This window comes from Phalacrocorax aristotelis, chromosome 11 (genome assembly GCF_949628215.1).
Source record: "Phalacrocorax aristotelis chromosome 11, bGulAri2.1, whole genome shotgun sequence".
Classification (NCBI taxonomy): domain Eukaryota; kingdom Metazoa; phylum Chordata; class Aves; order Suliformes; family Phalacrocoracidae; genus Phalacrocorax; species Phalacrocorax aristotelis.
The window spans coordinates 10,577,998-10,649,506 of NC_134286.1; the positions used below are offsets into that span (position 1 = coordinate 10,577,998).

Below are 71,509 nucleotides of genomic sequence, written 5' to 3' on the forward strand. Positions count from 1 at the left end.
ATGGAGATGTTCAGGTGCATTGTCTTGCCCCTACCATGCAGTACAGGAGTCTCGGATGAAGGCTGGAAGCTGCAGGAGCAGGGCCTATCCAGACCTATCCTATCTACAAGCTCTATCCAGATTGGGGATGGCAGGTTCGGGACCACTGGGGTTATTCAGTCACACCATGGAGTGTTTTAAACACCCACAAACCTCTGTGGGGCATGGGAGGGTAGGTGGGCAAAGGCAACCTGGTGGCCACTGGGATGGCCATCTCCAGGCCCATCTGAGCCAGCCAAGGAACAGCAGCAGGTCTGAGTGACTGGGACACATGGTGAGTTGGTTTTCTCTTCACCTAGATAAGCTGTTGTTGTCCCCAACACTTGCCTCCACTAGCCAGCACGGCCCTGTGGTATCACATTTTGTAGAGCTTGGCTGGTTTGCAGCACCTCAGTTGCTCACTGGAGCCTGGCACTGGGCTGCTTTCCCTATGAAAGCAGCAAGCCTCACATTTTGGGCTGCCCTTCCTGGCTTAGCCTCATCTTCTCACATTATCTGAAAGCTATTAAAATCATCACATGCTTCAGAAATGGCTTTTGTCAGAAATACAGCTGCATTCTGGCTGCCTTCCCTCTGGACAGAGCTACAGTGCAGACTGCAAAGAGCCACCTCTATCCATTTCCAAACTTTCATCGTGGCCTCATGTGTCCATACACCTGCAACAGAAGCAAGACTGTCCTTACACCAGCAACAGAGATACGCTGAACATCTGAGAGAAGCACAAGTTACCCATACCAACAGCTAATATTGCTTTGCCTTTGCTGGAAACCATATGGGGAGCCCCAAATAAGCTTCAAACACAGCAGTTATTTAACCACAATGAAACAAAACAAAAACTGTACCCACTGCTGGAGCAGTTGCAAGCTCAAAAGCCTGATAAACATCCAAGGGGGTGAGGGCAAGTAGCACATTTGGTGAGCAGGGCTTTTGGATGCGGGTGAGGAACTCGTGGTCCAGAGCAGCTCGCATGGGCAGAACACACGTGGTGCACCAGGGATGCCGGCTCTGAGCGAGAAGAGGAGGCTCAGTGCTCACAGGGCAGTCTTCATCACACTGAAATGTGGGAGAGTCTGACAGGAAATAAATTGGACCTTCAGTCAACCATTTAGAAGTGTTAGAAACTCCCCAGTGTGGGTCATTTAATTTGGTAGAGAAAAAAAATAGAGGTGGATATTTTTTTTCCTGCCTCCCTGATTATTTTTTCCTCTTGGACTCACTCTGCTGGTGATGGAAGAACTGATGCTGTAGAAAGAGTCATTTTGGTGGCTCCGGTCCACGCAGAAGCAGGAATTGACCTCTCTTTCTATGAGCTCCTTTTTTTTTTTATGAACAGTTTAACAAGGCTGGGTTTGAAGTGTTGCCATTATTCATAGAAGAAAATGCAAGGGGCAAATTCTTCCCTTTTATATCTGTTGTTCATCATAACTACAGCTGTGGTTTGTGTCACTCATGCACTCAAAAAACTGTGCCATTCAAAGGACGGGTATTCCCTTGTAAAGTTGATGCCAGTGGCCAGTATGGATTAGGTAGACAGGCAGATGAGGGGGAGCAGAGCCCTCCTGTCCTCCTAAGATCTTCTGCCTTTACCCCCTGCACGTCCCTGCTGGAAAGAGGAGAAGCAAACCATCCCTCATCTCCAAAACTCTCACTGAAAGGTAAGAGCAGTGAAAAACTGAAGAAATTGCCTCCCTCAAAGGGAAAAAGGCCAAGGGAAGGAAAAATAGACATACTTATGGATCCTACATGATCTCAGTTTTGCACCAACAGAGACCTATTTAAAATGGGAGCAAGTGCTACCCTCAGAGCCCACTCACTGCCTTCTGTTCAGAGTAAATTTGCTTTCTCAACATTTCCCAGCAAGATTATGGATTCACTGAACTTTAAAAGTGATAAATCAGCACAGTGGTAGCCGACAGCAAGGGCAGGAGGGGTTCCGAGGGCATCTCCTGAGCTGCCAGCCTCCCTCTGAAAGCCACCTGGATGCGCTGCTTCTATTTGCAATCCTCACAGATGCCCCAAAGTTAGTATTTCTAAGAATACCTGCCTGTCCCCTGAGTGTGTAACAAATGAACTGCCTCTAATGGCTACAAGATTTCACCCACAGGTGTAAAATAAACCAAAGTCAAAATCCTTTATTTGAGACAAGATGTATTGATCGACAACCTGGATGCTAAACAAGTTGAAAAAAAAAAAGATTTTAACACTAAACCTCAGTGGTGGGAAAATCTTCTGGCTCTCAGGATGTCCTGCCGAAACCTGTAGGCAGTCTTGGCACAGGACGGCTTTCTTAAACCAAGCTGATATATTTCTCTGAAGGTGTAAGCTACCTGGCCTGTACCCATGCATTGCAACCACATGGGGTAGGTGTGATCTTGGAAAAATCTTCACAGCCAAGGAAGTCCCTTGAGGTCTGGGCCAGAGGACCCTGCTCCCTGCACCGCTGCAGCTGGAGGTGGCCCAGGCAGCAATGCTGGCACAGAAACCAGCAGCCAGATCAGTCCCATGGCAGGGCCAGGGACCTTCACACCTCTTGTGCAGTTGCTCGAGGCTCTCAGCAACACGAGACCTGTGCTCCTCTGAAACCATGGCAACCACAGATGTACTTCAAAAATAAAGAAATGCTGCATTTCTGGCAGAGGAGATAGCAGCTTCTGCAAGGTGTGAGCGTGCTGTCTGCCTGTATCCCTGATCAAATCTGGGCCAGATACAGCCTCTGTCCAACTGCATAATGGGAACTCATTATTAACAAGGCTGCAGGATTAAGCAGGAGGGGAAACAACTTTGCATATTCGAGCATGGATCCCAGCTGTTCAACAGCAGCTACTGTTAAGGTGAATTGCTGGAAGAAGGAAGCACTTCCCAACCCTCCCCCATCTCACGTTTGCCCCCACTAATGATGGATAACCCAGCGACAGCAGTTTCCCTCTTTCAGCCCTACTCTGCAGGGCAGGTTTAGCTCCTGCCACTGCAGCAGAACCTGGGTGCCATGGCTGGTGGCTGGCACCCCAGGCAGGGGCTGCAATACCAGGGAGGGGATGGCCCAGGCTGCACGGCCCCAGCCCAGCTGCTCAGCACTACTACCCAACAACAAAATCCCCACACAGACAGCCGCACAGCGCGCTCTGCTGAGATGAAGCCTCTGGGTAGAAAAAAAGGAGCCCTGTATTTCTTTGGACAGGCAGCCCTGCTCAGCAAGTCCCTTTCCACACCCAGAAACTGGATTTTGTTACCTGATGGAGGAGGTTGCCAGTAAATCACGGAAGAGCCTGGAGAGAGTTGCTCAGCGGTAGAGTTAATCTGAGTGAGGAGAGGCACTGATATCTGCTGATGTAAGGAGGTACATAAACAGCTGTTCAGCTGGACCCTGAGCTTCCTACTTGGAGAGGTGAAAAAGGAAAAAAACCTGGTCAAACGGGGACTGGAAAGCCTGACTTGGATAGAAACTCAGGCCCCACTTTATCCTCCCCACTTGACAGCTTTCACATTTTGACTGAACCATATAACATTAATAAACAATGCACTGTGCATTCTCACTTTCACGGCTTTTCACTGACATGTTGACGTGCAGTTTCTCATCCTTTTTTAATATAAAACCTGAGCATGGCATCGGGACTGTTCCTGCAGTTAGAGCTGACAGCTTGGAGTTCTCACTCATCACAGCTAAAGGCATTAATAAAAGCTATTTTGCTCATGTGCCTGAAGTTGGATCTGGGTTTAATGGCTTTTTCTGCCACAAGAAGAAAGAAGAATTAAAACAGTATAATCTGGAACTACTTAAGTCTTAAACAAGTAACAGAATGGTAAGCCAAAAGGAGGAGGAAGTTTTTACTAAAATTGTGCTCAGGCCCCCAAGCAGAACTTGAGAAATGAGGAAATGCCAGGAGGGAGTTTTCTCTGCAGCAGGCTATTGTTGTACAGCCTGAAAATTGTACTTAAACACTGAATTGCTCCATTGTTAGAAGCACTTAAAGTATAAAACCGAGCAGAAACAGGTTTCCTTGTTCTGGCTGTGGGAGGTAGTGGAACTTTTAGATCAATTGTTATGCAAATCTACCTCTAGTTTCAACCTAGGTTAAAAGCTATTCTCCAGTCAATTAAAATCAGAGTCTCTAAAGTGGTTCTTGCACCCAGCTCAACTTAGCATAAATGTCAGGCTGTGGTTTTGCATTTTAAAATGTAGCTAGGAGGCCCATTACTCTCACAAGAGAAGGGGGGGGTGGGGCGAAAGAGGAAGGGGGGAAGGGGCAGGGGGTAACTAGAAGGGTGTTGGTGCACGCGCACCAGAGCAGTGGCCTTGCCCTGAGCTGGCCATCACAGCCAGCCCAGCAAGGTCCACCAGAAAAATCCTACCCCAGACCGAAGGCTGACGGTCTGCAGGGATGCCACCTGGCTAAGAGCAGAGCATTTGGAAGGTTGATATGGGTGGACTGAGGTGGGGCAGAGCTACAGATTAGATGCAGCCCTGGGACACAACTCCTGGTTTTGTGGCAGGTCACTAGCTCAGAGCAGTGCCCAAAACCATGTCCCAGGCACAGCTGGCAGCTAGGGTGAAGCAGGAGGGCCTCAGCCACAAAAAATTCACTAACCCTCTGTCCAGAGGCTCACAAGGCTTTTTCATGATCTCAGCCTCAGGAGAGGTTCAGGAGGTGCTGCCAGCCGTGTGTCAGGCCGCATTGTGCCCGGCTCAGCCCTTGCACAGCCTGCAGAGCGATGCTGCTTCTCGTCCCCACGAGCACCAGCCGTGCCACCCCCAGCGGGGGCGGGGGGAAGGAGTCACTGTCTTTTACAGCAGCAAATCTGGAGGGCGTGTGGTAGCACTAACACGCACATGAGCGCACCCAGCGCTGCTGTGTCCTGCCCTCTGGCAGCAGGCAGAGCCACGGGCACCGAGTTCTCCATCTGGGCACCAAGCTGCCCAGACCTACAGTCCCCCAGTGCTTTGCTCCCTGCTTGTATTACAAAAAGAATCCACTGCACCAAAATGCATACCACGAAATCCTCCTTTTTCTAAGGCACTTGGTCTACACTTCCAAAATTAAGCACCAAAAGGCTCGTAGTTCAAAGCCACACAAGTTCGCGCTTCTTAGCAGGGCAGTTTACATGAACTCATGTTTCTGACTCCCTCTTCTCATACCATGAGTCATTACCTGCGCCTCCACCTCTCCAGAGCAAAGACTGCATTTCTGGAAGACCAGTGCTGCAAGACTGCGCCTGGGTTTGTAGAGCCAGATAAACAGCATGCAGTTGATCTAAACACATCATTTTACAGCAAGCAGACAGGTTTCCCCTTCAGCAACATGCTTTCTCGGCCAATACGTGAGCTGATTGGTAAAATGTGTAAGTACGTTGTTAGTCAGGATGTACGATGTGTGTCATGAGCAGTGCACACAGTCCCGAGCCCTTCCCTATGGGAACCAGGTTTGCCAGGAAAACTCAGGGTGCAAACACGGCTCATCGCATGCTCAGCAATACCTGAGCGTATAACAGCGACACCCAGCCAAACACCGCAAGCTGGCGAGCGCCCAAGTTGCCCCAGCCACACAGCAGCCAGGGGAGTCAGTGCTGGGGACTCAGGGACACTAATTGTGGGCTGAAAGCTGGTGTATGACAAAGCACACGCTGCGGCAAGGGTAACGAGACAGCGGGTGGGATAATGGAGGATAATAGCTGTACAGTTAGAAATCATAACAGTTCAGCCTACACAGAGGGTTAGTTTCCAAGAGAGCTGTTATCTCAGCTCTGATGCTCGGATGTCAGAGCTCCTATGCCTGTTTTATTGGTTAAGTACATGGTTTTATTGCTGTTTATAGAAGTATGCCTGCATACAGAGCAGCAAGGGAGCACATTAGCCTGGAAGCACTGAGCTTGCACCAACTGCTGCATGAGAGCATCCAGACCCCGGCCAAGCCTCCAGGGGAGGGCTGACAAGCGCACATGGGAGGCTGCCTTAATTTCCAGGTCATGATCCCTGGCAGATGTGTAAAAGCGACTCAAATCACTTTTCCTTGTTGATGAAAATGTTGTTAATAGGGAGGAGGGAGTCAGAAGAGCAGGGTGAAGGTCTCCTTCCTCTCGTGTGACCCTTGGGCTGTTTCCCTGTATCCCTTCCGTGTTTGTGACTATTTCTGCACTCTGCCACTTTCCATATTAAATATCACCACTCATTATTATTACCCTTTCTGGTACACTCCCAGGGGAGCCCCACAGGGGCTGGCCACCGCAGCAGGGTCTTACACAGAGCTCAGCAGCATCTCCAGGCCCCTGCGTGATAGGGATCCTTTCCCAGCACCCCAAATCCCAGCCCTTAAACTTCACTCATCATAAGTCCTCAGCTCCAAAAGCAAAACAAGCCCATAAAATGGTGATGCCTGTACTAGCCCACACTTGCACTTGCACCCTCTCAGGGCAGCCCCCAAGGGTGCAGACTTCCCCACCTCTAAAAGGGATGGCGTGGCACTGACTGCCTTTTTGATGTGCTTTGGGAGCTGCTCAGGAAGGCAGGGATTAGATCCCCCAGTAGCAGGGAAGTAGATTTTTGGCTGCCTCTTCCCTGTGCAAAATTGTCAGTTTCTTTCCATGGGGCTGAACGCAAAATTCACACCATTGGCCCTTCAGATGAGACACCCACACTATTTCACTCTGTCTCAAGGGAAACCTACTTTTGAGAAAAAGGTAGGCTGCAGAGATTTTACTTTCCTTTATGTAAATATATGTGTAAAGGAAAAAGCCTAAGGGATATTGCAAATAATTTCTCAGGCTGGTGCATAACTTTGTGCACGGAAAGCAGATCTGGAGATGGGTGACTCAGGCTCACATGCAGGCACACTTTTGCCAGGATTTTTTTTTTTTAATTATTGCTATTATTTCTCTCTGGCTAATTGAAGCAAAATAAAATATCTGGGCTCAAGCTGCTCTGCTGAACACTCTGTCCTAGTTCTTCCCAAGTAAGACCAGCCCTAAGGTAGTCACTGTACATTAAGAATGTCTTTAAAAGAAGGCTAGTGCCCCACCTGATTAATATTGCAGAGTTCATGAGTTGCAGGAAGTCTGGAGGGTGATGAACCACAGCAACTGCCTGTCCTTGTGGGTTGAGCTGAGGCAGGATGTGACAGCAGGGTGGATGCACCACTCCGCTCCCCCACAGCTGGGCACCCACTCCATTGCCAGCCCCATCACTCCATGGGCTGGTGAAAGTCCCAGGTCATGGGACTGTAGCTTTCACCTGTGCCATCTGAGCTGATGCTGCCCGGGGACACCCAGAGCAGCTGGACTCTCACAGCCTAGCTTTTGGGAGGATGGCACCATCTGCCACAGAATACCCAGGTGCCAGGTCAGAGCCTGGCCCAGAGCAAAGGACACCGTGAGAGAATCAGCCGCCTCTGGGGAGCCATATGCAAGGTGCCATCTGAGCAGTGGTTGTCTCTGCTCCTCGCTCTGTGCAGTTTCCTTCGCGACTCCCAGAGCCCACCTTGGCAGGACACCTGTGTCCTCATAGCAGCAGGGGACACTTGCACATCCAGCTATCACCCACGGAAGTCCACAGACACCTGGACTTCACCTGAAACGAGCTCAGAATCCCTCCCTGGTGCGTTCAGCAAAGACAAGAGGCAAGTAGATGAAAAAGTCCTCAAACACTAAACATCAGCAGCTACAGAAAGGCTGTGGGAATTGGCACATTAGATACCACAGCTGCACAGGCAGCTTCCTGCCCATTTCTGCAGTTTCTCTGTGCAGCACTAGGCAGCCCCACAGCACCCAACTGCCTGTACGTGGGCTCATGCCGCAGCAGCGGGTGCCCAGCGGTCCCCAGCTCACAGCATCCCCTGTGCCACCTGCACAGCAGCTCTTGGGAGAAGAAAAAAAGGAAATGAGTGGGAGAGAACAACATGCAATAGTTGTATTTTTGCTTTGCATTGGTGTTTGTTAGGTAAAATTTCCCTTTCATGGGGCTTAGAGCACTGAAACGCTGGGATATTTAACTACCTGCCTTTGAAGGTTTACTCTGCCCCCTTAGTACAGTCTGAAACTGCATTCTGGAGATTAAAGCAGCATTGCTTTAATGACAACTTTACAGCCCTAATGGATGTCCTTGGTAAAGAATATAGACCTGCTGTTAGAAATTTTTGCAGGACAATGCTTAGACAATGATAAAATATCTACTGGGGAGCTACGAGTTCAGTGTAATGGTGGTGCAATTCACAGTGCACCACATGACTTGTGTTTCCATTCATGCATTCTGCAGAAACAGAAACATGAACCATTAGGAATGATTGTAATTAGCATATGACTAATTTATTGGGCTATTTTAGTTTCCATTTCATTTAGAAAAAGTCTCAGGACCATAAGTCATCTGGGAGAAGCGCATTACAAACTGGCATGCAAATCCTTCAGATTTCTCATCTAGTCTTACCAGCAGTTTCTGATAACTCCACTCATGCTGCAGAGCATACGTAAATCCTGAGTGATCCCAACTATTTCCTATGAAATCCTGTTCCAGATTGACCTCTCTGGCAAGCCCTCACACACCCAGCAAACAGCAGTCCCTTCCCACAAACAGCTCGAGGTCCCTTCATGAGGAAAGGCAGTGCTGCAAAAGGGTCAGATCCCAGCTTTAGATTTCCTTGTGAGAAGCTGTCTCGTGCACAGACGAGGTGTGGAGCCAGCTAGACCAATGAGGTTTGTGTCCAGATCCTGTGTAAAACAAGGAAATTAAATGATCCGGTCCTTCAACAGCCCTTCAGGAGCTACCTACTTATCATATGACTGCCACAGAGGTTTTGCAGTCAATCATACAGCACTAAAGATCATCAAATTACTTAACCATGGAAAATTGCTTTAATGCTACCCCAATGCATTAATGAATGATCCATTAATTAATTCAAATCATTGAACATTGTTCTTGCTTTCCTGCTAGGCTAGAACAGCTTTGTGCCAAACCCAAATAGGAGAGTGGTGTTTAAGCCATCTCTGAAATCATGATGGGCATGAGGACCCCCAGATACCTGCAGGCCAGCAGCAGCCAGCGCTTATGTGCTGCAAGGATGCTGAGCAAAGGAGAAAGCATGAGGCTGCTGCAAGCTGGAAAGATCTTTGTGGTAAGAGGGAGCGGGTCCCTTTACAGATCCAAACCATCATTGCTCCTCACCCAGAGGAGACCTTCAACCTTGAAGCTCCTTTGAACTGACCTTTGTCAGTCCCAGGAACAAAAGCAGATTTGCAGCCACTGGCTGGCCATGCCAGTCCCACAGTGCCGGCACCTTGGGCATAGGCAGAGGAGAACAAGCTTCTGATCCATCACCACTGTGCTTTTTAATTTTCCATGGTAGTCAGTAAAGTCTGGAAAGGTTTTACATCTCTTCTTCCTGCAAAAGTACTAGATTATTGATTCTATGCTAAACCAAACAAAAATTGTATTTGGATTGTTTATGAAGAGGCTCTAATGTAGTAAATCACTTAATACAGGAATAAATTCACTGTAGTATCAATCACTTAATTGGCCACTAAGCCAGTGATACCCACCAAGCAATGGTTAGAAACTACAGGTGTTTTGAACACATCATTTGGAATCCATCTCCAAACGATAGCTGAGGGGTGACTGGTTACACACAGGAAAGACTTGAGATGGGATGTTTTATATTCCGTATTGAAGACAATGTCCAATACCTGGAAGCATTCAGCCTTAAAACATGCAGCAGTTTCCCAGCTTAGTGGGAGATTAAACACTGAAAGAACAAGGAAGTCTTTAAAATGAGATATTTCTGAATGGAAAGATTTCATCTGCATCCAGGGAAAAAGTCCTTTGCAATTGCAGGATCATGTCAGCCTTACTGCATCCCAGGAGAAGAGCTGCCCATAGCAGATGGATGGAAAGAAAACAAGTGTCACTAGAAACCCCTTGAACAGGTCAAAAAGGAAGGTAAAATGAGTACGGAAGGGACTGAAATCTCCTGAGCTCAGACTTCCCCATCTCACACCTTTTCTCTGGGGCACTGGGACACTCACAAAGCAGACCCTCCCGTATAAGCTTGTTCTCACCGCAGTGGCAGAAGAAAGCTCGGCGCACCCAGCTCTGCCCCGCAGCAGCCTGGCTTCCCGGGGAAGCTGATCTCTGGAAGTGACTGAGACTTCAAAAAATGGTAGACAATAACCTTAACTCACAGCCAGGAGGAACGGCAGCACTGACTAATGGAAGCAGAATTAGATCAGCTCCAGCTACTAGGGGAAATCTTCCCCAATAATTGTTATTATAATGCAAATCTCTACAGCACCAGCCACCAGCACGTTGTTAACTATTTGCATAGAGTTCATTAAAACGGCAAAAATCCTAAAAGGGAGCTAGTATTCTTTCCTCCTAGTTCAGAACAGTAAACAAGGAGGTGAGAGTTGAAAGGACTCACCCTCAGTCTCCCCGAGCAGCCGAGCAAACCAGCACACCCTTAGCTCCATCCCTTGCTTCAGAGAAAAGCCAGCCCCTCGCATTGCCCTTGGGGCCAGGCTGGGGAAATACAGGGCACATTATTAAAAAGGGAAGAATAGCTCCTACCTAGTAACTACTCCCACCCTTTTTATAAATGACTGGGCAATCAGGTGTGACACTGAAGCAATAGAGATGGGAGGGGAAATTTAAAAAAACCCAACCCTAAGGTGAGGATTAGTCAATTATAAATTCAGGAAGCTGTGTTAATTAGAAGCTTTTCAAGAGAAGAGTCAAAGGACTTTGCAAACACAGATGGAAACCGATTTTAACAAGCAGTGGTAAGTCCCAGTGTTGGAGAGGCATCAGCAGTGCAACGTCCTCTGCTGGCATCTCCAGCTACTACAGGGGACGGCTCCAGCTGAGGCTGTGCCACACCAGTGCCAGCAGGCCCCCGCTGCTGACCAAGTGCAAGCCAGCAATCCGTGTGATTGATTTTGGGAGGAATATTATGATATTAAAACGAATAATCATTTAGCCAGGACTAGCAAAGAACTACTCTCTACATAATAGCTGTAGCTCTCTCTGAGAACCCAAAAGCACCTGGGTCATCTGATCGCCAGAAGTGGCCCACCATCAGTGGCTCAGGGATGAGGAACTGATTCTTCCTTTTTCTTAATGATGACGTGCAATGCAGCAGCTTTATGCAGTAGTCAACAGAGACCCAGGCTGTTTAAGAGGGTTTGATAATAGCTCACACCTGAAGAATTTTTTTTCCCCAGGCAAAGGGAAGTGCAGAGTAGGGAGTGGAATAAGACACAATTAATTTGCTTGCTCTTGTGGTTATGGTCATCTCCTTTCCTGCTTAAGTCAGGGAAGCTCAGAACATGGATGTGGATTTGTTTACAAGTATCAAACCAGGTTCCTTTATGTTTTACACGTGCCTTCTCAAAAAGGGCACGTGCAAGACATTTAAGAACTAAAAAAAATAATCTGAGAGACTGACCAGAGGTGTTTTAGTTTATCTCCAAATAAACACTAACTTTGAGGCAATTCTTGAGGTTTATTGCACTAACCAAGAAAACCAGGTCATGTAAAATGAAAAAGCCTGTATTACCTGTGCCGGCAAAAATGTCTTCTCAGCAGAGACTTGTTCGCTCTGTGCTTGTCCTAGACTGTTATTTTCACTTCCCTGAGATATGCTTTGTGAGGAACACTACAGGGAGCAGGCATCACTTTTGGTGAATTGTACTGCACGCTGCTGTGAGTTGGAAACAAGGACTTCAAACACCGAGCTGTGGCAGATGTAACATCCCCCTCACACACGCTCACCCTAAAGAGGTGTGCAACATGGAGAAAAGGGCTCCTAGGAAGCATTGGAGGGCGAAAGTTCCCCAGTGACCGCAGGCACAGGAGATGGAGTCCCAGAGCCCAACAACTACTGACTGCCTGCCAATGGCCCAGCTCGTCCTTGCCAGCAGCTTGTTCGTGTAGTGACATACCAGCAATACATGGACATGATTTTTGACACAATAAACCCCAGAGACCTGAGCAGGAGCTTCCAGACTCCCCTGGAGCACAAGTGCAGCTGGTCTGAGTAATAAACCTTGCAAAGCCCAAGCCTTGGTGTGATGCTCAGGACACTGCACAAAGGCCGAGTGTGGTTACAGCACTTGCCATCTCCATGACAGCTGGGTTTTGTCCCTCCATGTCCCTTGGCACCCTATTCAGCACACCCAGCTCTACACAGGGGCTTAGACCATCAGCTCCCACAGGCATGGACTGGGGCCTGTCCTGAAGTGTAATCACGTCATGAAAATGGAACTTTCAGTGCTTCATTAGGATGTCTCCCATCTGTTAAACATCATCCCAAAGAGTTTGGTGACACTTTAAATGAAGCTGTGAAGAGATACGTTTGGTTTAGATGTAATTGGACAGCTGTTTTATTATGAATTAATGAACTATGATGATTAAAAAGAATCCAGTTCTAGCAAACCATGTATTAAAAATCACTCCTGACTGAAATCACAGCTAAGCAGTGCTAGAGAACTTTCATGACAATGACTGGAAGCAGATGAAAAGACAGTGAGGTGCAACAGGATGAGAAGTGCCTCCAGACCAGGCTCCCTGTGCTGGGTGTGGGTTCCGTGGGCTGCCCCACAGGAAGAAACCACTCCACATGCCCACACTACCACTCCACATCACTGCTGTCTCCTCTGGCACAAAGCCCCTTTTGGCCCAAATCAGTCGTCACGGTCTGCTCACACTCCTCCATCTTCCCAGTCCCTCTTCATGCCCATGTTCCCCCTCTCCTCTGGCCGTGGGACCCCATGAGGTGCTGGGGATGGGAGAGGGGACAGTGATGGCGGCAGGCTCAGAGGCAGACATAATTGACCTCTTTTTGCCTGCAAAACATATTTCAGACTCCTATTCCCCCTGCTCTGGGTCACTTTGGCCAAGGCTGTTTGCACTAGAGGCATTGCACAGAATGGGATACTCTCTGGTGTAGGGCCACATCCTTCCTGGCTGTGAGGAGACAGCCCCATGGCCATGCTGAGCATCAGCAGCACCACGAAAAGCTGGTCCTGAGCTGGGGAGTCCTGCATCCGTCCTTGCCAACACTTTCTGTATTTCAGCAGAAGCCAGAGGCAACAGAAAGCAGCTGTTAGAGTTTCCATAGGAGTTTCCCAGGTTGTATGGAGTAGTTTTCAAGCAGTGAATTCTTTACCCACAGAGTTTCAGTAAAAAAGCTCCGAAGAATTAAATTAAGACAGGTACATATGCCACGTGTGCAAATCATTGATCTCCAGCTGTTAAAGTAAATCTGTTCCAAATCATTGTGGCTTCTCAATAGCTGCTTCCTCATCTTTCTCCACTTCAGCCCTCCATTTGGCCTTCTTTTCTATGTTCATCCTCAGCAGCGTGTGATCCTTTTTAGCAGCCTTGAAAAGAAATGGTGAAAATCATTGCATGCACACACTCCCACCACTAAATTTCCCCACATTTGCACTACTTGCTTTGACACCCCACTGTCCTTTTTGATACTTTGCAGTGACAGGAGTTAATGTATCTCCTTGTTTTACCAAATTTTCAACATTTGAGCTCTGATTAGCAGAAAAATTACATGGTAAATTGTTTACGGTTGCACTGGGATGTGCAAGTCAGGCTGAAGACCCTCCTTCCCCATCAGTGGGATGTGAAGAAGCAAGTGTCACAGCTCTTGGTGGCAATGGTGGCACACAGGCTAGAGAGCATGACCGCGGGAGCCTCATGGCCCCCAGGTGCAGGGCAGGACCAGGAGCCATTGACGTTGTCTGAGCTACTCCACAACCTTTGGACCGGCCTCTTGCTGAGATACCATGATACAGGGCATTGCACTGCATGGGTTTATGGCAAAGTGGGTCAGAAGGAATACATTAACCAGCAAGTTGTGCTTCCGCATGATAGACTGTCCTCCGGAGAATGGAGTGATATGGATCCTGTGCAAATATTGTTTATATGGACTTATTTTCAAACCCATATGTCACCCAGGTGCTTATTTACAAAGAAAGTATACACAGACCATACATTAAGTGGATCAGTTCACCCAGAAACAATACTCACTTCTTTGCCTGTGATTACCATGGCCAAACAGCCCAGCAAGGTCAGTGCAATCATGATGTAGCAAATCTTTATCCTGACGCTGTTCCTTGCTACGTCGAGGACCTCAGACCTGTGGAGGACAGAGCAGAGTTTCCATCCTGCAGCAGCATGTGTGAAATGAGATCATGGGGAGCTGGGTAATGAATCCTCAAGTCTTCCAGCAACTACCTGTTAATGTACAATGTGTTTCAGCCATCTCTTTCTGCAAGTGCTTAGAGGAGGACTCAAACCACACAGGTGGGGTGTTGCTACTCCCAAGAGCCATCATTAACAACAGGAATAACAAATCCTGCTCTCCTGCCTTCTTTTATTGCATGAGAGTGAACACATGAAAAATGACAAGGACAGGAAAGTATTTTAATCATGATAATGGAATTACGAGGGCCCCAGCTTTGGGTGTGGCAGGGCAGGGCATGGGGTGCTGCACAGACCAGGAGACACTGGGACCACGCCACCAGGGCCAGGCAACGCCACCCTCAGTGGAATAAAAGCACATGCATGACATTTTGGTTAAAAGCAATGGAGAGTTTTCACACAGCCAAGAGTCACAGCAAGTGGTGGCTCAGTCTGTGTCCACATCCCCATCCCAGCTGTGCATGGAGTTTTGCAGCCCTGTCCCTCTGGATTGTAGCCCCCTGCCAGGCAGCTGGCACCAGCCCCACAAGCATCTGCCTGCAGCGGGAGGCTGAGCCTGAGCCGGTGCGGACAGCTATGCTGTCCATCAGAGTTCTCTTCCCAAGCAGCTGAACTGCCACAGCCATTGCTGGGAAATCTCCACCACCTTCCATGAGCGACCCATGGCATTTATCTGACAATTCACACTTGCAAGAGACTGCATTGTGGCAGTGAGTCATTCAAGCAATCATATCCAGCCAGGGATTTACTTACACCTGCAAGGGGAAGGCCAGCTGGAGGAGCCCCCAGGATGTCACAAGTCAGGAAGCATTAGGTCTCCAACTCTGAGTGACAATCCTTTAACAAAATACCCCGACAAGGAAGTGAAACCACAGCCCAGATGTGAGCAACTTGGTGCAGATGTCTGTCACCAAAGCTGTGTGTGGTTTAAAAACTTCTTTTTAAAATGTATGCAGTATTATTAATTGCTACTCAGTAAAAACTAGTAAAGCATGCAAAAATCCAGAGTGGATGATATTTTAGCATGATGACTTCCGAGTTTGTCAAAAGACACTTCAGCTTAGCCTGAAACTTATAACTTAGGATATAATTTATAGTGAATCCAGTTCACTTCACAGGGCAGCAAGAAGTTCATGTTCACAAACATTCAGGTTACATTGGGCACCAGCAGCGGGCCCCGTCAGCATGGAGGAGCACTGACCCTTACCGTGTGAGCACAGTTCTGGGTAATGCAGACCGGGGTGTCAATCTGTAGATTCACAGCCAAAGCATCATTCAGACAGGTCTACTTACGATATGTGCTTGGGAATGTCCTCCTCCTTTTTAAAGCGTCCTGACCATATTAACACCTTTTTATCAAAATTTGTAGGCCTTCTGTCGATTTTGAAAGCTTTGTAATCTGTAAGAAATTTTTCAAAAGGAAACGATGAGCTAAGCTTACAGAAGGAAAGAGGAAAGAAGCTGTTGTTACAGGGGGAAATGGATTGGAAGTTGAGAATGGCACTTTCTATTCTGAAAGCCAAATGTGCTTTCTAATGTCAAAAGGACTCAGCAGCTGCTGTGAGACGCTATGTTACATTTGCAGCTTATTTAATTTTGCTTAATTTTTTTTTCTCCTTAATTTTAGGTACGTTTTAAACTAAAAATCTCTTCTAACCTTTGTGATTAAGGGGGGAGAGTGTATGGGCCTGAGGTCACCCAAGCCCACAATATGCTCTCACCCTGCTAGCATCTTGCTTTTAAATGGCCCAACTAGGGAGTTAAGCAAACTGCCAGCAGCACTAATAACTCCTCAACAGCATCTCCTTCTAAAAGCGATGATGTAGACACAAGGTCTGTTAAGATATAGCCCAGTGAGAGGCTGGCAGTCATTCTCACGCAAGCTGGGTACCGCGTTACTGTACTCTAATGATGATGCATCACACCCACCAGACTACCACGGCGATGACATTAGCATGCTGTCACTGTGACCACAATGAGAAAGGGACTCTGGCTCTTCTTGATGGAAGCAAGTCCAATGACAGGCCATGATGAGAGCAGTGGCAGGGAAACCCTGCAAAAATAGGGTAAGCAATGGCTAGCTCAAATCCTGGCTTTTACATTGCACACCTGTACAGGTGGTCATCACGAGGTAGCTGGGACTACTCACACACCCAGGTAAGCGCACCCAAGATGCTAGGTTACGGTGTCCTGGGCTTGCAAATGTGGGACTTGTGTTTAGAAATGCCCTGTGGGAGACCAGGACATGCAGGAAGGGGTAGACATGAAGACACCCCCAGTCTCTGTGTCCTGAACTCCCTGGCTGTTGCTGGACTGCTGGTGCTTGGCCAAAAGGAAATCACTGCTGCTACAGAACAGGCGACGGGGAGCATCAATTCCTGCCTGTATGGAGATCATGAAATTACATGAAGGACCTCGGCCCCAGGCCTGCTCATGCATGCCAGGACTTGTGAATGGCTGAAAAATCCCAGGTGTAAATCTTGGCACCCAGACCGCCAGGTAAATTTAATCTTCTGTTTCTCCTGTTTCTCTTACAGAATGCCAGTGAGACCTGGAGAGCTACATCTGAAATATCAGCAAGTGTCTGAATCAGATCTGCAGCAAGCAGTAGGATGAATCACTAAAAGGACAAGCTCCGTCCCAGGAAAGACAAGGGCAAAGCCCCATGCGGGAGACCCACAGCCATCCCACGGAAGCACAGGCAGCCCCGTGCAGCCCAGCCCCGCTAGGCTGAGGGGTTTGCAAAGGCACAGCCAAGGAGATGGTGGTACAGATTAAAAAGAGAAGCTATCTCCATGCCAGGGAGCTTGCCCATGTGGGAGCAGCCCATGCCTGCTGCCTACCAGGTAAGCCAGGGCACTGCCTGCCACAAGGACACGCAGCTGTGGATGTAATCTGGCAGGGAGCATTGCGGGGAGCAGAGGGGTGCAAGTCTGCCGCTTGCACCAGCCCTGAATGTCTGGGGAAGTGCACAGATCCTCCTCAGGAAACCTGGCAGCTGGGTACAAGGAGGAACATTTTTTTTCTTTTAATTAACATATTCCCTGATATAAGGTATCAGTTTGTATTTGCTGCCATAGGAAGGACTATTTAACACAAAAAACTTTATCCCTGTGCACTGTGCTAGTCAGTGCTCTCAATTTGCTCCATGTCTCGGGAGCATTTGTAACCCCAGGAGGTGCAGCAGTGCAGTAACACAGCCACAGACGAGAACAAGGGTCATTTTCTCGCCCTTTCCTGCAAATACCCTTTCCCTCCATGCAGCAGCATGAAACAGCGACCAAAGCCTTTCTACCCACCTGGATTAGCCGTCTGCAAAGCTGCATCCTGGGTGCCCTTTACTTTGTCACTGGCAGCTCTGGTGGGGTGCAGGACCGGCCGAGCCACCCGCCGCCACAGCCAGGGTCCGCGCCCCAGCAGCCTCCCCAGCATCCTGCACCAGCTGGCACTGGGCCACTGCCTTCCCACCGGCCTGGGACCACACAGCACGACCGGCAGGAGCCCAGGAGGCTGCTTCTAGGAGTTATCAATATAAACCTACTCCTTCCTGTAAGAAGGGAGTAGCATGCATTTCCACCCTGGCTGCTAACAGTTTTTGCTTGCGTCACGATGACTAGTTAAATTTATCGCCTGTGTTTACCAAAATGACACACCTTCTGAGCTAGGCGGGCAGAGATCGCTGCTGCAGCTCACACCCAGCCCGGGCTCTGCCCCAGGCTCTCCGTCCCAAGGCGCTGCTCAGGAGAGCAATGGGTATTTACACTATTTTCTCAGTCCTTACTATGGTAGGACTAAAATAGGACAGCATGCTGTATTTCCCCAAAGATGGACTTAGTGACTGCTAATTATCGCACCCAGTTAAGCTGTTAGAGTTCTTAATTGTTCTCAGCTAAAAAAGAATCTTGCAAATCAGTTGTGTTAAACAGACTTTTTGAAGAGGAACGGCGTTTCCCCTATCTCATAATAAATGTTGTTTGGTGGTAGGAAACTAAAGCTGATGTTTGTGGCTATAAATGCAGATGGGGAGTCCATCTCACACCCAGACTGCAAATTTTCCTGGCAAAGTAATGTATTTCAGGCATATTTCAGATTTAAATCAGTAAACTAAGAAATTATGTCAAAAACCTCAGGTGATGTAGTATTTGTCAGTCAGTAAAAATGTTATTGAAATGTAGCAGAACCTATAAAGTATTTGCCCTCTTTGCATTCAATCTCTATAAAGTCTGGATAGTGCTGGATGTTTTTCATAGCATCAGCTGGTCTAACCAGAGAATGAAACAAAACCAATGTTATTTTATCACTTTGACATTTCTCCTGCGTTTTGCACAAAATCCTTCCTGATGGGTCAGGAAATGGAAATGCAAAATACTTGTCTCATTTGGAGTAGTGGGGTATTTTACTCTCCTTAGACATACGAGGCTCTAAAGCTGATTTACAACTAGGGAAAAAAATTCCATTTGAAAGGAAAGAAGTGGTTGCCGAAAGGAAAAATTTCAGAACTATTTAGTAATACTACCAAATGCAATATTGCAGATAATCAAAGTGTGTCTAAAAGCAAGGGGAGGAACTGCAAAAGAATAGAGCTTGGGATGACAGCAAGGATAAGGGCTGAGAGGATGAAAGATGTGAGACAGATGCAGCTCCAGCTACTTGGCTCCTGGTCCCAAGGAAAAAATTCTACCATTTATAGACACACTTTATATTTTTTGAAAACATGAAGTTATTGATACTGAGGAAAGAAGAAACTCAGCAATGACAAATGTGTTTTTTCCTCTTTCATGAAAGCTCCACAATGCATCTGGACATAATGCAATGTGTTTAGCTTAATTTGCTTATAATTTAGTATAGAAAATCAGATCAATTTCCAGATTAGGAACCCATACAGAAAATAAATGGTGGTTTGAGCTTCCAGCTGCAAATGAGACCTGAAAACAAGCAGAAAGCAGTGAATGTGATTATGCTTGAAGAAGCAGAAGGGAAACCTGGTAAAGTCACTGAGGATATTTGCATCCTGCTCAGGATCTCCGTGGGGGGAGACGGGCATGAGGAAAAAGAAAGGTGCATTTATAGCATGAAGTTTACAGGGCTCAGCACCCCTAAGCATTCCCACAGGTCCCCTTTCTCACCTTGCAGAAATGCTGCTGAGTGGAAAAGAGGTACTGTACACCTGGGCATCCCTCACTCCCTATGCTGGGGCGCAGGGGATGGGGCATGCTGCCACGATGCTCACATCACACTGGGAGCAGCCCAGCCCCACAGGGGCTCTGGCTGCGCAGAGCATTTTCGCTTTAAAGGCACTCTACGAAACACTTACTGCAAAAGTGACTGTCTTTATGTTGTATGTGCCTAACGATTTAAAAAGAAAAAAAAAAAATAATTTTATCTCTTAGTTTCTCAAATGTGGAGGAAAAATCATGGGTTTTTCAGGCCTCCAGTGCAACCTAGGAGTTGCCAATTGTTTCCGCTAGGAGACACCCCAGCTAACAGCTGTATTATTCACATCTGCTGTGAGCAAAAAAAGCACTTCAGGGTTTATTATGCCAGCATTTAGAAGTGCAAAGACACAGAGGTCCTCATGAAACCACAAAGGCAGTTACTCGTTCCTGAATTTTACTTGTTTCTCTGGCACCATGAATACTTAATGCCGGGGTGAGTTTTACTGTAGTGCATGAAAGCAAATAAAAAGCTATATACACTGCTGCCTCAGGAAATGAAGCTTTCCCTCGTGCACTGTGGATCTCTCTTAGGCCCAGAGCATCTTGAATCCCCTCCTGAACAGCAGAGAGATGCAGAATGCTCTGGGACCAAGGTAGCGTTGTGTGCAGCCTGATGGCCTCAGTCCTCCTTAGGGATGTTTTGTGCCTAGCCCAGTACATGCACATCCCGCGCCCGCCCAGGTTACAGAACATCCCCATGAGGCTCATCCATTCACTCCCCTCACCAACCCATCGTTTGACACCCATCAGTGACTCATTAGCAGAGTACAACCATTATTTCATGACCATTAATCTCACAGACAGGGATTTTGTTGTATAGCAATAATAACTTGTTCAGAGATGCAGAATTAGCAAAACTAGGCTGAAAGCTAGTTTTCTAGCTTTTTTTAGCTTTAACTAGTTTTTCTAGTTTTCATCTTATCCTCCTCCCACATCCTTTTGCTAGGTGGAGAGCAGGACCCTAGCTCCTCAGCAAGCCCTGGACAGTACAGATAAAAACTCAAACACTGACTAGCTGTACAGATGACCCCAGGCTTCCCCTGGCCCTCGCTGCAAGGGGAGAGCACAGATCTGAAGGTTTTTGAGTTACGAAGCAGCAGGCAGGCTCAGAGAGAGCAGAGGATGGTTTGCAGCTGTGGTGGTGGTGCAGACTCTTGACATTGTGGTTTTCTGTGTGAGAGCGATATGTAGTTGTAACACTGCACACTGGTACCAATGCTGAAGATGGAAAACTAAACGCAGAACCTCACAGGACACCATCCCAGTTCTGCATCATAGAATCATTAAGACTGGAAAAGACCTCTAAAGATCATCAAGTGCAACCGTCAACCCAACACTACCATGTCTCCTGCCATTCGAGGTGCGGCCTCACCAGTGCTGAGTACAGGGGCACGATCTTCAACACCCTTTCTGCCACCTCAGACTCTGCTCTTGCAGCCACCTCCACAGCAAGGACTAGTCATCCTCCCCTCCATAAACGTACACAAAAATCGTTGTGGAACTGGAACTGGAAGGCCACAATATAAAATCCATTGCTCTCTGCTTTCTGACTGACTTCAGACTGTCATTCTCAGTGCCTTCGTTCTGATTACTGTCAGCCTAATACAGCAACAAGAAACTTGGACTCAGGTTCTCTTCACCTGTTCTTTTTCTGCTTTCAGCAGCCACAGGAATGAAGGAGTTTACTCCTCCAGAAGCCCCTGGTTCATGCACATCTCTTTACATCTCCTGGTTAATTTTCATAAGATTGACAACAATTTTTTTAGTCATATACACAAAAGAATTCATAGAAGTATTCAACCAAGAAAAGTATTACTCTGTAAAGCTGTTTTCATGTGCAATGTCCTTAAAACCAAATGACTTACCATCAGGCTCTGTTTTGCATGCCATGCAAAATTTTTACATGAGGGCTGCAATGAGGAGCAGAAGATAAGCTTATCTTAAAATTCTTTGCCTTCCTCCCATCTAATTAAATATGCAGTAGAGCTCTGTCTTGTTTCCTAGATGAGATAAACAAGCAATCCTGGATGGACTCTTTGCTTATGAAATTCTAAGTGAGTCAGGAAATATTCCTCCACAAAACTGTGTATTCTCCAGCAGCTGCAATTTAACACAGCAAGAGCAATGAATTGCATTGAAATGTCTCACTCACCCGCAGCAGACTCCCAGCCTGAGAGCCTGTCCTGCCTCTTCAGGGTCCCCAGGGAACAGCACTGCCAGGGCTTTAGTTGTCCCCAGGTGAGTCACATCCACCCTAAGGAAACTCAAATGCAAATCCCAAGAAACTAAAAGCTCCTTAACTATTTCTCACCATGGCCAAGTCAAATCAAGGGAACAGTCACAGCACCTTATAGCAAAACCTGATTCAGAGGGTTTGTAAAGAGCTCTGAAAACAAGCACCAGCATGAGGCTTCAATTACTTCAGGACACTTGGATTCATTTTTTATAATCTTGAGTATTATCAATAAAACAAGGCATCTGCTAAAAGAGAACAGTGACAATGAAGGAGTCTCTCCCCTCCTTCTGTATTAAACTTCAGCTTTGCATTAAAAAAAAGTAGAATCAGGATTCCTCTATCCAGTTACTGAAAAGTCATACTTTTCAGTATACTGGATACTGAAATGCAAGTATCCAGTTACTTGCATTTTCTAGCAATATTGTGCCTATTCCTCCAAATTTGATAGTATCACTGCCATTTGAAAAATCTTGCATAGCAACCATAAACAAGACACAAAGTCACACTACTTAAAAAAAAAAAACAAAACACCAAAACCCACAAAACAAAAAAAAACCAAACCCACAAACTCCACTGACTGGTAAATCTTGCCTAATTTATACCATATGAGCCGTCTGGCATTAGTCTTTTAATAGGGAAAGGTAATTAACCTAACACACTTGGTATTTTCTACAGCAGCAGCAGTCATTTCTCCCAGCAGGGGGATGTGAAAAAGATCTGAGCTCTAGTCTGTGTCTGCCACTAACACAAAAGCAAGCAGGATTTGGCCCTGAGTGCGTCAGGTTTCAGCAGAAGTGCTCAACATTGCAAGGATAAGGATCTCTAAACAATTCTTATCTAGGAAGATCCATCTTCTCTGCCATTAAACACATTTATTCTTAAGGGACTTCAACCCCAATTAACAGCCTAGGTGTTTTGCTGCTTAAGGTGTTTTCAACTCTGGAACAGCGTGAGAATCCACTCCTACCTCTCCTGAGGGTGATGGAAATGCCTACAGACAAGGGGCACTGCTATACCCAAGCTGGCCCATAAACCACACTTTATTCTTTCCCTTCCACCGGCTCCAGGTCTTTAGCTAAGATGCAATAGAATATTTGTTGGAAACAGGAATGCAGTTATGAATTTTATTAATAGGAGCTAAATTCAGTGCAGCTTGTGAGCTGGACTTATTGTTGCTAACCTCTGCAAACAAATACTAAAAAGGGACTTGGGATGGTTCTGACATGCCCTGGGTACAAAGTGCAGGGTTTATAACAGCTGGTGTCAGAAAGACAAAGCTCATGGCAGCAAATCAAGAGTTACTCATTGCTCTGGGAAAGCCCCGGTATAACCTTTCCCAGGGTTTGGGATGATCATACAGAGGCAATGAAATGGCACGTCACCTCCAGCACAGGGTGACTCAGCACACATAGCAGCCGCCTACTGATGAGCTGAAACATGGGGCAGCTGCTTAAGTCCAGCTGCATCACGGAAGAGCAGCCAGATGCCAGCAGCAAAGATCCCAGGACCCACAGGAAAACCTCCAAGGTGTTCAGGATGTTGTGATGAAATTGGCTTTTACAGCCAAGGAAATTAATGTGTCAATGAGCTTTGCACCAAGCCTCTGACTTCTGGAATAACGCACAACTGGACCGTAGAACAAAAATGTGCAAAATCCTGAAAGGAAAACAAAACCATCAGAACCCTAACAATTTACATTTGACTCAAGAGTTTGGAGAACCATTTAATTTAAACCTTTTCTACACCTGTTTCCCCAGCTGAGCCTGAGAAACAGACTGACAAGGACAGACTTGTTCACTTGTCATATAATGATTTTCTTTCCTGAGAAAAATGGCATTGTCTTCAAAAACAGATGCCTTTAGAAATTTTTCAGTCTGTTAGTCAATAGTTTAGGGAAAAAAGAAACCTAATTTAAAAAGATCGAACCATTCTTTGTGGAAATGTCTTTTCCCCACACTTGTTTTAATATAAGGATTACTTACATTTTTTTCAGCTCCTGCAGTGAAGTCATGTACCATCGATCAGGCCAATAAACCTGCTGAGGTTGTTACGAGCCCCTGCACTGTGGGGTCAAACTTCCCCTTTCAGTGACTGGCTGAACACATATGCAATCAATACAAGAGCGAATGCATCCCGGCTAACACAGGGGGAGGCACTACTCTGGGGACAGTTTGTCCCGGCAATGCACACCACAGTAGGCCATAAGGGGGCCAGGTGCCTCCTCAAATTTATGAACTGTGTCTTAACAATCCCTCTAAAGAGACCATAAAATTCTTCCAAACGCTCCCGGGTGAGACACAGCCTACCTATAGGATGAGATTTACTCCCAGCAGCTTATATGTGACAAAAGGGACCATCAGGGAAACACATCTAAAAGATGCACAGTCCCCCAAGTGCAGCATGGAGAGGGCAGGAGAGTGAAAATCTCCTGTCACACAGGGCTTTGCATGGTGGTCCAGGGGCTTTGGTGAAACAGTGTTGTCTTGGTGCTTTGTTCAAACCACTGGCTACATGTGCCTGCACTCTTAGACTGGCTCATGCATGTTGCTGTAGGGGTTAGACTTGAGCTGGTGATGCCTCCGATCCTTGGTTGTACAGTGCCTCACACAAGGGACTCCCAGGCAGTTACTGGCACTCCTATGTAGTATGGTAAAGAAATAATGAGGAGGGAATTGAGAGAGTCATCATGAGAAGATATGAAATTATTATAGGAGGGCAGGAGCTGCAGAAAAAGAAATTACATCCTACATAAACAGGACTTTAATTCTTCGACAGTAACACAAAGCTGTCCTGCATTTTCTGGACTATGCATGTAATGGAAATGCATGCACAAAGCCACTGCGATGAGCTGTCTTACTGAAAGAGGAATTCAGTCAAGAATAGAGTTTATAATAGATTATAACAGATTGTTAGGTCTCCAGTCTGCTACCTGCATTAGGTGGGCAGCTCTCATTTTCTTAGACTTCTGTAAAATATGTCCCACAGGTACAAACACTAGGCTAAGAAAACTGGAGATTCTTCAAAAAAGGGTAAGCCGGAGAAGGAAGCAGCTAAAGTGGGGATGGTGTCATCAAGTTCACACAAAGGTTGGTGAGAAGATCTGGATGACCTCAAGGGCTTGTGTTGTAGAAATGGGACAAAAAGCACACGTGTAAGGTCGTCTCTTTGAGGCTAAGGATGAGTATTTCTACCTGCATTTGTTTAACATAGGGTGACTCCAGGCTGCCAAGCAGATGCTGCCATGGAAAATGCAGATGAAATTCTAAGATGTACAGGCAAAGTCATTCCAGTAGAGAGAGGGCAGCTTTAGTATTCTCATATAAGATGTCTGGAATAGCCTGCGCTGCTCTGGTTACTCAGGAAAGTTACTCAAGAAGAAAAGGAATAAAAGAAGAAATGAGAGGAATATGTCTTTTCCTTGGCCAACAAATTACAAATGGTGAGGGATCATGGTAGATATCTCTCTGAGAAACTCAATGCCATAGAAGAAGGGTACTCAGATAAGCTAAATCACAGCACTGATACCTGAACAAAATGTATAAGTTGCTCATGATGGATGCCAAGGGCTGCACCTTTCCTGGTGTTGTTCCTTGTACCTTCCAGCCAAGAGGCAGGGGCTGTCTCCATCCTCACATTAGCTAATGAAGCAGAAGTGGTAACACAAACAACCAGGCCACATGGCTCACCAGGCTCCTGCAGCACTCCTGGGAGGTTTAACTTTGGGCCATAACTGCACAGTCATTAGTGCTTACAAAGCAAGTTTCCAGGGAAGCGAAGTTACACACCGAGGAAATAATAAGCAGCAATGTAATCAGATGTGAGAGGGAGATCATTTCGTTACCTGAACCAGGCCTCATTATTCACCATTTCCCTGACAAGAGCTGATAAATGCAGGCTAATGAATCTTAGCACTCCGGATGAGCAGAAGGAGTGCTGGCTCAGTGCTGCCACATGCAAAGCAGGACCAGAGAATCCAACTTTCAGCTAAAAGTCCAAAAGGTAAAATATGAACTCATCCATTGCAGCACTGCGGTGAGATGAGAGAGGAGTTTTACCCACTGCTGGTTTGATCTTACAAAGTAACCCTGGCTGTGGGAACACTGTGGCTTCAGTCTGGCCCAGAGGAGTGAACTGAACTCCAAACATCCCAAAAACAGGGGATCTGCCATGTGGTCTGCATACACTGGTGATAGGTGTAAGGGCCAGAGTTGGCTCTTTAGGGAAAGCCTTCCAGGACCAACAGTATCAGATGGAGACTTCCCAGACTGTCCTGACAGTGAAATATTATCCTCAGCCTGGTCATGACACAAGGAAGACATCAACAGAGAAACAGACAACGGCATCAACATGGAAAAAACACATTAGCAGGATCTTTGCCCACTTCTGTGGCAATTCTGTTTCATCAACACAGTTCTCCATTGGCTACTGTGGCCATTCCTCCCTTTAAAAAAACCAGGGAAACAGCAAATACACCATTGACTGTACACAATTAAAAAAAAAAAACAACCCACAATCAAAAAAACCCCAAGCAATGCTAAAGGAACCATTAGAAAAGGGGATAAAAACTCTTCAACATAAATGAGTTCTGGGTTGCAAAGACAACCTCTGTTTTTTCTATACTTTCTGCATACTTCACAATCAATGTGGCCCCCAAATTTCATACGAAGAAGCAGAACATTTGGCAAGGCTCCTCTGGAAGAAGTTTAGACACTAACAGCCAACGTAAGATGAAAACCTATTCAGAGCGGAACATGCATGTCCTGACATTATGGGGAAATGCTGCCCTCATCTGTCTTCCAGTGACAGGTTTTATTTTCCTGCCTACCATCTCTAAACCACTCATCAGTTCCAGAAGGAAAAGGTGACTCTATTGCTGCAACCGACTCCAAAGTCTGTGCCCAGACCTCCACTGCACTGGAGCCATTACGCAATGCTGCTGTTGGTAACTGGAGTCAACATGACCATGTTGCTGCAATGAAGTTTAAATGTAGAAATATCTCGATTCTCTGTACTGGGGATAGCGTCTTGGCCCAAAAGAGGAAAATGGCTTATACATTCTTTATAAAACTAAAACCAACCCAAGAGAAAGATAATCCCCAATGGCAGGTGAGTGGGAGTAATGAGAGGCAGCACTGGGGTTCAGCGAGAGCAGAGAAACCCCTGCTCCCGCAATGATTTGCACCCTAGTGCCCTGGGCAGTGATTTGGGATTGGGAAACTGGAAGCCCAGCCTGTCACAGAAAACCACAGGGAACAAGGCCTCTTTCACCTACATTGGTAAAAATCTAGGAGACACACATAACACAGAGTGGAGCACATTTCAGGCACCATCAGTAGTCCTCAGGAAGGTGAAATGAAGGAGAAATTCAACAGGAATTCTTATTTCATAAAAGTATAAACTTTGAAGCTGGAAAATTTCATCTAGTAAATGAACTACAGCACTAGCCTGTTCTATATGGGTTTGGGGTGCAGAAGGATCATCTGTTAAAGCTCTGTAAGACAGTGCCACTAACCAGCCAAGGTCCTCAGAAAGCACTCTGGCTGATGAAAGTGCAGATCGCAGTATGTACCTGTTAGTGTTTGCAGAGTTCCAGACAAGCATGGCTCTCAGAGCAGATGGATATGCTTCTCTATCAAGGCCTGTGTAGTTTAGTTCTTTTAATGAAGTTATCCCTGCTGAAACTCCAAGAGATGAGCTGGGAAGTCCAATTCTGCTGGTTGACAGTTTACTGACATTTCTCCTTAGAAACACAGAATGATAGAATCATTAAGATTTGAAAAGACCTCTAGGATCACCAAGTCCAACTGTTTACCCAACACTACCATGCTTCCTAAACCATGCCCTGAAGTGCCACCTCTACACGTCTTTTAAATACCCCCAGGGATGGGGACTCCACCACCTCTCTGTGCAGCCTGTTCCAGTGCCTGACCACTCTTTCCCTAAAGAATTTTTTCCTAATATCCAATCTAAACCTCCCCTGATGCAGCTTGAGGCCACTTCCTCTCATCCTATCGCTTGTTACTTGGGAGAAGAGACCAACACCCACCTCACTACAGCCTCCTCTCAGGTAGTTGTAGAGAGCGATAAGCAATAAGGTCTCCCCTCAGCCTCCTCTTCTCCAGGCTAAACGCTCCCGGTTCCTTCAGCCGCTCCTCATCACACCTGCTCTCCAGACCCTTCCCCAGCATCGCTGCCCTTCTCTGGACACACTCCAGCACCTCAATGTCCTTCTTGTCCTGAGGGGCCCAAAACTGAACACAATATTCAAGGTGCGGCCTCACCAGTGCCGAGCACAGGGGCACGATCCCTGCCCTGCTCCTGCTGGCCACACCAGGGCTGACACAAGCCCGGGGGCTGGTGGCCTCCTTGGCCACCTGGGCACTGCTGGCTCATGCTCAGCCGGCTGTCAGCCAGCACCCCCAGGGCCTTCTCTGCCGGGCACCTCTCCAGCCACTCTGCCAGAGGCCTGGAGTGTTGTGTTAGGTTGTTGTGACCAAAGTGCAGGACTTGGCACTTGGCCTTGCTAAACCTCACACAATTGGCCTCGGCCCATCGATCCAGCCTGTCCAGGTCCCTCTGCAGAGCCTTCCTGCCCTCAAGCAGATCAACACTCCTGCCCAACTTGGTGTCATCTGCAAACTTACTGAGGGTGCACTCGATCCCCTCATCCAGATCGTTGATAAAGTTATTAAACAAGACTGGCCCCAACAATGAGCCTTGGGCAACCCCGCTCGTGACCGGCCGCCAACTGGATCCAGCTCCCTTCACCACAACTCTCTGGGCTCGGCCATCCAGCCAGTTTTTTACCCAGCAAAGAGTACACCTGTCTGAGCCATGAGGATGCTGTGGGAGCCAGTGTCAAAGGCTTTACTGAAGTCCAGGCAGACAACATCCATAGCCTTTCCTTCACCCACTAGGCGGGTCACCCTCTCATAGAAGGAGATCAGGTTGCTCAGGCAGCACCTGCCTTTTGTGAAGCCGTGCTGGCTGGGCCTGATCCCCTGGTTGTCCTGCACGTGCCTGGTGAGCTCACTCAAGATGAACCACCCCATAATCTTCCCCGGGACCGAGGTCAGGCTGACTGGCCTGTAGTTCCCCAGACCTTCCTTCCGGCCCTTCTTGTAGATGGGCAACCCGTCGGCAAGCCTGCAGTTATCTGGGACCTCCCCTGTTAACCAGGACTGCTGGTAAATGATGGAGAGTGGTTTGGCGAGCTCCTCCACCAGCCCCCTCATTACTCTCGGGTGGATCCCATCCGGCCCCATAGACTTGTGAGTGTCCAGGTGCAGCTGCAGGTCGTAAACTGCTTCCTCTTGGATTATGAGTGGTTTATTCTGTGATCCATCCCTGTCTTCCAGCTCAAGGGGGCTGAGTGTACTGGGGATAACTGGTCTGACTATTAAAGACTGAGGCAAAGAAGGTATTTAATATCTCAGCCTTTTCTTAATCCTCAGTTGCAATGTTCCCTCCACGTCCAATAGAAGATGGAAATTCTCTTTGATTCTCTTTTTGTTGTTAATATATTTGTAAAAACATTTTTTGTTAACCATTTCCCCCTAGACTCCCATTTCTTTTGATTTTATTTCATAAATCCTGGATTTAATCAAAGTCCGAGTCTCCAAAATTGAATGTACAACTGCCCAACATCTTAATGACTAGAACATCATCCCAGCACAAGCAGACAGATCTCGTTTGATGGCACCAAACTGACTCTCTGGAGGCTCGGGCAAAGGGTTACAATCAGCCCCAGGGTTTGGGTTCCAGCAGCATGATTTCAGCTGTCCCAAAGCAGCTTGGTCAGCTCTCACCCAGCCAAAACCTGGAGCCAGCCACAGGCACCACGCAGCCATAAGCTTTGTGCAGCCTTGCAGCTAGGCGACAAGAACAATGCTGGATGCTGCCTGCCCCATGAGCTCCACACCGTAATATCCAGGCTCTTGTGTCCCTGTCCAAGGGGAGCAAGCTGGCCAAAGCTTGCAAGATACATTTTGACCTATGCAGTAATGCTGATTAGGATGTTTTTGGCAGGCTTGTTGAAAAAAACTCAAATTAATTCTATATCTAATTGCTATCTAGTTTCCTAGAAGAAAAACTTCAAAACAATAATCCCTCACTGATTTTCATGGAAACATCTATCCCAAATGATCATTTCCAAGATTCCAGAAGAAGCACTGCACTCAGGACTGCCCAGCCTCGGACCCTCCAGGATACCTCCAGCAACTCACTCTCCCGCTAGCTTCTCCCAGGTCACCAATTCCAGAGTCTGGCCGATGCCTCAGCAATCAGTGTCCCTCTCTACAGCCTTTCTACCTGGCACCTTAATTTGATCTGTAATTTCATAGAATCATTAAGGTTGGAAAAGACCTCTAGGATCATCAGGTCCAACCGTCAACCCAACACTTGCCCTGAAGTGCCACCTCTACACGTCTTTTAAATACCCCCAGGGATGGTGACTCCACCACCTCTCTGCGCAGCGTGTTCCAGTGCCTGACCACTCTTTCCCTTAAGAAATTTTTCCTAATATCCAATCTGAACCCCCCCTGGTGCAGCTTGAGGCCATTTCCGCTCATCCTATCGCTTGTTACTTGGGAGAAGAGACCAACACCCACCTCACTACAGCCTCCTTTCAGGTAGTTGCAGAGAGCGATAAGGTCTCCCCTCAGCCTCTTCTCCAGTCTGAACACCCCTAGCTCCCTCAGCTGCTCCTCATAACACTTGCTCTCCAGACCAGCTTGCTCTCTTCACCAGCTTCATTGCCCTTCTCTGGACACGCTCCAGCTGCTATATCTGAACAGGTGGAATACGGCAGATTCTTCATTATTTTAGACTTTGTCAAACAATCAATATTAATTCACAATACTCTATATATTTCTAGACTTTTCCCCTAAGCATTCCTCTTTCTCTGATCAACAGCTGCACCAGATACATCACTATATTACTCCTTCCCGCATTTCTGTCTGCCTTCCCAGTCTGCCCTGTGTATATGACCGGAGTTTGGTCCTTTTGGCTCTTACTTAGTGTCTGCTTACTTGTTTCCTCCTTTGCTTTCAAAGTACTTGAACAATATTCAGGAAAGTAAAACTGAGGACTAAAATTCCTGGTGGTCATTTACTTGAATTTAATCATCCTGGTCATTTAACACCTGGGGAAATTCTACCTGTCTTCATGCTGGTAGTGTTTTATTAACATATATGTGTGGTTACAAGCTGCCTTGCAGACTATTTTTTTTTGAGGCTGTGAGAGGGGATCTACCTTTTCAGAGCACTGAAGCAAGTAGATCTGCTGCACCATGCACCATCAGTGCAATTGCACCCAGCTCCTACCGTAACTGCAGTGCTCCGGCCAGCCGGAGACTCCCCAGTGCTGGGGCAGGAGAACTCACCGCCTCCCAGCGGTTGTCCCCACCAGCTGGGTGCTCCTAGCAGGGTCAGAGCCTCCTCTGTGCCGAGCCCTCACTTTCAAAGAGGATCACTGCATTTCTCATCACCAGGACATGGTGTTTTTCTCACGGCTGTGGGAATTCTCAGAGGATTGAAGAACCACATGGGAGGTCACAGCATTTCAGGGAGTTACAAAATGGGGTTGCATATTTGCATACGTGTCCTGCCCCTTGCTGGAGAGCATCCCATGCCCGACAGCCGTGGTGGCAGTGGCTCTTGGCCAAGGCTTGGCTCAGCGACTGAGTGTGCTCCACGATGCAAAGGAACATGTATAAATTTATATATGTTCCATAAATAGTGACAGAAAGGGAAGAGCCCTGCATGCCTTTTTTTTTTCCCTTTTCTTCTCTGCATCCAATTTTGGTGGTGGTGGTGAACAGTAGCTCTCTGCTTTCTTGCAAAATCCATGATGCACCTTCTAAAATGAGTTATCTTTCTTTACCTTATTTTTATTAACACTCGTGGAGAACAGTTATCCTCCCTGGGGAGGGAAGCTGGTGTCACTGGTGCTTGCTGAGTGTTTCATATTGTGGAGCTCAGGCTGACCACAGCAAAGCCAGTCATGCTTTCCCTGCTTTTTGGTTATAGTAAGAAAGTCTGCACCAGAAGACGTTCTGCTTTCCTGAGTGCTTGAAGAGAAGTGGTGAAAGCCTGGAACCCAGGAGATTGTGCACTACAGGGACAGGTCCAGATGAAGCTGCGTTCAGGCTCTGTTGAACATGTATGTTTGCATCTGGTGGATCATGCACAAGAGAGAAAATCCAATAGGTTTCTCTTGGCAGCAATCTTCATTTTGTTGTAAATAAGTTAAAGTTTGCAAATGTGAATCACATAGTTCAAGTCTTGCTCTCCAGGACGGCTGTATGAGATCAAACCAAATGTCCAGTCCAGGCCAGCATTTTGTCTCTGACACCAGGCTGGCATCGACACCCAGGGAAGAGCGTAAGTGCAGTAGAAGCATTACAGACCTGCTTTCCTAGTATTTTCGCCATTTCCTGAAGCAGAGGTAGTGTCTTGTTGATGAGTGGTTTTTTCATTAGTTTTTCTGAATGATTTTTGAAGCCATGCAACCATTTAGTATTAACCCTTCTTGGCAAGGAGCTCCACAGCTGGACTGAGCATTGGACAAAACATTCCTCCTTTCACTTTAAAGCTGCCACCTGATAAGTCCCAGTCTCTTCTCTGGTTCTGAAAATATTAGAAATAGTGAATGGCCATTTCTTAGTCCCTTTCATCACTCATCTCACAATTTCCATATGTGGCTATTGGCTCTGCTCTCCAGCCCTGATTTTTGCAAAGCACAATCCTTGTTCCTTTTACTTGCTTGCTGAGCAGAGCCTATTCTAACACTCAAGCTGTCTTTTGGCCCTTTCTCTGTACCTCTTCAGTTCTGCTCTGCCTTTTGGGCTGGGGGACCTGCACATCATACTCATCTGATTTCTATGGCTCTAGCCTTTAGCGGATCTGCTAAATGATCCTGGGACAAAAACTATGAGCACGGTTTATTTCTTGTTTTTTAAACAAATCATTACACCAAACCACTTTAGAGTAAGGCCATTATCTTACTTAATAATAATGATAATAATAATAATAAATGTTATATTATAATAATAATAATAATAATAATAATAATAATAATATAAAATGTTACTTATAATTATTCTTGCATAGCAATAAGCTCAACAGTATTGCTAACCAGGCACCAGGACCATAACTGGAGAGGTGTTGGAAACAAGGATCTCTGAAATTGGATCTGGCCAAAAGACTCAACATGAAATTGCAGCTGCTATCAGCATGAGCTGATGAACTAGGTCAAGTTAGCGGTGGAGGAAAACCTGTCCCCACATACAGTTCAGATCACACACATAGTCCATTTCCCCCTGCATCCCCACTGGGGCAGGAGAGAGGATGAGGAGGACCAGAGCCAGGAGTGGGTCTTCTGCCCTGTACATGCTCTAGATCAGACCAGAGGTTTAGCTGCAAAGTTTCATTCATATACCCAGTTAACCCATACTTCTACAGACAACTCCTCTACAAAAAAACCAATGAAAAATACTTACATGGGAATAATCAGTCTTCTTTCTCATTTCCTTCATCAAGTGCCATTTATATACAGCCCATAGAGTCCAGTTCATTTTTCCCCCTCCCCTCTACTGTCTACCCAAAAAGCTAATCTACACAGAGGATCTGGAGTTTCTTTGGGACTCACAGGAACCTGAGATTAGATATTGGCTCTCAGAAGCCTGTTAATGGAGGACCAAATACTAACTTTCAAAAAATAACTAACTAACAACATTAGGGTAACATGTTTCTGTTTGGGTTTTTTTTTTTTTTTTAAAGGGCCCTGACAACATTTGCTTTATTTGCATCACAGAGCTAAATTGGAAAACATTTTTGTCATCCTTCAGGCAGTTGTAACAACAATTTCCTCATTCCAAATCAAGAATTCAGAAGGTCAGCTTCCCTCTCACCTCCCTTCCAAAGCAGCTCAGATTGAGAAAATAATTTTTTCAATTTTCAAGAGGCGTTTGTTAAACTTCAGTATTTTTCTCCTTTGGTACTTTGTAGTGTGTATTTACTAACCTTTCAAAACGAAAACCATTTGGACTAAAAAGCAAACATCACTGAAATCACTGAAACCTCTTCCAACATTTTGTCCCGTGTCGTGGTTTAGCCCCAGTCAGCAACCAAGCACCACACAAGCTGTTTGCTCATCCTCCCTTCACTCCCCCAGTGGGATGGGGGAGAGAATCTGAAGAGCAAAAGTAAGAAAACTTGTAGGTTGAGACAAGAAAAGTTTAATAGTTAAAATTAAATAACAATAACAATAACAATAATAAATTATAATGGAAAGGAAAACAACAGACAGATAGAAACAAAACCCAGGAAGAACAAGTGATGCAACCGCTCACCACCTGCCAGCTGATGCCCAGCCAGTCCCTGACAGCGATTGCTGCCCCCCGGCCAACTCCCCACAGTTTATATATTGAGCATGATGTCATATGGTTTGGAATATCCCTCTAGCCAGTTCGGATCAGCTCTCTTGGCTGTGCTCCCTCCCACCTTGTTGTGCACCTGGCACAGCACGGGAAGCTGAAAGAGTCCTTGACTAGTGTAAGCACTAGTTAGCAACAACTAAAACATCAGTGTGTTATCAACATTTTTCTCCTACTAATCCAAAACACAGCATAACCAGCTACTAGGGAGAAAATTAACTCTATTCCAGCTGAAACCAGGACACCCCAGTAATTTCTTTGGGGCCAGCAGTCATTAATTTGTTTCAAGACCAGTTTCAACTGGAACATTTTGGGATTTTCTGCTGGGTCAGACTTTGTGGAGCAACGCCAACCCCCTCAAAAGGTGACTCACAGGGAATAAATGATTTTGCCCTCAACAGATGGGTTGTGCAATCAGCTCCCCACTCCTGTGCAGCTCCCCAGCAAGTCAGCTCTGCTCACACACTGGTACCTTTCGCTTCTCATTCATCCCTCTCCAAATAGCCTCAGAGCCTGACTGCGATACCACGGTGCCTAAATCGAACACAGCTACAGCCATGGACCTGAAGCCAGACAACGACAGAAAGCTCAGCTATAGACCCACAAAATGATGGAAAATTAGATTTAAAGCTGAAACAAGAAAATAAAGCCTTCATTTAAAAACATGCATGCTGCTTCTGGGTCTGTGCTGATAGTTCTTACAAAAAAAACCAAACCCAAACCAAAACCAAAAGCCAGGAAGGGGACACCTCAGCAAGGCCACACCATCCGCAGGCACAAAGAACGAGAACAGGGTGAGGCTCAGCTGAACTCCAGGGACCTGGGAGTGGGGGGGTGCACGAAGTGTCACTAAATTGCTCCGTGGAGCTGTAAAGGTCCACTTACTGGGACAAACGGCCTGCCGAGGTAAGCCGCGGTCAACTCCAGCCCGCAGAGCGGCTTTAGCAGGGCAGCCGTGTCGCCACCGCTCGGCTCGAAGCCATGTAGGAGCGCACCGGGCGCACCGGCTGCCTTCTCCATACATCTGGAACTGCATAAAAAAAAATACACCTTTCAGCCTGATGCAAAGCTCGGGCGCCGTTCAGCAGCCCCAGCCAGGCAGGAGCAAGCGCCCAGCGCCTCGGCTTTGCGCGGCGGAGTGCGGAGGCGCGGCTGAGCGGGGCCGGGCGGCGCCGCGGGCAGGGCCGGGCTCGCAGGCGCCCCTCGCGGGGCCGGGCCGGGCCGGGCCGGGTTCGCAGGCGCCCCTCGCGGGGCCGGGCCGGGCTCGCAGGCGCCCCTCGCGGGGCCGGGCCGGGCCGGGCCGGGCTCGCAGGCGCCCCTCGCGGGGCCGGGCCGGGCCGGGCCGGGCTCGCAGGCGCCCCTCGCGGGGCCGGGCCGGGCCGGGCCGGGCTCGCAGGCGCCCCTCGCGGGGCCGGGCCGGGCGGGAGACGCGAGCACACGCCGCGCTCTGCTGGCTGGCGCTCGGCCGCGCAGCCCGGCTGCAAACGTGGAAGACGCCCTATGGCACAGAGATGATGCGGTAGAAATTACTAGGTTGGGGTTTGGTTTTGGCTTTTTTTTGTCTTGGTTTTTTTTTTTTTGTTTTGTCTATTTTTTAAATTTTATTATGTCACGCCCGTGAACAGTCTCCACAATAGAAATAACTTTTCCGTTTTAGATTTGCTTTCATAAGCCTGGCCCCTTACTGATCGCTTTCCATACATATACACATGCCAGGTGAAATACCTCTTTTTAAATGTTTCCATGTCATAGATGTGGCTTTTTGGAACTGCACGTGTCTGTGTTTTCTTTCCTGACTGAAAACATACTTGAGTTTTAAGCCAATCCGAAGCAAATGTACTTCTTTTCCACTTCTACTTTTCTCTTTTTGAGAGTTTTCCTTTCACTCCTGTTTAGCTTGATCCAAAGCAGAACCGTTTTCTTTTTTCCCCCTGAAAGAAAAAGACCCAAACACATGGCATTTTGACCACCTGCTCAGCACAGAGCATCTTCCCTCACCAAGAATGCTGCACTGTTGGTTCGGCTGATTTTTCAACCCAACAAACACCAGGATGTTGGGTGCCAGCCTGCGTGGGTGAGGAATACACCCAGGTCTGCTGGGTCCAGCCTGCCTCCAGAGCAACGCCGAGGGACACCACTTCTTTGTGTAACCCTCGGGCTATTGAACAACCCTAGCTGCTGGGCCAGAGCTGTGACAGGCAAGGAATACGAATGCCAACTCCTAAAGACTCTTTGAGACTCCTCAGCATATGCCAGCAGTCAGCTCATCTAAAGGGAGCAACAGAAACTGCGTGTGCTGGGAAGCCATCAGGCATGCACAGGCAGAGAGGGATCCCCGCTCTGCCAGGGCCAAGAGAGCAAACCTTGCCTTCAGAACTGGGAGATTTTCTTACCTTGGAGAAAGGAAAAAGCACCAAAACTGGATCCCCAGCCCTTAAGGAACTGTCTTCTGACACTCTTCTGGGTGGCTTTTATAGTGTAACATCATGAAAACAGCTCCTAAAAGCCCATAAGACAAGTCCAGAGCAGAAGCAGCCTCAAAGGACCCCTATACACAGCAGCAGGACCTTCCTGCAGGGCAGTAGGTAGCTGGTGTTAGCTTTCAGCACCTCTTTTGCCAAAACTTTTCTGTCTTCTTTCTGAAGACGGTTTGGTCAGCCTGCTTCCCCAGCACCTCTTACAGCACGCTTACTCGTTACTTGACTAACTTACCTCTCCTTCCCAGAGCCTGTCCCTTCCCAGATATGAACTGCTGCCCACTGTGGCAGCTGCAATGGGTGGTGCACTGAGGGATGAGCAGCTCGGCCTCCCTCCTGCTCCCAGCCTCTCCACACGTCAGGGTAACCAATAGCACTGTTTTCTGCTGGTTCATGGCTAGACCATGACCCTAGAGCAGCCAGAGCGCAGGAAAGGGGTCCTTTTCACTGACTTCTGTTACAGGCTCTAATCCCACAGTAATTTTTACAAATCCTTACTCAATTACTTTCTGTATTTTCTGAGCCCAACCCAAAACAAGGCTATTGCACTAGATCAACCTCTATAAGAAAAGGCTTCCTGGAAGTTGAATCTTTCTAGTTCAATCTTCCAAAGGCTTGGGATCACAGAAGAGTTGGTACTTCCCACCAGCTGCCTCCTCCCAACTCCATACAATAGGCTGAAGTCTCAACTTTCCAGCTCCAAACCAATTAAAAACAGAAAAAAAATCACATTTTATTTGCCATGAAGTGTTGATTTGTCACAAAAACAACAGTATATAACATACACCAAGGTATGCAGCTTGGGCAACAAGCCACTATCCACATTCCTTCATGTCCAGAAACAGTGACAAAGCCCTGAGAGGAAGTGACAGCTAGAAACCCTGCTGAGTTGTTCCCAAGGAACCATTATCACAGTAAGAGAGACACTCCTTAGCACACAAAATGTATTCATTCAATCCATAGGTCTTTTTTCCTTTATCAGGAATCCACTTGTATTATGAGTGAAGTCAAGTTCTCTTAACCTAACCCACTAGTTCCTAGGTAGAAGCATAAGTCTGTGTTCCCAAATGCATTACAAACTTCCTAATTTTTCAATAATCCCATGATTTCAGTAAATTTTGGAGTAACAGCACTACAAGGCAGTTGTAGCCTTCACTTGGGGTAAAGTTCTGTTTCTTTTGGCTCTAGCACAACACCGATAACACTGTTTGAATCTTTAAAAAGGACTTTGGGTCTCCTTTGGAAGGGAAAACCCAAGCGTGGGTGAAATATGCACAGAACAAGTTTACAGGTAAAGCCTTAGTGAGTGTAGGAGAGCAGACGCACCAGAATTCAATGGTTATTATCTCATTCTGCAGAGCTTAATGACAGAATAAGGAAATACAGGATTTTTGAATTTCAGACAGATGAACGCTGAACATGGGTCATGGCACCAAAGATGGCTCTGGAGATCCCAAGGGGAATAATGAGAAGTAGAAAGAAGCCTGCTTTTCACCATGTTAGGCCTTATTTCCTGTGACGGCAATTCTTTGCCACTCCACATTTAGGTGCACAGACAAAATACATACACACTGTAGTCAACATCAAATCCTGAGCAGCCTCACAGCGCTAAGCAAAGCTTAGACAAAAAAAAATTATTCCTGTTCCCTGAGCTACAGTACCAGGCACAGCACACCCCTTCACCTCTCTGCCGGCTGCACACCACTGTGGATGGCAAAGCACAGCAGAAGGTAGGAACTGCCCGCAGCACATCAGGGCATGCAAGAACAGCACCTTTTGGCTGAAATTTCCTGTAGCTGGGGAGCACCAGAATGTGTCTTTGTTCTCTTCCACGCCCGTATCTGCAGTCCAGCTGGATATTGGTTGGATGGGATTAAGCATGCCCAGTCCGTCAGCCTCGGGTGCCTGCAATACATTTTCCTTCCCTCTCAACCTAAATATCTGGGGAGATCTCAGTGTCTAATTTACCTGTTCCCTCCCCAAACATACAGCGCTAAAAATAAATAATATGGTTCACTTTCATTTGGGGGCTGGGCTTTGAACAGCAGAGGGTTGATTTGCTTTTTGTTGTCGTTCTGCACTGTCACTTTCTAATAGTTAAAGAAAAAAAACCCACACATATGTTAAAAATTTGTCATCCAGACAGCCATCTCATTGTTGAGTGTACACAAAGCCAGACACAGTAGGAATCTCGTGTTCCTTTTCCTTTCTGGAATCTACAACATGGCTGTATCTTTCTCCTCGGTGGCATTCCAGGTAGGGACCCCAGTTTGCAGCAGGCCTGCAGCAGCTTGCAATGCGCTGGAAAGAAAAAACCAAGAGGTAAGAACCTTAGTCTGGGGTATTTTTAAAGTTTAGTAAAGCTGTAACTCTAGATATGCCTTGCAACTCAACAAACGGCAAAGAAATTACTGAAGTTTTTTAAAATCATTCCAAATGTCTTTGGTTTCGGTGGATTCTGGACACTGAAGTCAAACCAGCAGCCAGTGCTGTGACCAACAGGACTCTCTGGCAAAGCTTGGCAAGAAGAGCATACCTCAGACCTTGCACTTGCTTGTTTCTGTGAGGAATGGGAGGCAAAACCCCAAAAATGATATGAGGATAGAAAGTGATATAAATTTTTCAGATAATTTAAAGCAGCTGGAATAACAACAAAACCTTACAAATCACTCTTGAATGTGCGGGTGCAATCCCAGAGAATTAGGCTCTATCTTCTTATCAGAACATAGTAGAACACATTTGCCTCTGATGCAGCTACCAGAGGTGTGTGTTGGTCTAAAAATCCAATTAATGAACATCTCGAAGTACTGAACCTGTTTTTGAGAAGAAAGCCAAGGCATTCCTGATAATGACAAGGAAAGCAAGATTTGAGGCTATGACAGCCTTTTTGTGCCCTTACCTGACAAAGGTTTCCTTCAGCTTTAACTATTTTTAGAATAGCAATGATGGGAATCCAGATGACGCAGGAGATAATCATGCACCAGCCAACAGCAGTTCCCCAGGCTGGATATAACACTGAGCCATAAGTGGGAGGTGAAAATGTGACCAAAGACCAAATCAAAATTGCCTATTAAAAAATGAAAAAATATTAAAAGAGAAAAGCAGATTTCCCTCTAACTTGAACTTGCACCATATTTCCAAGTTGGTTAAAAAAAACCCAAACCAAACCAAAAAAACCCAAACAAGGGCTATCTACAAATTCTGCACAGTTCCCTCTTGCCTTCTGAGTGTGAGAACAGTTATGAAGGATTTGGTGTTCAGTCACAGCCAAGCAGTAAGACTGAAGGACAGGACTGAAAGACAACACTTATATGCAATCTAACACTTGAAGCACATCTATGTTTAAACAGAATTTGATGTCTGAGTTCTGTTGAAATCTTACGTTGGAGAACATATATGTTACTGGACGAGCCCAGTACCCTTCCCTGAATGTTTTGTATGTTCCCGTGTTCCTTTTTTTACAGGAATATGGGAAAGAATTTAAGATCAACTGTTGGCAAATATTACCACAGAAATAAGATATTTTTAAACAACATTTTCTAGACGTAGTCCAGAAATATTAACGGTAATGTGCTGGCCAGAGTAACTTGCCACTGCTCCTGGATTTGGGATCTTCATGAATTCTCTCATAGTAGCATAATCCAACCATCTACACTCACAAATAGAAACACTGGAGTAACGAACAACCGCGACTGACGTAACAGGACATTAAAAAAGTCTCAGGCAGGGGAAGAGCTGGACATCCAAAGAGCAAACCCAAGCCAGGGATCTGTCCTGAAAAAGGGATTTCCCTTAAAGGGGAAAAAAAAAAATCTAGGTTTTCAAAACATTTTCTCAGTCTGAAATGAAGATAATCCAGCTGCTAAGATGGACAGTCTGATTGCTCGGCGTTACTACTTGGAGTGTAGACCCAGCTCACTAGCAATTGATCTGATGGCCCAACCTCTCCCGGAGTGGACCCTGGGAGGAGCGGTATGTATCGGAAAGCACAGGTAGTATGTAGTTCGCTTCACTGGCACAGCCATACCTTGTCATTATACATAGGGCCTGGGTATTCAGCCCTGATTCTTCACGTGGAAACCTCTTCAATACCCAACTAGTAAGTTGTGTCACACTAACGCAATTCAGTCACCTACACTCACCATTAACAGCACAGGAGTAACGAAAAACCAGCAGGTTCTCCACCACAACCAGAAAAAGCAGCTCTTCTTTCCAATCATCATTTCAATGTCTTCAATGAACCTGTTTCCTCCTGTTGAAATACAGTCATAGGGTGCATTGTAACGCAAGTGCCTACCATGCACATGTGGTTACTCAAAAGGGATAAAAGAAAAGCAATGGTCAAGGTCGGTTTCTCTAGTCCTGTGGTAACCATTAAAGTTTTTCAGACAGTTAAGTTATAAGCCTAGACTAAAATAAGTCTATGGGGCTGGATGGGATCCACCCGAGAGTAATGAGGGGGCTGGTGGAGGAGCTCGCCAAGCCACTCTCCATCATTTACCAGCAGTCCTGGTTAACAGGGGAGGTCCCAGATAACTGCAGGCTTGCCGACGGGTTGCCCGTCTACAAGAAGGGCCGGAAGGAAGGTCTGGGGAACTACAGGCCAGTCAGCCTGACCTCAGTCCCGGGGAAGATTATGGGGTGGTTCATCTTGAGTGAGCTCACCAGGCACGTGCAGGACAACCAGGGGATCAGGCCCAGCCAGCACGGCTTCACAAAAGGCAGGTGCTGCCTGAGCAACCTGATCTCCTTCTATGAGAGGGTGACCCGCCTAGTGGGTGAAGGAAAGGCTATGGATGTTGTCTGCCTGGACTTCAGTAAAGCCTTTGACACTGGCTCCCACAGCATCCTCATGGCTCAGACAGGTGTACTCTTTGCTGGGTAAAAAACTGGCTGGATGGCCGAGCCCAGAGAGTTGTGGTGAAGGGAGCTGGATCCAGTTGGCGGCCGGTCACGAGCGGGGTTGCCCAAGGCTCATTGTTGGGGCCAGTCTTGTTTAATAACTTTATCAACGATCTGGATGAGGGGATCGAGTGCACCCTCAGTAAGTTTGCAGATGACACCAAGTTGGGCAGGAGTGTTGATCTGCTTGAGGGCAGGAAGGCTCTGCAGAGGGACCTGGACAGGCTGGATCGATGGGCCGAGGCCAATCGTATAGGGTTTAACAAGGCCAAGTGCCAAGTCCTGCACTTTGGTCACAACAACCCAACACAAAGCTCCAGGCCTCGGGCAGAGTGGCTGGAGAGCTGCCCGGCAGAGAAGGCCCTGGGGGTGCTGGCTGGCAGCCGGCTGGGCATGAGCCAGCAGTGCCCAGGTGGCCAAGGAGGCCACCAGCCCCCGGGCTTGTGTCAGCACTGGTGTGGCCAGCAGGAGCAGGGCAGGGATCGTGCCCCTGTGCTCGGCACTGTGAGGCTGCGCCTCGAATATCGTGTTCAGTTTTGGGCCCCTCAGGACAAGGAGGACATTGAGGTGCTGGAGCGTGTCCAGAGAAGGTCAGCGATGCTGGGGAAGGGTCTGGAGAGCAGGTGTGATGAGGAACAGCTGAAGGAACCGGGAGTGTTTAGCCTGGAGAAGAGGAGGCTGAGGGGAGACCTTATTGCTTATCGCTCTCTACAACTACCTGAGAGGAGGCTGTAGTGAGGTGGGTGTTGGTCTCTTCTCCCAAGTAACAAGCGATAGGATGAGAGGAAGTGGCCTCAAGCTGCATCAGGGGAGGTTTAGATTGGATATTAGGAAAAAATTCTTTAGGGAAAGAGTGGTCAGGCATTGGAACAGGCTGCGCAGAGAGGTGGTGGAGTCCCCATCCCTGGGGGTATTTAAAAGACGTGTAGAGGTGGCACTTCAGGGCATGGTTTAGGAAGCATGGTAGTGTTGGGTAAACAGTTGGACTTGGTGATCCTAGAGGTCTTTTCCAACTTTAATGATTCTATGATTCTATGAAATGCCACATTAATGTTTGATATACACTGTGCCTGGGATTGCATAGCCAACTAATGGATTTTCTGTACAAACAATTTACCATAAATGTAGATGATGCCTATTATCTCCAAGACAGCTGCGATAAGGATTCCCCATCCTGCACAGAAGTGATCTATTAGGTTAACCCAGTAAATTCCTGCCTGTAGAACAAACAATAAAGAGGTAAAAACGTGCCCAGTCCCGGTAACCTCTTTATTGCAAATAAAATAAGTGCCATTGCTCAAGCCAGTTTAACTAATCACCAGTCTGAGTTTTTTTTAATTCCCAGTTCTCTAGGTTAATTAGACATTTGTGAGCATTATTTCATTTAAATATCTCTGTCAGGTTGAAAAGTACTTCTGACAAAATACTGTAGATCTGTACACTAATAACAAGATATATGTATATGCAGTGTATATATGAACAACTGAGAGCAAGATTTAAATTTGGAACTTACTGTATTAAAGCTGGTGCTGAAGTTTTAATACTGAGCTACAGCAACAGCTATACCAGTTATCAGTTCTGGTAGGATTACATACTCCTACACGCACAAATTTTCCACGTGGGTTAAACACAGCTTTAAACACCAGCATGCAATAGCAGAATCACAGAGCAGGAAACAAGCTTTAGGCCATTTCACATACTTGTGTACTAAGTCCTTTGCAAGTTTCCCTGCCATCATGTTTCATAACTTATGTGCTTTGCTTGACCATACAACTGTCTATTCACCACAATTATCTTCTTCACATTCTCAGTCTAACCGCATATATAAATCTGCATTGCTAGATGGAGTAATTGCAATGAACTGTTATATCCTCGAAAGCAATTGCCTCAAGAAATTTTACAGAGTGTACTTAAAATTCCTTTTATGTATGTGTATATACTTACACACATGCACAATATACAGAAGTAACCTTACAATCTACAGATGCATTGTGAGGTTTTTATGACATGAATAGGCTATTTCTCAAATCCTGTCCTGTTTGGTAATTAGTTCTGAACAAAAAGTTCCCACTGGCATCTATTAGCAGTACCCACAGCGCTGCACGCACACGCACTGTGTACTTATGCTTGAGATTACACAAATAGCCTCCTGAACTGAGGAGCAGCAAATCAGGCTGGTGGTTCATGGGCTCTGTACAGGCCTTCTATTTAAAAGCACATCTCAGTTCCATAATCACAGAAAACCTTAGGTTCATCAAGCTTCCCCCTGGGAATTTCTTATTTGCATGTCCTGGCACACTGGCAAAGTTCAAGAGTCTCTCAGATCAATCCATGCAAACAGGAACAGTTGGAAAGGATATTTTGACTTGAGTTTATCACTTGCAGCATAACTAAACCCACTTCCAAAAAATAATTTAATGCCTTACCTGAGTAACACAGGTGAGACCCAGAAGGAAGAGCAATATGCATACACCCAGGGTTACAGGGATTCTTAATGTTTTCATCACTTCAGGATATATATCTTGTATGGTGGTTGTAAGTGTTTCTGCAAATGAAGAAGTGTGGGTTTTGCTGCACACCTCAGAAAGGTAATGTTCATTTGAAAAGCCATGGGTTACTTAAAACCACACTCACCTATGGTGGCAAACTGAGAGTCAAGGCCCAAGAGCAGGAGCATGAAGAAAAACAAGAAGGACCACAGAGGAGAAACTGGTAACTTGGAGAGAGCCTCTGGGTAGGCTACAAATGCCAGATCAAATCCTGGAAAGTAGTGGAAGGAAGGAGGTTATTGTCATGCCTTGGTCAAAGCAATCCCCGATACCAACAGTGTATCAGCCTACCTGAGTCCACGACCTCAGACACAGGTCTCTCGGACACGAATGCCATATGTCCCAAGACGGAGAATATCGCAAACCCAGCAAATACACTGGTGGCGCAGTTAGTTACACAAACTAAAATAGCATCTGAGTAGCAGTTGTTGTGGAACTTATTGTACGAAGACAAAGCAACAAGCCCGCCCCATGCCACAGACAGGGAGTAGAATATCTGGGTGGCTGCATCCTTCCAAACCTACCAGAAATAAGAACATGGGAATGACTGTATTATTTACATCATAAACATTTAAGTACATATCATAAACATTTAAGTCTGCTGGCTATGGAAGCTCCAGGGGCTTTTTGCATTTAGCCAGAATATCTAATTCTATTTCATATGAGTTTTAGAGTAGGTGGGATATAGCATGCTGGTAACCTTGCAGTCTCAAGCACAAACAATATATTTTATGATCTCAGGAAGGTGACATCCTAAGTATGTTGCCAAATATTTAAGTCTTATTGGGCTAGCCCTGAAGGAGAGATTCAATTCATTCACATATGTGGGTTCTTAAGATATTAATCTTGTCACAGTGACAATGAATAAGGAAAAAAAGGAAAACTAGGACTGGGTTGCAGGAGTGAAAACTTCCACATGCTCTCCCACTTGTGTTCCTCACACCATGACCCAGACAAACCACTTCTGCCTTTGCTGCAGCCCCTCAGAGCCAATTGCTTACATGAAATACCACAAATAAACATCACACTCAGTGTCTGCTTTTGGTAAAACTGAACCAATGTTGGCATAAGCCAGAACAAAAAAATCTTGGCATCCTTTGCACAAAGTGCCCTTCCTGGTCCACCTGACGTCCCAGGCTAATTTCCTGGGCAAGGCACAGCCTGAATTTCAAACTCAGGGGTCCCTCCAACCTTCTGATAAAGTCCTTTGAAATTATCAGCAACCAAAGCAGGCGGGACACGTGCAAGAGCAACGCTTGATCCACAGCAAGAACTTTCTCCAGAGGCCTTGCTAGGATGAAACTCCAGCATGACCCCCAAGAGCTGCTCAGAGGCAACACCACAGTTGTCATCACTGTCTGGTGTGGCAGGAAGAGGGTGGCTATTTTTTATATTGACAGTAGCTAGAACAGGGGTTTGGACTTCTGATAAAGCTGGGGAATGCTGAAGAAACCGGAACCCAGCTGCAGATACAAAATGCAGGGTAGGACATGAAGAAGCACCTGACTGTGTAAAAAAACAAAAAAAAAAACAAAAAACAGAAGGTGCTCCGTGAGTGACAAGCCCCTACAACTGCAGAAGCGTATCACTCTTTCAGGGTTGGCACTACCTCTCACCTCTGCCTCCATCAGCTTGGTGATGTTGGACTGTCTCCCAATGTAGTATTCAATGCCATTCAGAGCACCTTCCAGGGTGGCACCTCGCACCAGCAAGATGAGCAGGATGACGTACGGGAAGAGTGCAGTAAAGTAGACAACCTGCAGAAAGAAGAGCAGGGGCACATATTAGAAGGGCATGCACAGACCTCCATGTAGGTTTTAGGCTAAGATGTGCTGCTACAGAAAAAGCAGGTGACCAGGGAAGCGAGACTGGAGGTGAACACAAGCCAAGCACTAAACCATCTGGCTTAGCCGGTTCTGGAACTGCATTCCAGCAGAAACAGAAGGGCCAAGCCGCATATCCACTTTTCAGATAGTACTTGACCAATTTCAGAGATGTGTTTTCTGACATGATTTACTGCTGTAGCAAGGCCTGGACTTAACCACCCCAGAGGTCTCTTGCTAGGCAATACTTCTAGCAAATGCAAACTGAAAGCCAGTCAAAATTAGGTGACCAGGATGGAATTATCTCCCGCTGAGACCGGGAAAGGAAGGGGGGGCAGGGGATGACATGACACACAAAACAAGAAACACCAAAGAACCATCCACACAAACAAAAACCCCACAAAAAAACCCATGCTGGAAGCTTTCTTTACTGGGAACAAGGACTTTTATGCTCTCTTGGACACAGATTATTTTTGTCTACACAATTTCTAGCATGATGGGATCCAGGCCAGAAGCAGGGCTAAGCAGTGCTATTATCATGCAGGCTACGTTCAACAATACTCTTGTTTCTTGAGTCTTAGTTTCAGTGTTACACAGACGGATAAGTGACCTGGTGCTGCTGGTTATACCAAGCCACAGCATTGCACCATCATATGGTACGTCTGAAGACCGCTTTCATATAGGCCCGGAATAGTCAATTCTCTCTTCTCTTCATCTTTGCCTTGTTCCTGCCCAGCTAGATTCTTCTGAGTCTTACCTTCCTCCTCAAAGAGGCTTACCTTCATGCCAGAAGAGAAGTGACAACAGGAAGAGCCAATTGCCAGGAACCCAAAGAATGTGAGTTTAAGAGGAGCCATGTGGCAGAACAACTGTGGCTGGGAAAGCAGATACTCCACCCTGAAGTGCTGAGACAGAGGGCAGGAAGCTCCACAGAGAAAGCAGAATAGGAGGAGACATCAGACTGAGGAAAGGAAAACAGGCAGTGAGGAACAATGGAAAGGCACAATGACAGAAGGAATTGAACGGGGTGGGGGAAATCAGTGCAGAAAGGGTAAGAGAAAGAACGAAGGCAACAGAGACTGAAGAAATAAATGACGGAGATGCAACATGGAGGCAAGAAAGGAGTACGGAGAGGAAGGAACTAAACCACAAAAAGGGCCTCACACAGTGCCTCACTGAAATTCAGCCTGCCTGAAGTCTGGAGAGGAGCCAACCTAGGTGTAGGAAAACTCCAGGCAGCCGTGCTCCAGCACATGGAAATGGGAGCTCAGCAGAGCCAGAGTCTGAAAACAAGCACCTATGGACCTGGCCCCTAAAAGCAACTTGGAATCTTAAGTACCAACAATATTTCACAATCTGGCAGGAACCTGCACACGCACATCTGTTCGCAGGACTTGACCTGTATTGTGCAAACATCTCAGCTAGTCTGGAGGTGCAAATTATTACCACGTCCTCCCAGGGTGTGTGCGCATGTGTGCGGTCACATACATGCCTCCATCATAACAGGGCGGGTGACTGCCAAAACTCAGCTGGAATCACCTGCATGACAGCAAGATCCCCAAATACATGGCAGCCCTGCAGGAGCTAAGAGACCATGTGTTAAGTAATTGCTGTGTAATCAACGCCTTACTCATATTTTATGTAACAGTCATGAAGCCAAGGAGCAGAAAGAAAGTCTAATGCTGAGTCGAGCAGAGGGTAGTGCGTTAGGATTGCATCCTGTCTTGTGCTAACCTACCCTGGGTCCAACTGACATTGGAAGGGCAGGTTCAGGCCAAAAGTCTGCTAGTTGCTCTTCCTAACTTACCTTTCCAGAAGATTTTATTCCTTTAAACAAGGCAGCTCCAACAATCATCCAGGACAGGAGGAGGCAGAGAGCCAGGTACCACACGATGTTACCGGTCTCATCCAATCCACTCGAGCGCTGAAGAGCCACTTTACTGAAAGCACAAAATGCTGCAATGAGAAGAAGGCAACAGCAGCACACACTCCTCTTCAGCCACTTCTCGAAGGAAAGTGAGCTGGTTTCTACAGATATTACAAGACCCTGCAGTAGCTTCCATGAGCATGCAGTGAGAATTGCATGATTGGCATTGAAAAACTGACTATACAACTGCATTTTCCCCCTCTTTTTAAAGTCTACCAGCCCTCAGCTCTCCATACATCTCCCATCAGGACTAACTCAGCTCTTTCATGTTAACCATGAAACTCTGATGGCAAGAGAAGAGGCCATAAGAAGAATCAGTTCCCAGGAATCCAAGGAACATGAGGCAAATTGAAACCATGTGGCTAAAGAAACAGCAATTTCACAACAGGCCCAGATTCAGAATAAGGTGAATACATCTTGCACAGTAACCACTGAAAAAAAAGCATATGCTATACATGAAGGTGCTAAGTAGTCCCTACCAGGACTCCAGAGAAGAGGACTTCTTTAAGCTGAAGTATCTTTGAGTTTGCTACAGGTTGACTTCTTTGCTTCTATCTATTTTTTTCAAGGGCCCAGACTCATCAATTAAAATTTAAGTCCCCTCTGCACTGATTTGCATGCCCACCACCCTTGACTAGATTGTTTCTCGATAGCAAGGTAAGACAAAAGTAGAAGATACATTCAAAACCCTAATGCGTCATAAATACATTTTTAGAAATTTCTTTAAAATATTTACTTACTTCCAGTATTGCTCACTGGGAAATTGCACTGGTTTGTAGTTCATGGTGTCATTCATACATGTGAGATTGTTGCTTGTGATGAACGAGTAGTTCGCATGAATGATTTCTCCATCTAATGTTGCGTTGCAGTCGCTTACTGGAAGCAAGCAAGTAAGCAAAAGGGATTGTTAACACAGTGATTATTATTATAAAAATCAGACTACTACAGCAAATATGTTTTCTAAACAGTAACAGCTTCAGTTTTCCTACTAGCAGTACTTAGAAACAAACCTGAACTATCACTTGCAGCTGCGACTTTGTTACTTTGACTGTATATCAAAACACCAAGAATCTGGTGTACTCAGCCCCACCTTCCCTTATTGTAAAGAATACTTGCAAAAATTAGAACTGAGGGTAGTTAAGATTGTAGTCTTGGTTACTCTATGAAAACCTTTGTCCCAAACCAAGGTTACACACAGATCATCCTCCAGCAACTTCATCTTATTATGGCAGAGGGCTTACTAGAGCTCTTTAAACATTTTCCTTAGGAGGGGGTAGGGGAGGTGGATGCTGTTTGGGGTGTTTTTTGGCTTGGGATTTTTTTGCCAGAACATACAGTAAAGTACATGATACCAGCATTTACTGGAAAAGTCTTGCTGAAGCCTATTTCAGGACAGCTTCTTCAGTTCAGTTTGGTATTCCTCCAGCACTTACAAATTTTGAGCTAAAATCTTCTTGTTTAGCCCATAAGCAAGCATCAGCTTTTTGTTAAGTATCTCAACTTCATTTTATGAAACCTATGAACCTTAGAAGAGATTCTCAGGTATATGGTTAAGAGAGTTACAATTACATTGACACTTGGCAACACAGTTCCAGCTACTAACTACTAATTATCTCACTAACTTCACCTTTTGCCTTGAACTGGTCTGATATGGAACCGGTGAGATAACAAGTGTTTGGCCATAGATGTGCACCAAATATCAAGAACAATAGCATGGAGATATGTTCTAAAGAGTTAGTAAAGTGTGAAACCAGTGCCTCGCTGGTGCTCAGGATTACCATAGCCACAGGGGAGGCAAGGGGTAATGAAAGAACCCACAATAAAAGCTATAGCAATACTCTTCTAAGGAGGGTGTTTGCTTTGCCATGAAGCCTGATGAACTGGGAATGCAGTATTTCTGGGGACTGTACATACTAGAAGCAAACCTTAGATTTTAAAGGAGAAAAAAAGATGGGTGCAACAAGGAGGTTTCAGCCCAGCTCTCTGGAGATTTCCCAAACACCCAGAACTGGCAGCAGAGAAGCAAACAAGCATCACTCCTATGTGTTCAGAGGCAAAACTCCAGGAAGGACTTTTTAAGCCATGGGTAGCTGTTTTGCCCTGTGATTTCCCCCGGAAAACAGTACAAAGTACAAGTATCCAAAACAGTAATATTAAGCTCTATCTGTTAAGTGCAGTACCTAATCGCGTTTTGCTGCAGAACTCATCTGCCCAGGAAAAGCAATCTGACCATGGTAGCACTTTTTGAAATGAGGCAAATAAGTAGTAGAGTGCGTAGGCAATGATAACATTGTAGTAGATCGCCACAAATGTTGAGATGATGACCATTGTGATGCCCACTCCTAGGAAAAAAAGACACAATGTCTTAATTACCCCAAACTTGGGTTGAAAAACAAAGCATGACTGGTCTTCACTTAACTTTTAATAGTCTACTTGGGAAGAAGTTGAGGTTGTTTTATATTTGTTTCTAAAATAATTTTTAACAGCAACCAAAGAGGGAAGGGGTAAAGCCATGAAGTGAGGGATATGATCCAAACCGACCATCTCAAATGTGGTTTTGACAGAGTTTGAATCAGGCCCACAGAAAAATTGGACTAGTTGCTAAGTCCAGGCCTAATGGAGAAATTCAATATTTTGCTCTCTCCCAGTTCAGTGGGAAGTTTTGATTGCTTAGTAGAATAAAAGAAGCTATACAAATACTACGACTGACCAAGCCATTTTAAAGATCCCACTGTAATGAATAGTTTTGCCAATCAATGAGAAGCAACACAGAACAGTAAATCTGTACCAATAACACTGTTCTCCTTTGTTACAATGAGCTTTGTTCTGCTAGTTTGGGAAAGTCTGCCAAACTGTTCCCATCATGTTAGAGACTGTGTTCAAGTTTATATCTTCACAGATACATAAAAGATTTGCTGTGTCTGCAGACTTTTGCTCTAAATTTAAGTACACTGCCCTCGTGGAAGATTGTGCTGCAGAATGGAGACCGGCAAAAAGGGTAAGTGTTCAGGCAACCAGCCAGACTTGTAAATCCTTTTGTTGCTGGAGAAGGTGGCAAGTACAATTCTCAGTGCATAAGAAACTTCCTTGTTCCTACATTAATTCCTCTGCTAGATAAAGAGGACAAACAAGAGCAGTTACATAGTCCTTTACACCCATCAGTACAGGACCTGTGTGCACAGGAGCAAGTAAAGCACATGGTTAGTTGTTTCCAAACGCATAAATGTCCCCATGAAATTCAGACCCTCACAAAGAGAGGCAAACTACCTCTGCAGAGTGCAACTATTCCTCTTACCGCAAGAGGCACCTCCCCTTACGAAGCCAGAGTCTAACCTATTTTTTCACACCATCAAATGACTCCCAAGGCAGTGAGTTGGGTGAATACATGCACAGCATTGCATAAAGCAATCAGACCCACCTGCCTTTGCCAATGCTGGCAGCCAAATACAGAATTAACCCATCCAACATGGAACTGCCTTGCAAGCTACAGAGGATGTAAGGTGTAAAGAAATGGTGATAAAGCTAACGTCTAAAAATTGATTTAAATCTGTTGCACATGTGCCAGGTGTTTAACTGGGGTTTTCCCCTCACAGAGCAAACGGTGATTTCCTTCTGCCTGGAGAGCTGCAGTTAGGGTGACGTGCTGTGTAACACCAGGAGAATCATTGGTAAAACCTCTCATAATTGACAACTTTTTTGAGCTAATCATTACTGCCCATCTGTTTATTAACTGAATAATAAGGAAGATCTATTTGGGAACGGAAGACTGACCTTGTAATATTAGGAATATTGTCTACATGGAAACCAGCTTCTTAGAATTAGTAACTTTCTGAAAAAGTCATTCACTCATATCTATTTATTACTCAAATAAAAAAAGTATAAGGAAACAAAACAAAACCAACCTTGAAACAATGGTAATATTCTCCAGACGGAAATTGGCCCTAGACTGGCAAACTGCCCAAGAGAACATTCCATGAAAAATAAGGGCAAGCCAGCTAATGCCAACATCAAGGTGTACGGGATTAGAAAAGCACCTGAGGGGAGAAAAGGAGAAAACCACAACACACACACATATAGAGAAAGCAATGAATCTTTCGGCATTCACCACAGTTCTATCACGTTTTATACCCCCCTTTTGCCCCTGCCTCACATATCCTACTGTGGGTTTTTTGCTTCTTGCAGAACAGAGAGATTTGTTTGTAAATCCTGTTTTCTTTAAGACTAGTCCCTGCAATTAAGAGACATATTACCAGGAGACCTGGTGATTTACACGGGATGGCTTCTCTTATAGAATTAAAAGGATTTTACAAAACTTACTGAAGACATACTGCTCTCAGAAGCAGGAACACTGCTGTAGGTGCCGCTGGCTTTGTCTGTTTTCTATTTAATCTTCGTTTAATATTTCATCTTAATTTAAAAAGGAACAGAACGATTCCTTCATGTACTTAACTACATTTTGCAACTGTTCTGTTGCTACTGGACATCAAAGCACAAAAATTATTTTCTATGGTTGGCTGACTCCTGTGTCAAACAGCATCTCAGCATGGCTCTTGTTCGAGTCCATTTTAAAGTGTACATTAACCTGATATCAATGAGAGCCCTGTTCTGTGGAAGGGACTGGCACTTCTTTGTGTGTGCACAGAAGATAGGGCAAGCGAGGGCACAGGTTTCCTAAACACAACCTGATCAATATCCCTGCAGAAATGTGTCCTGACTCTCAGTGAACTTAAAACAATAAAGGATCCAGTTCTGCAAGAAACTGCAAATACCTGCTGTAATTTAAGGAAGTAAATACTCCCACAGAATTAACTGTATTACTCCTGTGTTTTGAAATGTGGCTATATTTTGTCAAATGTGGGCAAGAGGCAGAGAGCAGGGTGCAAGCAGCAGCACAAATACACTTTTAATGAAAGTCTTTGTGCTACGGCAGATAAGAAAAAAAACATCTAGCAGAAGGGCCAATGTCATGACTTATTTTGTTTTCACAATTTTCTTCAAGTAAACTGTAAGTAACGCAACATGGCCAAACTCACTCCAATAAAACTTCTGTACCAAGAATGCCACCTTGTGTTCCACGTGCAGCTGTATGGGCTGTGCTGCATTTACAGTCCAGAATTCGACTTCCAATGACTGTCAGGCAGAGCAAATGAGTACGTACAAGTAAGTCCTCTGCAGTTACTTGGTGTTTATGCTGTCTTTAATTACTAGTGGTTGCCTGGCAAGTAGACAAAGCTCTGGAATAGCAACCAGGGAAGCCAGTGCCTCCATTCGGTTTTGCCACTAGTTCATTGTGTAAGCAGGTAGAGGCTCTCTCTGCCTCACACTTCCCACATATCTGATGGGGATAATTACTGAGCTTGGATAATTATTCCAGCTTAGCTTGTTTGCTTGACAAAATAAAGGTTGAGAGGGGAAACAACTGCTGTCTACAAACATATCAGGGTAGTAAGCACTGGGGAGGGAGAACAGCTGTTTAGGTAAGTAGAGGATATTGGCACATTGGCATATTGGTCATGAGTAAATCAGAAGGGTTCTAGAATTCTCAGGTGGAAGTTTGCAGTTAAAAAATACTATTTCCATCCTCAGCTGGTACCCAAAAAGCAGAGAGGCGTCCTACTCCTCTTCCCATTTCCATCAGTGGACAGTATCCCACTTCCCAGGGTGATGCTCACATCCAGCTTTGACAAAACGTGCCCAACCTCAGGCTGGCCCTTGGAGCTGGCCCTCCTCTCTTGGGGAAAGCAGGGTGTGCCCACCCGACACTGCCATTCAATACAGGTACCTCCGCCATTCTGGTAGGTGAGGTAGGGAAACCGCCAGACGTTGCCCAGGCCCACAGCGTAGCCCACCATGGACAGCAGGTAGTCGCCTTTGTTTGACCAGTTGCCACGCTCCAGGTTCTCATCGCTGTCACTGGCATGGGCATCTTTTTCATTTGACAGATTGAAGTCCTTGGAAAGGAAGAGGGAAGGCTCAGGATGGCCCCATGGGCAAGCAGGGCAGTCATATCCTCATTTCTCTGTCCAGAGCAGCACCTTGGCATCACTGGGCAGGGCAACTAGACAGGGTGGGCAGAGCCAGGTGGGCTGCCAGTCCACCTGATCCCTGGTAGGGCAGCATGGACCTGTTACAGAGGGTCCCACCAGAGAGCCCAAACAATCTTCATGGCCAGCTTTGCCCTGCTCCTACCTTAGCAACCCGTGCTGTCAACTCCTCGGGGCAGCACCTCCATGGGACTCCCCTACTCTGCCCTGCACATGCCCAGATGTCCCACACCTGTTCAGATGCTCGCACCACATACCTGTATGCCCGCTTTAAAAACACCTGTCCAGGTGCCTTTCCCACCTCCCCAGGTGCCCCCATACCTGCTCAGGTGCTCACCCCAGCTCATCCCTCTTCACCTACCCCGGTGTCCCCATATTCCCATACCTGCCTGGATCTTACCTGCCCAGACAATTTCATACCTGGCCAGGTGCTCCAGACCTCACCTGCGGGTGCTCCCATAGCTGCCCAGGTACCTGCACCCTATTTGTCCAAGTGCCCCTATGTCTGCCTGGGCACCTCCATACCCCACCTGCTCAGATGCACCCACACCTGCCCAAGTGCCCCCTTACCCCACGCGCCCAGGTACCCCCACTATCCCACCTACCCAGGTGTCCCCACACCCCACCTGTCCGGGTGCCCCCGGCCAGCCAACCCCCCCCGGCCGCCCCACCTTCTTCTTCCCGCAAGAGAGGAAGCCCGGCAGGCTGAGCATCCCCATCGCCGCCGCCGGAGCCGCTCCGCTGTGCCCGCGCCGGCCGGCGCCCGGTCCTTTATCGGAGCCGCCTCCCGGCCGCTCCCGCCCCCCGCCGGGAACCGCGGCCCCTGGGCTGCCCCGCGGCCCGGGCGGGGCCGCCGGCGGTGCGGCATCTCCCGCCCCCGGGGCACCCCCCGGCCGCCCGCCCCAGCCCCGCTCCCCCTCCTCCAGCCCCGCGCCCACTTCCTTGGGAACACCCACCTGCCTAACCCTGCCCGCCCTCCTGCCCACTTCCCCTCCTAAACACCCCCTGCGCTCCGCACGCCCTCCCCTCCTCACCTTACCCCGACCCACTTCCCCTGCCACGCACCCGCCTGGACGCCCTCCCTCAGCCCGGGCTCTTCAGCCCTCCTTGCCCCCCGCTCCGTGCCCTTCTTCCTCCTCTGCCAGTACCTACCCACATACCCACCCGCTTGCCTTCTACCCGGGGGCCGCCAGCTCCCCATCATACGCTGACCCTCTCCCGAGCACCACACGCCTGTGCAGACAGCCGACCCGCCACCTCCCTGCTCCTCTCCACAGAGCCACTGCCCACCTGCCTCACCCACGCTCACTCGTCCAGAGCCCCTGCTCATGGCTCCTTCTCCACCCACACCTGCCTTTCATTTCTTCTTAACCTGCTCCATGCCAGAGTCTAGGCTCAGGAGATGCACAAAAGCAAAGGACACAAGAGGGTTAAACAGTACGGAAATTTCAGCTTCTAAATACACCTTCCACATACACATGACAGACACAGAAAGGGCAGGTCGTAAAAGCAAAGCCATCTCCAGAGGAGGAATTTAACGAGCAGCCACTTAAGGATGTTTTCCGAAGCTCTCCCCTGCTTCACCCACCGAAGTGACCTTCCCAAAGCATCCCCTAAGGACATGCAGGAGGGCACTGGCCTAAGCACACACCATGTACAGGCACAAGGGGACACTGGTTGACTGGCTGCTTAATTGCTCTCCTCCATTTCTAACTGCTCTTTCCCATGGCTCTTTCAGATCCACACCATGACAAACACTTGCTGTTCTCAATTAGTGGGACTTCTTTGTTGGGCAAAGCATTACCCAGTATGTCTTGATCTAGCCATGGCTGAGAGGTATACCAGGATTGAGAAGTGTGCGGGGCAGTGTTTGAGAGGTAGAAAGGTAAAATCAGATTGTATTTTATCACTCTGTGCAGCAGGTTCTCTAGGAAATTTCTGGTTTAGAAATTTGGGAAAAACACTCCTTCACAGGCTGCCTGGGAATCCTGGATTCGAGTGGCCAAGCCACAATGCCGAACACAAACCTTCAGGCAAGTTCTGCATGAAACAAAACCTACCCACACTGAGAAATCAGTCAATATTCTTCCAAAGCCTATCTGAGTTGTACATAAACTAAATGAGCCTTTTTGACAATCCTGATCTGAGTAATGAATTTAAAATAAAATGAGATAACATGGTTTTGATTTGGATTCTGGATAGCTTCAGTATCTGTGGGTCACTATCTCCCCAGAGGGAAACAAAAATGATCCTGTAAACAATGCTGGGCCTGACAAAAGCACCAGGTTCTCTTCCAATCTCATGATTCAGAACTGGCTATCAGCTTGTTTAGAAACAAAATGAGATGAAAAACAACCTGTTAACCACAGCCTCTCCCTCCTTGTTAGGATTAAGTGCATGTTGTAATGTGGCGGTGTCACTGACTGTGGCATTCTCTCTGTGTAACTCAAGATGACTAAAAGTAAAGCTATACTGGAGGTACCACTCCTGGCATGCGTTCCGTTTCTGACAACATGAAAGTTTCATTTCTAATGCATTTTCTGTATTTAAAGAAGAAAATTAAAATCACAGCATGGTTAAAATTCCAGGGGTGAGCAGTGGGGAGATGAATATCATAAAAGAAGAACTGGGCCTGAAGCAGGGCTTTATTTTGCCTTTGTGTAGCTATGCAGCTGAATGGCACAGCGATTTGATTTGCATTCACTAGAGGCTGAGCCCATCAGGTTGAGCCCCGAAGGCTGGTTCCTCAGGGCTAGCATAGCCACCCATCAGCCAGGCACCCTGCGAGCCAGTTACCGCTGGAATGTCTCAGCTAGAAACACGGAGATAACAACCGGCAAACCAGAGCCAGCTTCGCTCTGCCATAGATGAGATATCCCACCTCCTGACCAGCAGTAACTGGGGTATCCAAGTTACCCTTTTTCTTTTGAAATCCCCCCTGGATTACTATGAACTCCGTTTACTGAACACTCTGTTAATCGCGGGGGGGGGGGGGGGGGGGGGGAGGGGGGCGGGGAGCGAGAGAAAACAAAACAAACAACATTAATGATACCTTAACATGCTGACAACACAGCAAACAACTCTGACATTTCCAAGGAGCAGTGGGATACCCATGTTTCCCATTCGGTTGTGCCAGTGCTGATATCAGGTGTTGGTCCCCTTAGCCAACACAAACACAGCTATGGTGATGAAGTAAATGTGTTTGGTGTGCTTACTTAAGAATACAATGAGTAAATTCTTTTTCTTAATCTATACCTTCTGCAATAACAGTGCTTACCAACATTGGCACCTTGCAAACGCATTCAAAACTCATTCAGCGGACAAAGCCAGGGCTCCTTCACCTCACCCACACCCAGCTGGCAGGAGCTAAAGATCAGAAAACCCACTTTGCAAATAGGAGCAATGGCTTTAGAATAGCACTAATCCTGGCACTAAAGCGGTAAAGGAAATCACGGGTGTGCCTACAGGGCAGGCAGTCCTCTCTAGGATAAAGTGATCCAGAAGAGGAACACGAGTGAATGCAAGAGGTGCCTGCAGCCTTGTCATCTCTAACGTGCACGAGTCCTGTAAAAACACGTCATGAAACTCAAAACAAATTAAGTTTTCTCCCATCCAGAGAAGATCCAGCAGAACCAGCAGCTGCACATGGAAGTGTCCACCTACCAGGCATGATAACATCTGCCCTAGCTGAGAGGCCAAAATAAGCAAGAGCCCAGGTGCAGGAATAATTATTGGTGGTCTGCAAGGTTAACAGCCAAACCCACCAGCAGCACACAAGGATGCTACATGAAAAGCTGATGGAGCTGGGCCTGGCTGCCTACAGACCAACACATTTGATCTATGTAGATCCCTGCCATAGGAATCAAACTGCAAACAGCTGCCATTCTGGTATGCCTGTGAGTGCAGCTACGTGACACTTGCCCCATGGCACCTGGCGCGGTATTATGAACCTGCTTTGCACCTTGGAATGACAAGGCATGCGCCAGTGAGCATTAGATGTCCATGACAAGGGTGCTGGTACTTTCCCACAAAGCCAGACATGGCAGTGAGGGATTATGTAGCTGTTTTTGCTGGCTGACAAAAACACGTCTTGTTCCAGCATCAGCACAGCAGCTTCCCTACAGCTCAGACAACCGTCAGGTAACCAAATGGCAGTAACACATGCAACCAGGGAAAAACAACCAAATCAAATCAAAACAAACAAACCCAAACAAAAAAACCCCAAGCCAAACAAAAGTTCCACACCATATTGGCCTTCAGGATCGGAGCAGGACAACCTAAACCATCTAACAATCCCTCAACAGCATGCAATTACTCTCATCCAGAACTCCACAGCCACACTGCACTCTTTAGAAGAGAGGCTCATAAAGCCAGAAGGGACTGCTAGAGACAGATTAAGTAAGGCAGGAAATTTAGGCTGTTGGCCCCTGCAGCAGCAGGAATTATCATCTCCCTCTACAGGTGAACAGAATTAAGCCCTACAGTTCACATTTAAATGAATGCTTTCTGCTTAAGAAAGCATCAGCCTTGATTTAAAGACCAAGTGATAATGAGAAAGTCAGTTTCCTTAGTGATGAACTGAACTGCAGGTGATAGAGAACAAACTTTTACCACTGACTTAACAAAACCCACAAAAACAAACAACCCCAACATCGACAAAAAAACCCAGTCAACCATTGGTCAAGTAACCCATGAAAAGCAAGGCAGCATGCTCCATCTGGTGAGAAACGTAATATTTCACTGTATGCCAGCTGTAAGCAAGGTGGCAGTGTATCTAGAAGGAAGGTAGAGCAAGATACAGCCCTCCTGCTCGGAAGACAGGATGGAGAGGCAACGATGGTATTGTCAATGCAATGCAAATTATAAAGACAAAGGCAATTGTGTCTGAAATAATTATCTGCAGCTTCAGAGGTACTTATGGAAGCAAACTCTCTGTTGGGGTTTATAGCAAAACACAGAGACAGTACAAAATAATTACTTAAGAGGCCTCATTCCTCATTGCCTAGTTCTGATGGCCCCTGTTCCAAAAGTCTGCATGCCTCAGACCACTGAGATATGAAGCAGATCCTGCTTCCAACCCATAGAATCATAGAATTATTAAGGTTGGAAAAGAGCTTTAGGATCATCAAGTCCAGCCATTAACCCAACACCACCATGTCTCCTAAACCATGCCCTGAAGTGCCATGTCTACATGGCTTTTAAATGCCCCCAGGGATGGTAACCCAACCACCTCTCTGGGCAGCCTTTTCCAATGCCTGGCCACTTTTTTTGTGAAGAAATTTTTCCTAATGTCCAATCTAAACCTCCCCTGATGCAGCTTGAGGCTGTTTCCTCTCATTCTATCACTAGTAACTTGGGAGATCCCTGCTGATCCCTTCAGAGTGAGGAGTGAGATTTTTCTCATGGAAAAAGGAGATGTTCTTTTAAATATCCTTTTTCCTAGAACTATTTTCGTTCTTTATCAGTTTTGTGCCTTTGCTGCATAGCTGGGATGTTCATTGCTGCTGTTCAAAAGGCCATCAGGAAGCACGCACCTGCTCCATTTGAACCTTAAGCAACAAGTTCATTTTTCATTAAAAGTTTAATGAATTGAAACTCTAAGAAACTTTGATTCAGAAACTTAGAAAGGGGGCATTGAAAATTTTCAGTAATGCCTGAAGAGTTTAGTTCACTAAGTATTTTCCACGAAGGGTTTCACCAAAATTGACAGATTCCCATAAAATATTTTTATTTTGCAGGAGTGGCATTGTCTGAAGGGAAACATCCGCAATATTTGTAAAGGCACTTACACTCTCATACATTATGTAATCATATTAAAGACCTGTATCATCCTAATCTCAATGATGGGTGCTTGATCAGATTTTTCAGCACTTTTGGATTCATCTATGTGGCCATCTCAGAGGTGAGAAGTGCAGCGTCACTCCTGCTGAGCCACTTGCTTCTATGGACAGTCTGCTTAATAATGCAAAAGAGGCAGCTGAAAGCTCGCTCACTCACTCGTTCATTTCCTCATAACAGAACAGTTGCAAAACTACAGCAAATTTAAAATGCGTAAGCCTTCTAAGTCATGCTGCTAGGAAAATCCCTTTTTCTTATTTGAGGGTGGAAACTTGAAACTATATGGAAAGCAATTTTGTCTTCAGGCATTTTTAGCAGGCTGCAACCTGCAGTTAACATAATACACACTGTCATGATTTAGCCCCAGCTGGCAACTAAGCACCACAGAGCCACTCACCCACTCCCCTCGGTGGGATGGAGGAGAATCAGAAGAGTAAGAGTGGGAAAACTTGTAGGTTGAGATAAAGACAGTTTAATAAGTAAAGCAAAAGCCACACACAGAAGCAAAGCAAACCAAGGAATTCATTCACCACTTCCCACAGGCAGGCAGGTGCTCAGCCATCCCCAGGGAAGCAGGGCTCCATCACATGTAACGGTGACTTGGGAAGGGAAACGCCATCACTCTGAACGTCCCCCCTTCCTCCTTCTTCCCCCAGCTTTATACGCTGATCATGTTGCCATACGGTGTGGGACATCCCTTGGGTTGGTTGGGGTCAGCTGTTCTGGCTGTGCCCCCTCCCAGCTCCTTGTGCCCCCCCAGCCCCTCGCTGGTGGGGTGGGGTGAGGGGCAGAGAAGGCCTTGGCTCTGTGTAAGCCCTGCTCTGCAGTAACCGAAACACCCCTGCATTATCAACACTGTTTTCAGCGCAAATCCAAAACAGAGCCCCATACTAGCTACTGTGAAGAAATTTAGCTTTACCCCAGCCAAAACCAGCACACACACTAATCAAGTTAGTGATGGGGAAGTTTTACATATGCATGTGGGAAAAAATTATAAAGCAGAAATAAACTCACTCAAACATACCAGTAAAACTGAAAGGCTTTACAGTACTGCTCTTCCACTGCTGTGCGTCTGGAAGAATTTACTGTCCCAGCCACTCAAAAGGGAGCCACAAGTTTCCATTCACAAAATTAATCAAGGTGTTTTCAAGACAATATGCCAGATTGCCAGCTTTGTATCTATGATACATTGTTCTCCACATTAGTTGATTTTTATTATTTTTTACTTTTAATTGAAGAGAACCTGAGAAAAGACTTAAGTCTCTTCAGGAATTGTCGGAGAGAACGTATTCCCCAAAGCCTTCGTTCTTTTGGACAAAAGCTCTTTCTAGGATAACACTGCCTTCCTTGTAGTGCTGGCTGTCCTCAGTCCTGAGAACTTGTCGATTGTCAGATATTACTGAAGTTGCCATATGGGAATATATGATACTTTTCAAAACACAGAGGTCCATCTAGAAAAAGGAGAAAAGCAATCAGAAAAGGACTAAGGTGTTCAAAGTAGGATTAATAAGAAGCTAGGTATTTATATGAACAGTGCAAACCTTTCAAAATCTCTGTTGAAATACTGCCTTGCATGAGAGTTACCAGAGCACAGTGAACTCATAACATTTGTGGCCCAGGTCTTCTAATTCCCCCAGTTCTGCTTCCACACACAGGCCAGAGCATTTCAGCTTTCCCTGGACTAAGCAGCCAGGCGCCAATCAAACATCCAAGACTGTCCAACGTGCATCAGGCAGGTCTCTCTCCAGCTTCGCCCTCCCCAACCATCCTAGAGGCATGCTCCAAACATGTTCAACTTGTCTTTGAGCGACTGAAACACTGTGTAAATGCAAAACCTTGGGTATCGTATCATGGTGGACATAACAGATACAACTAATAAGAGGGAAGGGATAAGTATGGGAAAACTAAAACCTGGGAGCGTGCAATTATCAAAACTTAATGATCAGGAAGCACATAGGTGTCAGAATATAATGGCTCGCCTGTTGGGAAATATTTCAGAGGTGTGGACAGTAGAAACTAAGGAGTCATTTTTAATTGAGTAAAATAAAGCCTAGCAATGAGTACAATACTAATTTTCAAATATGCTGAATTGAGTTGATCAATCTCATTAACAGTTTGATTTTCAAATTATTCTCCCCAAAGCCAGGAGATGCTGGAAGGTGGCTTTTTTTTTTTAATTTCACAGCTTTTCACAGAGGATAACATAAATGCATATTCTCAAGAAGCTTTTGACTAACAGTAAGGCTTTGAAATACAGACATTGACTACCACACAACAAAAAGACAACCTTTCAGCTCAGTCCACCTTTCCTTGAGGTAATTTTACATATTAATGTGCAGTCCTGCCATGTGATCTCTAAGAGAATTATCCTTGTGATTGCCCTCCTTCAAAACAGGATAAAAGCCAGGCTGTTAGCCCTGCCCGACATCTTAGGAAGGGAAATACCTCCATCAGCACTTTCCTTTGTGTGATATCTGTTCCTGCAGGTTAGCAATTACTCTCAAAAATAGCTCATCTAAGTCAGTGGGACTTCTCACGTAAGCAAAAGCAACCCCATACCAAGTAATAACACCATAAAATCACCTGTTACAGTAACACAATTCTAAGCCTAAAAGAAAAACCCAGGATTCATACATTAATATCCACTGCAATTACCACTTCTACATGCTCCCAAGCAAACAGTGTTACAGGGACAATAGAACAATTACTCAGCTGAACACCTTCAGAATTTAAAAAAAAACAACCAAACAAAACATTCAAAAGGATGTGAACGATAGAGGTAGTATTATTATTCCTACTACTATCTAGGTCTTCTACAGCTCTTTCCATCACTAGACTTAGAAATCCTTCATAACAGAAATTGGTCTTTTTACACTAGAGCAGCAGTAGAGTTGCCCAAGTATTTTATGCAGCACCTGTTTGTCAGAAAACATGTGAATGGCAGTGGACACAAGGACTGGACCCCAAGAATACCAGAGCCCATAATTTCCTTTGTCCTCACCACAGGGCCTCTTCCCATCTAAAGCCAGGGAGTGCATTTGTGTTCCCCTCAAGCAGGGAAGAAAGCTGGCCAACCCCCCAGATAATCCATAATTGATTGGAAAAGCTTTAACTAGAAACACCGTAAGTTATTTTAATACCCACAACACACACCCTGGTTGCTGCAAACATGACCACTCCCCTGGCTTTCCTTTCCAGGCCCCAAGGCTTTCTCTGTCTGGCTCAGGCTCTTCTGAGCAGCCCATCCTCATAGCCCAGCACCTCCTCTTCTCCAGCAGTTTCAGGAATGACCATATCTGGCCCTAAAAGCCCTGTGAAAGGGCCAGAGCCTTGGCTGGGTGAAAGGGGTATGAAGGCAACTTGCCCCCCTTCACATGGCCATGCCGTTAGCAAGGTGGTAGTGGCAACACCTGCTTGGAGGAACATCCTCTTAGCACGCTCCCAGAACACCTGCCCCACCAGCCAAAGGGATGCTATTTTCTGATGAAACACTGATTGTAATCAAGCCACTCAGAGCTGCCAACACTGAGGAACCTCAGGGTCTTCCGGGCTGCCTCGCTTCCCATGCCTAAACTCAGGGTTCGCAGTGTTTAAACGTGGTAGGGTTAGGCAGCATCCCAGCGTGAGGCTTCTAGGATTACAGTTTTGGATTACAGTTCCGTTTAATTGCTGCTCTGGTCTGGTAATTTATTTTGGGGAAGGGCCAAAGTCTCTGTCAGGCTTCAAGGAGTCTCAGTACAGAAAGGCAAGGGACTGCGTACAGTCCTGGTGTGAGAACTCAGTGCAGATGTGCTTCTGAAAGGGATTTCTTAGAAGACACTTTGCTATTAGTTATGCAGAGTAAAAATTAATCTCTCCTGGCAGCTCAACTCTTTGACATCTCATTTCAGCATTTTTGTGTCCAGGATTTATGTGGGGTCAAGGCTCCAGATGGAACAAACAGAGTTTTTATCTCTTCTCCCTCCATGACAAGCATCACTGCACAATGAACAGAGAGAGCTTTTTTGGTTTTTTTTCTTCAGATATAAAAAGAGATTGAAAGATATAGTTCTGCTGCAATTAGCAGAAAAAATGGATGTCTACCATTCCTAAATCTTGAGAAAAGTTTACAAGAATATTGTCGCTTTCTGCTCTGCTGAATTGCTAAAAGTGCTAGTATGGCCAGTGTTAACAGACTGCTTCCACCAGGTTACAGCTGCTGCGCAGTGTAAAGGATGCCCAGTTCTACAACAGTTTTATTCCATAGGATTAAAAAAATACACTCCACTTTCCTCAAAGCTGAAGGGGTTTAATTTTCCTCATAATGTGTTGAGTTTTGCACTGATACATTTTATTCTCAAAGAACCTACATTTTCTGTAGCTGGCTTTAATGTTCAAATGAAAAAAGTATTATTAAGGAACTTTTTTTTCATTCAAGCTGGGGCAATTACGAGCATCTGATGGCACTCATCCAGATACTTACAGATTGTGAAGCTTTGGAAATTTTTCTTCAGTCATGAGTTTCTTTGCATAATCTTGGTCTGGCAGTCCTGTAATCTTCTGCACTTCTTATTACAAACCTCTCCTTGACTGGCAACCAAGAGAGTAAATATTGCACAGGAGCGCAGGAATGCAAAGTAAGAAACTGTACTGACATCCTTTCCATGTGATGAAGCAAGACACAGGAATCTGCGCGTAGGTACCTGGCAGGGAACACCAGGACACATCACAGCAGCAGAGACTACTGAAAAAGGGGACTGAGCAGCCCCTGGAAAATTAACAAATAATCTGTGATAGAGAGCAAATACTGATCCATAGAAGACTAGCTGTGAGAAATGCTCCAGTTTATAGTGAAAATCCAGTTGTGATGGCTGTACGATGTTCGGGGTTTTGCCACCAAAGGCTTATCTTCTCTCTGGGTTTTTTTGTAAACAGTTGTAAAACCTGAAGGAGAGAATCATAATTTCTGTCTGTGGTGGGAAAGTCTCCAAGACTGTTCCATGCAGCACTGAGCATATGAAACTGCTTTTAGGACCATGTAAAGAGGCTGTACTGATTTATTGCTGAGTCCTGATAGCCAGTAAGAAGTTAAAAATAGTAACAAACCCCAGAGTTTAAAGACCGGCTACTTCGAAACCAAGAAATGGGCACAGAGATTGTATTTGTTTGCATATTCAGAGATACGCTTTGCAGCCATACCTCCCAAGCCAGCATAAGTAGGCGTATGTGTCATATTATAGCAGCCTGAAGGATGCAGTTAAAACACATTATATTTTCAGGCTATCAAAAGGAGAGAACCTGCCTCGATTAAAGAATCTAATCATGTGATGCAATTAGGTGCTTTAATCAAAGCAGGTTCTCTCCTACCCACAATCACATAACATGATCATTTTCCCAATTGCATAGTGCAGTGCCAGGAGGCCGGGGAAACCTCTCGCCGTTACTCCATCCAATTCCAAGCACATTTGAGCTGATACTCCAAGGCTTAGCACAAACACTCCAGAGCTGTTGCAGTATGGAGAAATTAGATTCATTTGAAACAATAATTTTTTAGTGTTAATTTTCATTTTAAAAATTACGATTCATGTCCAAACTGTAAGATTCTATGTCTATTGATCACCTCTTTGCAGAATTTAATTAACTAATCCCATGTCACTTCATCCTACAGGTGTTTCATGGTAGCATTTCATTTAAGCTGTTCTAGTGGTAGGTATCAACCAGTGACCTTACAAGCATTGTTTCCAGTGGTGTTTGTTCTGGTGCCAGCAAACATCTGGTTTTGTGATGACATGCCAGTCCTGGTTATAGAAGATTCTGTGGGTAGGAGACACTCCTGGAAGGCATAGCTTTGTTAGTTATGTGAAAAATTGCTTTCTGCCTTGGAGTGAGGGGATTTTTTTTGCTGTTGTTTTTCATTTGTTCCCTGGAAAATGAGCTTTGATGTTGGAATGTAGTTCCATAAAGAAGGAATTGTTCAGCGTGTAGCTTGGTCACTTCTGTTCTGATAGGCGTGCTCCGAAATAGAGCAAGACATTACCTGAATCTTCCTGGGATGTAAATCAAGATTGCCTTCTTTACTGGGACACTGAGGAAGGGTTCTGGATGTGTGTGCAGCATTAAGACAACACTGATACTAAACTAGGCATTGGTAGTAGAAGGGTCAACACATGGACGTAAGTCCTTTCAACATGGGGTTAATATTGGCTGGCTTTCTCTTTCAGGTGTTTCAGTGCTTCCCATTTCCTGGCTTTTGCCCATATATAGTGTTGCTTTACAGGCTAAATTACAGTTTTGTGTCCAAACTTCTTTAGCTAGTATCCTGTCTAGTTAAGTGAATGTTGAAGTGGGGAAAAGGAAACGTCTTTGTAGAAAATAAAGCCAAACAGAGAGGGCTGTGTTTACCCACTTGCTTAACTGATGAGAAGACAAGCATGTTTTTTCATTTGCATTCAAATGGCATGCACTTGGGGCTTATTCTGGGTGTGTGTGAGGTAACTGGCCAAATGGATGTTCTTATTTATTAATCTTAACAAGGTTACAAGGAGGTTGATGATGTTGTGAAAGAAACATTTTCCCATCAAAGACTAAAAGACTGTTGGTGATACCAATTCAATCAGAAATTCTGGTAATTTTATCGTAAGTCTGTCCAGGGTTCACTGGCTCACTTAACAATGAATATGCTTTCTCCGTGGGCATGTGTTGGCTGATAAAGTGAGTGTGGGTGGTGGAGAAGAAACTGAACCCTCAGGAAGAGTTCAATCTGCCACACTGGCATACAGATTTACTGTTATGCTGCTGCCTGTTTATATAAAGATCGAGGTCTGGTCCTTCCTTATCTGCCCAAATCAAAGCCAGATAACATCTCCACTAGTTTGAATATTTCAAGCACAATATTTAATGACATGGACACCTGGATTAGGCCTTTCACTTAGAAAGAGAAACATTGCAAACACAAGAATACAATCACCATATGGCTCTCTGGACAAGGTCAGGGATTTCACAGGCACACTAAGGTCACAAATGATGAAATAGACTGCGAATGGCTAACTTGCTAGCTGTGCTCCAAAATATTGACTAACTTGGCACTTGGATCTTCCTCTTTACCAAAAGAAGGTACCAAGCATTCTTATTACAGACTCGCAAAAAAAGTAAACATTTCTATAAAGATTTGTTAGAATGGGTGCTGTGGAAGGGTTTATCCTAGTCAGCTTCTTTAGTAGGAAGGGTCACTGTGGTGTCAGAAGACACAAAGTAGGAGTTTTGTGAAGGGCAGATCTAGATCGTGCAATCCAACATAGTATGGACAGTAGTGTCATTACATTGCCCTCTCAAAATGATCAAAACTCAATTTAACCAGTTACGGTTTTCCCCCTGCTACTCCAGATAGAGCATTGTTCCACAATCTGACGCCTCTGAAGATCAAACGTATCTTTTTTAACAACTGTACCTGTGCTTAATTGGCTTTCTTTTCCCCCTTTGCTGCTATCCCCCTCCTTCCCCTCTTTCCTCACATCTTTCCTTTTGCCCTTTGTCTACGGAGACCTTTCATATCTCCTCTCAGTCTTCGGTATTTCTAAGGTAAATAAACCAAATTCCTCTAGTCACATCTCAGTTCCTCTGGTCTTTCTAACATCCCTTCTCTGCACCTCTTCCAGTCTGGATTAAGCTTCTTTGAACGTGGGTAACCACAGGCAGGGACAAAGAGCGGAGAGGACAAGGATGTAACCTTTGAAGACAATCTAAGCATCGTGTTTACATGAGAGCCCAAACAGAAGAGGCACATTCTCCAGCCATTTGAAAAGCTGTTGATCCCAGCAGGGTGATAAAGCAGAACCAGTAAGTCTGAAGTTTTTATCACTTTAATACATTTATTTATTAAGGTGTTTCTTTGGTTAATGTTTAAAGGTAGTTTCCCACTGGAGTCAAAACAAGCTAATGTTGTAGAACAGTAGATTATATTAGTCTGTTTCATAACGAGAAAAGTGTCTGGGAAGAAGTTGCTGGAGATGGGACACATGTCATTGTTAAATAGCAAATCCATCAGAACTGATTTTCCAAAGGACTAAATAGTCTCAAATTCAGCGAAAAGCTGAGTGGGAAAATGTTGTAACATAATTTTTTAACTTCTCCTTTCAAAACTTTTGTTGTAATCACCTTTTTTTTTTTCTTTCAGCTTAACCTGAGAATTTGTGTTATTTCTGCCACAGAACTGAGAAATACACTATTTAGAATCACAGAACAACTCAGGCTGGAAGGCACCTCTCTTCCAGCTTCCTGCCTGTGAGGTGAATGGGCTTTTTGGTTTTTTTTTTATAGGAAATGAAGTAATTCTCTGCAGTTGGAATATTGTTATGCCACTGAAGAGGATGGAGACCTGGGCTGAGCAAGGACTCAGGTCTTGCTTTAGCTGTCCCTTCTGCTGTTTTTCCTTTAAAAACTAGCCAAGAGGAATAGCTTATCCTCATCTCAGACTGAACAGGAGCAGTTCGAGGTGTCATGTTTTAATATTGTTACCACAAATATTTCACCTGAAAGTCCTTAGATCTACTTTAATGAACATCAATAGTAATACAAGTGAGCCTCCTGAAAAAGAGAAATTCAGAAAAATTTTCAGTGCTTAAAAAAACGACACCAAAGCAAAAGCCTGTTGGAGACGAGAAAAAGAAACAATAGTGAAATAGAACAACTAAAAGCTTCTAACACCCTAAAATCATTTAACAGAATCACAGAATCCCAGGCTGGAGGGGACCTCAGGGATCATCTAGTCCAACCTTTCTAGGAAGAGCACAGTCTAGACAAGATGGCCCAGCACCCTGTCCAGATGACTCTTGGAGGTGTCCAACACGGCCGAGTCAACCCCTGCCCTGAGGAGATTATTCCAATGGTGACTGTCCTCACTGTGAAATATTTCCCTCTGGTGTCCAACCAGAATCTCCCCAAGAGCAACTTGGGTCCATTCCCCCTTGTCCTCTCCATGGGACTCCTTGTAAAAAGGGAGTCTCCATCTTCTTTGTAGCTACCCCGTAAGTACTGGTATGTGGTGATGAGATCCCCTCTGAGCCTCCTTTTCTCAAGGCTGAACACACTATGGGAGAAAATTAAAACAGCCTTCGACAGCCATAGAGAAACAATTAAACAGGAAAAGGTAGATAAAAGATACTAATGTTTATGAAGCCTGGAGATGCAGTTTGGATATAGTATGGCACGTCACAGGCTCAGCAGGTAGAAAGCAGTACATACGTCATCTTCTCATCCCTGTGAAACACAAATTCTTGCCAAATTAATGCCAGGAAAATAGAAGATACTTTTCTTCTGACAAAAACCAAAATCCAATAAAGAACCCAAGCATTTTCCCTACCTCAACTCTTCTGCTTAGATGGTGTTTGAGATGTCAAGTCTTCAGTTTCCAGTATCAAGGACCATTAAAAAAGAAATCACAGCAACTATTAGCTCCAGAGTCACTTCCGTCCATCCCATGCCTAGACAATATGGTGGATCCATCACATACACAAATGTTGTGATGACACTATGAAACCTTACAATAATGAAATAATAAAGGTCTGTGATGTCATCCGAACCCTGCAGTGGTCCTCTGCAACTATCTCTCTCAGTCAATCTGCTGTATCTATCTTCATCTGATTTAAATATATTTCAAATGCTTTTTTGTGAGATCACAATATCTAATTTCTCACCTTTATTGAAATCTGCCAGCCTTGAAGGTTTTTGATCACACTTATTTTGCATCATGAATGAAGAAGAATTTGCAGATGCAGTAGATAAGGTGTGTTTGTGTATGTGATGGCTATTTCCTTTTCTCTCTTCAAACAATTCCTGTGCATCTGCTCCTGTTTCTTCCAGTCTGGACCAACTGATATGTAACCCAGACACCATTTAACCAACATACACAAAACCTAAGCCACACGCAATCACAACAGAAATTCCAGTTTCACAGCAGGATGGTGAGAAAGAGTCAAAGTTCAAGCTTAATTGTGGAGGAATTATAACAAGTGGAACTTGTTTGTTTGACTAACACTATCTCCATTCCCCACTCCTCTAATGCGATGCCAAGTTTAGCTTGTGTACATGCAAAGCTGAGAGGAGAATGAGCTTTGGAGCCTGTGTCAGTCACATTGGTCAAAGGCACTCAGATGACCTCCAAGCCAATAAATACCTATTTCTTCCTCTTCCAGAAATTCCATGACAACTATTTTCTATAGGTTACGCATGTTTACAACTGCTGAAGAAACCAAGCTGTGTTAAGAGTACTGACACCTATCGGGCTGGTTTTCCTGATGATGGGACCAGTCCTCCTCAGCCAAGTTTTCAAACCTCAGCAATGATCTGTGACCTTCTTTCTTGGGCATCTGACTTGAAACACTTTGCAAGGGAGTGTGCCCTCTGCGAAGGAGGCGCTTGCACATGGGCAACCCTGCCTGTGGGAATGATGGCTCTTTGCTCCAGTGGGGGGCTTTTCAGAGTTAGTTGAGAATAAGACCATTTATTCAATAGCAACATTCCAGTATTGGAACAAAGTCCCATGTATGTGGTTTGGCTGTATCTATGAACAAAAGTCAGCATCTGGATAAAAAACCAGTACAGCCTAAAAATCACATGGAGCAATCCACAGTAAAACACCTTTTCCTATATATTTTATTCTTCCTGTACCTCTTCATCTCTTTTTATGACAAAACACTTGGATACAATCAATGGTAGAGTCTCACACAGTGAAGAAAACCTTCTTTTTAAATAAACTTTTCCCTCTCTCATTTTAGATGAAAGATAGAAGTCAGATAGCAATGGACTGATAGTTGGCCTAAGCTAGCAGTCAAAGGGTGTATATAGCTTTTGTAAAAGAATGTGATGATTTAATTATTGAATTTATTAAAAGTGAGAAAATATAATAAATTTCCTTCTCTTAGTATTTTATTTTCTCCTATGAAGTCCTATTCCTTAGTCTCTGTTTTAAAAAAAACTCAAGTAATTATATTTCTGCGCCTAGTATGCTTTCTGTGGGTTGACCAGGAAGAAAATGTCAGACTTGTTCTAATTCTTTGTTAAACTACACCATCATCTGTCAGGTGTGATGCCTAACAGATGTAACAGCCATTCTTTTTTATATTTGCAGCTACATTCAGATCAAAAGATTTCTGTATAAGCAAAGAAAGCAGTAGGCCAGGTGGGGAATTTAATTCCAAAAGGCTGCATAGAATTCCTTTTATTTTCTAAATGGGGCATGGTAGTTCCCAATGGAAGTTACCAGAGACTAGTTTAGGTTACATTTAGTTATATATATTTTCACAGAACCTACTAAATGGACCCTGTGAAGCTTTGCTAATTGCTTTAAAGATTGCAGTAACCTCTTGCCAAGCTAAGCCAAATCCTTTAGGTTGCAAATTGGGAGACTAACATCTTTTTCTCTGTTTTTCCAAATAATTCTACTCATGTCTCTGCCTGCAAGACCTGAACACAGGAAAACTTAAAAGCCTCCTTCCCTGCAAGGCTGGTTTTGTTTTCTGGCTGGTTTGTTTCAAAGGTGTGAGGTTTATTTTTTAAACTTTCCTTAAAGTTTCTTAGCCTGGCATTGAGGAAGGTAATTTATTTACATAGGAATGGCTGGAGTTTAGACACAAAGATAAGCCAAGATAACCTTCCATCTCTGTTTTACCCAAAAGGAATTTATTTGAAGCTTTTATAGAACCTTCTCCTCCCACAGACTTGAGAGCAGGAAGGTGGCATAGCCGTGGATAAATAGGCCGATTAGCATGTGGTTCCACCCGCAGCAGTCACAGAGTAAAGGCCAACCACTGAAAAGTTCAAGAAAGTAGGTAACATCGTCATACCACAAAGGTCTG

General features: G+C 45.7%; 2 protein-coding genes across 2 annotated transcripts; both read right to left on the reverse strand.

Moving 5' to 3' along the window:
* Positions 1-13,237: 13,237 nt before the first annotated feature.
* LOC142063286 (protein FAM162B-like) lies at positions 13,238-17,857 on the reverse strand. The gene is made up of 4 exons (XM_075106851.1): positions 17,530-17,857; positions 15,524-15,629; positions 14,057-14,165; positions 13,238-13,395 (listed from the first exon to the last, which is right to left on the reverse strand). The coding sequence occupies exons 1-4, from the start codon at positions 17,660-17,662 to the stop codon at positions 13,288-13,290; spliced, it is 456 nt and encodes a 151-aa protein (XP_074962952.1). The 5' UTR covers positions 17,663-17,857; the 3' UTR covers positions 13,238-13,287.
* Positions 17,858-35,629: 17,772 nt separating this feature from the next.
* On the reverse strand, positions 35,630-54,686 carry SLC6A14 (solute carrier family 6 member 14). The gene is made up of 14 exons (XM_075106850.1): positions 54,512-54,686; positions 53,579-53,747; positions 51,699-51,830; positions 49,977-50,138; positions 48,537-48,672; positions 47,677-47,809; positions 45,663-45,803; positions 44,338-44,566; positions 44,132-44,257; positions 43,924-44,042; positions 42,615-42,714; positions 40,738-40,847; positions 39,495-39,662; positions 35,630-38,896 (listed from the first exon to the last, which is right to left on the reverse strand). Exons 1-14 carry the CDS (start codon positions 54,557-54,559, stop codon positions 38,747-38,749), a joined length of 1,923 nt encoding a protein of 640 aa, XP_074962951.1. The 5' UTR covers positions 54,560-54,686; the 3' UTR covers positions 35,630-38,746.
* Between the last annotated feature and the right edge of the window lie 16,823 nt (positions 54,687-71,509).

Bases quoted from the DNA above. Each gene is read 5' to 3' on its own strand.
- SLC6A14 (XM_075106850.1), bottom strand. From the start codon at position 54,559: ATGGGGATGCTCAGCCTGCCGGGCTTCCTCTCTTGCGGGAAGAAGAAG. The intron at 47,810-48,536 runs GTAAGTAAATAT...TTGTGCTTTCAG, and splicing joins CCCAGTGAGCAATACTGGAA to TAAAGTGGCTCTTCAGCGCT. The intron at 44,567-45,662 runs GTGAGAGGTAGT...TATTTCTGGTAG, and splicing joins CCAAGCTGATGGAGGCAGAG to GTTTGGAAGGATGCAGCCAC.
- LOC142063286 (XM_075106851.1), bottom strand. From the start codon at position 17,662: ATGCTGGGGAGGCTGCTGGGGCGCGGACCCTGGCTGTGGCGGCGGGTG. The intron at 15,630-17,529 runs GTGGGTAGAAAG...AATTTCTTACAG, and splicing joins TTTGCAGACGGCTAATCCAG to ATTACAAAGCTTTCAAAATC. The intron at 13,396-14,056 runs GTGAGTATTGTT...TTTCTTTTCAAG, and splicing joins TGGTAATCACAGGCAAAGAA to GCTGCTAAAAAGGATCACAC.